Here is a 71862-nt window from a genome sequence, read left to right on the forward strand (position 1 = left end):
AAAAAAAGAAAAAAAGTTGTATATCAGCGGCTTTTCAGTTTAGAAATTAAATCTGAAAAAAATATTTCAGGGCTAAACTTTGCAGCAACATGATGTGGAGCCTCTTCATCCTTTCAATTCTATTCAGTTTATTTCTATAGCTCCAATTCACATCATGTCATCTCAGGTCACTTTCCAGTTCACCAGATCATCCAGTCAGATTGATTCAAAGTTTTCTATATAAGGAAAACCAGCTGATTGCATCGACTCATTGACTCTTCAGCAATCCCTCACACTAAGCATGCTTGTAGCGACAGTGGAGAGGAAAAACTCCCTTTGAACAGGAAGAAACCTCCAGCAGAACCAGCCTCAGTGTGAGCGGCCATCTGCTGAGGCCCACTGGGGTTCAAGGAGACAGAAGCAGACATAGAAAAAGAAGCATAGATACAAAAGGCAACTGTAAAAGGCAACTCCGTCCAGGAAACTGGATTTAATACTGTTGAATTTTAAAAAGTATTAAATTTGCTGTAAGTTGGATGCATTTCTTTACATATTCATAGAGGAAAGTCGTGAAACTAAGTTACATTGTATTATATTAAAAACCAGTTTGAGAAGCATGAGAAGATACCTCTTCACTCACCGGCCACTTTATTAGGTACCCCATGCTAGTAACGGGTTGGACCCCCTTTTGCCTTCAGAACTGCCTCAATTAATGGTGGCATAGATTCAACAAGGTGCTGGAAGCATTCCTCAGGGAGTTTGGTCCATATTGACATGATGGCATCACACAGTTGCCGCAGATTTGTCGGCTGCACATCCATGATGCTAATCTCCCGTTCCACCACATCCCAAAGATGCTCTATTGGATTGAGATCTGGTGACTGTGGAGGCCATTTGAGTACAGTGAACTCATTGTCATGTTCAAGAAACCAGTCTGAGAAGATGATTCCAGCTTTATGACATGGCGCATTATCCTGCTGAAAGTAGCCATCAGAAGTTGGGTACATTGTGGTCATAAAGGGATGGACATGGTCAGCAACAATACTCAGGTAGGCTGTGGCGTTGCAACGATGCCTAATTGGTACCAAGGGGCCCAAAGAGTGCCAAGAAAATATTCCCCACACCATGACACCACCACCACCAGCCTGAACCGTTGATACAAGGCAGGATGGATCCATGCTTTCATGTTGTAGACGCCAAATTCTGACCCTACCATCCGAATGTCGCAGCAGAAATCGAGACTCATCAGACCAGCAACGTTTTTCCAATCTTCTATTGTCCAATTTCGATGAGCTTGTGCAAATTGTAGCCTCAGTTTCCTGTTCTTAGCAGAAAGGAGTGGCACCCGGTGTGGTCTTCTGCTGCTGTAGCCCATCTGCCTCAAAGTTCGACGTACTGTGCGTTCAGAGATGCTCTTCTGCTCACCTTGGTTGTAACGGGTGGTTATTTGAGTCACTGTTGCCCTTCTATCAGCTCCAACCAGTCTGGCCATTCTCCTCTGACCTCTGGCATCAACAAGGCATTTCCGCCCACAGAACTGCCGCTCACTGGATGTTTTTTCTTTTTCGGACCATTCTCTGTAAACCCTAGAGATGGTTGTGCGTGAAAATCCCAGTAGATCAGCAGTTTCTGAAATCCTCAGACCAGCCCTTCTGGCACCAACAATCATGCCACGTTCAAAGTCACTCAAATCACCTTTCTTTCCCATACTGATGCTCGCTTTGAACTGCAGGAGATTGTCTTGACCATGTCTACATGCCTAAATGCACTGAGTTGCCGCCATGTGATTGGCTGCTTAGAAATTAAGTGTTAACGAGCAGTTGGACAGGTGTACCTAATGAAGTGGTCGGTGCGTGTATATTTCACTGATTCTTTTGCATTTCAACCACTTATAGTATGAAGAATATATTCAATTAAATAACTGAATAAATCAGTGCTGGGAAGGTAACTTTGGAGATGCTGCAGAGATCTCCACTACATGTGGTGGAATCTAAAGACCCATACATGTAGACAAAAATGTTGGGTTAATTAAATCATTCTGTCAAAAAAAAGAAAAAAGAAAAAAAATGTTCAAAGGAATATCTGAATTTGATTTGTATATTTTCATACAATCTTCAACTTTTGTCTGATTCAAATTATTTCTGTGATAGTTACTCTACCATCAAACGATGGGTTCTAACAATTTGACACAAAGGCGCGTATCAACTATTATACTCCATACATGTGAAATCTGGCAAGAAAAAAGCAATTGTTGAAATAAGGCCATTGATGTCCCATTATTAGAATGCTACAAGTCATATATGTGGATGAAGATGCTAAGATTAGCTAAGAACAAAAGAAGCACGTACAATAATCTAAAATCATAACGTTGTAACATGACGTTAACAGCATCCTGCTGTGGGGATGCCAGTCTTTAAGACCATGCTGGAAGACCCTTTAGTTAAACTTCAGGCCTAAATCAAACTCTGAACATGTACCGAGACTTGAAAGTGGATGCATGCAAATGTTTTCCATCCAGTCAGAGTGAACCTGAAGGATTTTACAAAGTATCATGGTTAAAGCCTTTAACTGTATAAACCTGGTAGAGGAAAAATCCCACAAGACTTTAGGCTGTTGTCTCATTGTGTGGATGTTTTTAGAGGATTCAAGCGCAGATACAGTATCTTGGTGGAGGAAACAGAAGCATAAATCCAAAAATAACTGAACAAGAAACGCAGGACCCAGAATGAAGGGGAACACAAGGATAAAGGAAGGACTGAAGAGAATCCAGCACTGAACAAAGAATGGAGTAATCAACTGATTGGGAGCAGATGTAGACAGAATGATCTAGAAGGGAGCTGAGACGGACACAAGGGGGCAGCAGAGAGTAAACAAGAAATACATCAGAACTCTTTTACAACCAGAAAACAACTAGAATGACACAAAATGGAAATGAAACCAATAAACTAGAAAACACAGAAAGACATGAATTAAACTGTAACTGAAAACCCACCAAGAAAACTTAAACAGATCCAAAAAGTGCAGAATTATGTCAGCTGTAATTGAAGGAACCGATACCATTTTGAGAGACAAAGGTTTCTTCAACTATTGTCACCCATTCCAGGTAGGCAATAAAAAGTTCTACTGGATTCACTTTGTTTTAGTTATTTTCATGCAGTTCTTCATTTATACACACACATCAATTTCAAACAGATGGTATCGGCCGATACTTCGCAGCCAGGTATCGGGCATCGGTGCAACAATAGTTCTAATGGGACAAAAGGATAAAGGAAAGGCACCGTTCTTACTTATAGTCAGAAACCAAACTATTTATAATGTTATTAATTAAACATAGCTCAAAAATGCAACAAGCTCGTGTAAATTTTAAAAACTCTCTTTAAGCCTTGAAGTCATACCACATAATGTATTTTATTTAATTTAAAGATAACATATATTTATCAAATGGATCCACATAAGTTATTTATGCTGAGATGGTTATTTATTCAACCACTGGTTTGTTTGCTTCAATATTTAATGAGTTGTGGAACATGATGAAGACAGAGAGAGGCTTTTTATTAGGCTTAATGGTTCAATTCATCAGTGATTTATGGAGCAAAGGTTTGTGCTTATTTTACTAATCATGTCAGGTTTTTGGCAATAGATCAGGAAGTGGAGGAGCAGATGAGGCACATTTCAGGTTTTCAAACCTTTTTCTACATTTTGTGTTAAATGGAAGCTCTGCTGGAGTTCCATACAAACGGAGTTCGGCGTTGTGTATTATCAGAGGTTAATCTTTAAAAAGATGCATGATTGCTAAAGACAAAGAGTTTTACAGATTGAAATGTCAACAATATTCAAAGTGTCAAAGGAGAGAGGTTGTTAGTTCAATATTCAGTCCTCCTTATTTTATGCTCCCATGCATATTGGCAGTCTGTGTGCCAGCTGCTGTGTCTGATTGAGTCATTTCTAATCCTAGCTGAAAGCTTCCATATGTCAATACTCATGGAAATAAATGCATACTCCCACCAACAAAGTGCATTTCACCTGAATGGTCCTCTGTATTGTTTCCCATATGTGGCAATAGTTGCCGCCACTCATTCATTTTGGTTAAGAGTAGTTTACAGGTTTTACAGAATCAAAGTCTGACCAAACTTTGCTGAAATTTATCACATTTATTTTCTGACGATCCAATCTGACTCAGATATATCTGTAAACAGGTCATTTCACTACTTTTATAAGAAAAGCAGGTTCTGCAGCAGCTTCTTCCCCACCTTCCACACTGATGAACTGACGTTTAAAATGGGGTAAAATAAAATCTTTGAATGTTGCAAAAACTGTAAATCATATCTCAATCTTATGTTTACGTTTGATCACTGCTGTACTTTAGAAATGGAAATGTCTAGAGGGCTGTACTGTAAATTTAATTTTGTATTTACTCGGTGCGTACAAAATGACAACAAAACCTTGTTTTTGTTTAGAAAACATGCAAATAGAAACGGATAAACGGGTCTACCCCCTTGGAATGGGGGTCGTTTGACTTCTTTTGTTAGCCTGTAACCTTAAACATAGGGGGGGCTTTCAAAAACCTTCAATGCAGCAATAGAGTTGATTCCTTCCCGCAATCATCGCAGCTCCAACCCCTCTACAGGAGAACAGAAGACCTTTCCTATTCAGCCAGACCACCTATTCCCTCTAACACCCCCCTTTCAGAGTCATAGACAGGTATGGGGCATTGCAGGCTAACAAAGAAGCCAAACGACCCCCATTCCACAGGGGGGGGACCCGTTCATCCGTTTGTATTTGCATGTTTTCTAAACCAAAACCAGGCTTTGTTGGGGCGCTGGATAAAACCTGGAACTAAACGCTATTTCTGACATTTTGAACTGAAAAATCTTCCTGGATGGAAGAGAAACGTCTTCAAACTGGAAACAAAGTCCAGTGGATTTTCTTTTTTGTTTTTTGTTTTTTTCTAATTAATTGAAATGGATTCAACTGGATCATAGTTTAACTGACCAGAAAAGTACCTGTTTAACTAATCAGTGATTAACTTAAATTTATTCACAGCTGTAAAATCATTTTATTGGTTTCCCAGGCTTAAAACCTTTAGACTTACCAAAATTATGTTCTTTAATATATATATAAGTTTCACATTTTATCATGGTTTTCAGTTTTCTGTTATCAGTTGTTCTGTTAAGTTCTTTAATTTATTTTCCATTATATTCAAGCATTCTTTAGTGACTCTCTGCTGCCCCCTGGTGGTGCTTGTTTTATTTCCCCTTGGATTCCTTCTTGCCAGTTCCACCCACATCTGCTCCATATTCAGCTCATCAGTCCATCCTTTGTTCTGTTCCCCTTATATACTCCACCTCTGCAGTCACTGCTTCCTTGTCGTCGCTGTCGTTGTCTTCTCACCTCGTCTCTCTCTGGCTCCTCAGGCTCGTTTTCCCCTGATGTCTCCATGGTTTTTGGTTTGTTTAACATTTTAATTTGAATTTCTGGATTGCTGCCTCTGTTTCCTGTGTTCTTCAATTAAATCTGTCAGAACTCATCTGTGCTTCACTCGTCTCTGCATCCGGGTCCTCAAGCAACCTCACCACCCATTGTTGACACATTTTGACTTGAGCTAATAAAATAAACTTTTCAGATATATTCTTGTTTACTGAAATGCACATGTTCATTTGCTTTAAGCATGTTTGACTCTAAGTTAAAGCTCCAAATATTCCTGGTGTTGTATGATTAAGAAGAAGTTAGAATTAGCCACTTTTCACAAACAACAGCTGCGATGTTGACTTTAGTCCAATAAGCTGCACACAGACTTCTGTCTAAGAGTATTAAACGGTTTCTGCCACCTCGTAAACGGCGGGCGCTCGATGACGCCTAAACTTTGGTAACTCGAGGAAAGTCAAAGTTACCGACAGAGCTTAGTTTTTTGCTGATTTTCTGTCTCTATGCCACGACTACGTGTTGACATTCAGCCCCGCTTTTAAGGTCGTATATTTAGTGCTGTTGGTTTTAGATTGGTTACTGCTTGTAAAACTAAAGATAGTTTATTAGAATGTTTTCTAGTACAAAGATAGACCTTTAAAAGTCAGCAGTATGGAGTTTAATGAGTGGCGACGTTAATCTATGACTCATCATGAAACATTCAGATCGGATTACAGGGTCTGTTCCTTTTGGCTGTGAAAGTTGGGGACGGGAAGAAGGAGATGAGTGAGAACTTTTATTTTTTAGGAGCATTTAGCAGCAGCTGATCATCACAATAGATAAATGGAAAGTCAAAAAAAAAAAAAACGATCTGTCTCAGTTTACTCCAAAACAATATGATAATGATCTGAATAGCTTCTGGGAAAACATTTTAACTAAAAAAAAACAAAAACAAATATAGTCCTTGTAGAAGTTAAGAAACATGTCTTATTATACTAACACTACAACTCTACAGAAACGAGTTCCAAAAAAATTAAAAATCAATCCTCTGGACTTTGTTTCCAAGTCTGAAGACGTTTCTCTTCCATCCAGGAAGCTTTTTCATTCTAAATGTCAGAAATAGCGTTTAGTTCCAGGTTTTATCCAGCGGCCCAACAAAGCCTGGTTTTAGTTTAGAAAACATGCAGATAGAAACGGATGAACGGGTCCCCCCCTTTGGAATGGGGGTCGTTTGGCTTCTTTGTTAGCCTGCAATGCCCCATACCTGTCTATGTCTCTGAAAGGGGGGTGTCCTTTAACGATCCCCATTCCAAAGGGGTGGACCCGTTCATCCGTTTCTATTTGCATGTTTTTTAGCTTTTTTGGAATGACTATGACCTGGATGACTGAGAATCCTCACCATCATACAGAAATGAGGAGACAATCTGAACGATGTCTGCAAAAGAAGGAGTGACAGATTCAACCTGAATGACATGAAGCAGTGAAGATCTCACTGTTTGCTGAAAAGCTTGGAGGCGAGTTTGTCAGGTGATTCAGGTCCTGGCAGCACAGAAAAGTCAGAAGTCGTCTGAGCATTGGAGAGCAGATCTTTGCCTAAAAGAAGAGTTCTTCAAAGACAACTTAAAGAAATATTATGAGCTAATACTGAATCAAGCTGAGACAGAAAGTCAGAGCTTAGGCTCAGCGGGTCTTAAAAATGACAGTTACTCTAATCTGAGTCCCTTTTCATAATTTTTTTTTTGACAAAGCTGGAAAGGAGAATGTGAGTAAAAGGACTTCCATTAGTTGCATCGTTTATTTCTAGAAGAAAGGAAAATTCCAGAGAAGCTTCTAGAAGGTAAAACCAAAGCTTTGGCCAAAGTCATGGACTCTCTGCTTTCAAGTCACATTCAATAACTTGCATTTAAAAAATATAGGTTTTCTTTTTTTCACTATGTGGCTGTTTATTTTACAGCAGGAGTTCTGGATAAGCGTCAGTACACCGTGTTTCCTCCTGCTGCCTGAAAGAGGAGCCCATGTAGACCCAGGCCGGAGGTCAAGGCAGGAGCATCTCTCTTTTCACTGCACTTGGCGGAAGGTTTTACTGCTTCCAAGGACACAGGAATGTTCATGGCTTGGTTTTCTGTAGGCGGCCTGATCTTTATTGCATCAACCCCTGCGCCGTATCCGTGTCTCCTTGTTTGGCAGCTAGCAGAGTGTGGCAACAAGCGACTGCGCGGCTCCTGGGTGGTGAAGGAGGACGAGGAGGAGGAAGCTACACAACATGAGGAAGAATATTTCAATCAGACAAACAGGAGAGAAGAAGCTGACCGGAACAGATCTCTAAGAGAGGAAAGTGAGTAAGAAAATGTATTTTCTGAATAAGGAATCCTTTTTTAAGGCTGTCACTAAAATGTCATGTAAAATATCAGATTTTATTTTGGCTTTAAACTAAATTCAGAGTGAAAAATGAAATCAATAATACTGTAAAGCTTTTCCAGTTGATAAATATCCATCTTAAGGACCTGGATTCACCAACCAAACCTGCTAAAGGAATCCCTTCATTTACAATCTAAAGTCTGTTAAAACTATCAGGAAGCTAAGCTAATTCTTAACAAATAAATTACTGGCTGAATAACTTTATTGACCTCAATGAATAAGTATTACATGGTTTTCAAACTTGTTGCATCATACTCCAATGGTTTGTGGTCAAGTTATTATCATCAATTTCTAACTTTGTTAAAGAAGCAAAACGTTTCAAAAGTTATCATCAAGTTGCATCAAAACCTTAAAGGGGAACGCCGTTTTTTTTTTTCCATTGGTCCTTGATTTTCCGTTATTCCATCATGTTCTACTCTCCCATCTGAGTTTAGTGTCATTTGGAGCCGTTCTGAAGATATTCCGTTAGGTTATATCCAGGTAACGTCTTCCTATGGGCAACGACTTGAAGGCACAAACTAAACTGTTCATCATTTATTCTTTTATTTATTCTTTCTTGACAATTTCTTTTATTTATTTATTTATTCGTTTATTTATTTGTTTGTTTGCTTTGTCTTTCTAGCATAGCAACAAGTCCACAGCATTACAGCTCCTCCACCATGCATAACAGCAGGCATGAGGTGTTTTTCTAAACATTCAAAATTTGTTTCCTGAAAAGTGTGACGGTAAAAAACAAAAACTATTTTAGGCTGATCTGACTTAAGGACATGTTTTCATTTCTCTTTTAATGATGTTTTTAATGATGACTTTTAGTTTATATTGTTCTGTAATTTAATGGTTTCTATCTTGTTTTTTGATTTTTTGGGGATTTCATGTTTTGCTTTTTACTGCTCAGTGATTTCCATCTATTTTAGCTCCTTCTGCTTGTGATCCTCCACAGTTTTTCCACATTAAGTCATTCAGACTCACCTGTTCTCACCTGTTCTCACCTGTTCTCAGCTCTTCCTCCTTGCATTCGTATTCCTCCTGGTTGACTCAGACCGTTCTGTAGCTCTCCATGTTGTTGTGGTGGTTGTTTCCTGGGCTGTAAGCTCACATCTACTCTGATATTTTTGTAAAAAGCTTTCAGAATCATCCTGGCAGGCTCCAATAGAAACATCAGTCCTCCACTTTAATTTAACACTTTGAATTGAAAAATCTTCCTGGATGGAAGAGGAACGTCTTCAAACTTGGAAACAAAGTCCGGTAGATTGATTTTAAGTTTTTTGGAACGACTATGACCTGGAGGACTGAGAATCTTAACCAGCACGCCAACATAATGAACACAGAGTAGAATCCAGAAATGCCAAAAAGAGAAAATTATAACCCATCCACTGGACTTTGTTTCCAGGTTTGAAGACGTTTCTCTTCCATCCAGGAAGATTTTTCAATTCCAAATGTCAGAAATAGCGTTTAGTTCCAGGTTTTATCCAGCAGCCCAACAAAGCCTGGTTTTAGTTTAGAAAACATGCAAATAGAAACGGATGAACGGGTCCCCCCCTTTGGAATGGGGGTGGTTTGGCTTCTTTGTTAGCCTGCAATGCCCCATACCTGTCAGTGTCTCTGAAAGGGAATAGTTGGCCTGGATGAACAGGTGAGGTCTTCTGTTCTCCTGTAAAGGGGTTGGAGCTGCGATGATAGCGGGAAGGAATCAACTTTATCGCTGCATTGGAGGTTTTTGAAAGCTGAAACCTGAGTCTCCCCCTCCCCAGGCTAACATAAGAAGTCAAACGACCCCCATTCCAAGGGGGTGGACCCGTTTATCCGTTTCTATTTGCATGTTTTCTAAACAAAAACAAGGTTTTGTTGTCATTTTGTACGCACCAAGTAATACAAAATTAAATTTACAATACAGCCCTCTAGACATTTCCATTTCTAAAGTACAGCAGTGATCAAACGTAAATATAAGACTGAGAAATGATTTACAGTTTTTCCAACATTCAGCGCAACATTTTTTTAACCCCATTTTAAACAACAGTTCATCAGTGTGATGGCGGTGGGGTAGAAGCTGCTGCAGAACCTGCTGGTCCTGCATTGAATGCTGGGAAGCCTCTTCTCAGAGGGCAGCAGGGAGAACAGTCCATGGTGGGGGGGTGAGGGGTCATTGATGATGTCACGGGCTCGGGACACCAGGTAATGCCGTCAGCTTGGCTCCCAGGCAATACATCAACAAAGCATCATAGGGTCTACTTAATGAGATTTTCTTATAAAAGTAGTGAAATGACCTGTTTACAGATATATCTGAGTCAGATTGGATCTTCAGAAAATAAATTTGATACATGTCAGCAAAATTTGGTCAGACTTTGATTCTGTAAAACCTGTAAACTACTCTTAACCAAAATGAATGAGTGGCGGCAACTATTGCCACATATGGAGGTTTTTGAAAGCTGAAATCTGAGCCCCCCCCTTAAAAATGCTTCCTTCCTCTTAAACCACCTGTCTTCTTTATCCAGAATGTGAACATTCTGGTCCTCCAAAGAATGTCCTTTGTCCATCAGGTGTAGATGTAGCGCAGAGTCTTGTCCAGAGGAGGGCGCTCGTCTGTGTTGGGCCATGCGTCTGTGGAGAGGTTGCTTGGTTTATCCGATATAAAGATCAGAGCATTCCTCCCTGCATTGAGCTGCAGACACTCTGCTTATATTAGGTCTGGAGGTTTGGTGTTTAGGAGAAGAATCCAGAAATGATTCGTTTTTTTTTTATTTTTTGGTGGTACAGCAGATCAGAAAGTGCTTGTTTCTGGCAGGACCTTAAATATTTCTTGAAAGGTTGTTATGGAGACTTAATGATCCTAAGAGGCCATATTCTGTGCTTCTGGTCTAGAACTGTTACCTTTTGAAATGTTCTTTTCTAAGATTTTGTTTTCCTACTCCAATAACATCTGAACTTGTTTTTTCAATTTTAAAGAGTGCATAAAAGAAATTATTTTTTTTTCTTTGATTATATTTATATCCCAGGAAAATAGAGATCAAAGAATTTAGTGTTCACTCCTGTTCACTCAGAGGAATGTAGAAAAATTAAAGTAAATATTACAAAAATTCTTTCAGTTACAAATAAAAAAGCACATTTCAAAAAAAGCAGTAACCTTTTTTTTTTAAAGGGATTTTTTTTTTTGCCCTCCTATTGCGGAAATGAAAGGTTTTATTTTTAGTAAGAGATTAAGATTCATTAATAAAAGATTCCTTTGATTTTGTGATATTTCATTCCTCTTTTCGCAGAGTTCAATGACTGGGAAATAACCAGTAATGTAACCGTGGAGGGCAACCAGGATCAGAGATCATAGGAGCATTAAGAAAGCAAAACAAGGTCTGATCCCCAGTAATTTACACTAAGCAATAAGAAACTGCGCTAAAATCCTTCTCAATCTTTCAGAGGCCGCTAACTACAGGGAAATGTAGCACTGAGAGCATCTGTGTGCTTAGCAGGCGCGGTGCTGATTGTTGGAGCTGTGAAGCCCGATCAGCTTTCAGAGCTCAGACTCTAGTTAGCCTCGGCTTAAGCGTACAGCTGTTGGGTAAAACTGTTCTTTGATGCGTCACAGCCGCGTTGATCTGATTACTGGAAAGTCAAACACCTTAATTTTAGCCATATCAGATGGCCTGTTGGCTAAAACAGGGATTAATAGACTGATACAGGATGAAGTCAAGGAGTTTCCAGACCATCTTCAGGCTTCAAACTATTTTTTTTAATAACAGCAGGTTTAATTTACCTTCCATTATTAAATCTGATTTTCTTATAAAAGAACATTGCTTAGATCAATTTTATTACAGAACAAGACTATACAATGAACTTTCACCCCTTCATACTCTGCCTCACATTGATATAACTTCAGTATTTTATGAATTCAAAAAAATAATATTTGCAAATACAAACAAGTCTTTTATTTAAACTGCAAATAAATAAATAAAAAAACATCACCAACTTTCTCTTCAAAACCCCCAAAATCAAGAAGTGAAGTCTGAGGAAGAAAAGGAAAAATAAACAGATTCTGTAATGAAATATCTGCTGTATTTTCAGTCCGATAAAATAAATCCTTTATGTCTCATTAATAAACTATAAACTTTATAAACTGAACAAACCAATTAAGAAGTATGTCAGTTATTACTATATGTACAAGCAGATACGTCATTTTCATGGAAAACTGTTAAATACAATGAAATAAATACTTTTACCAATAGATGCAGGTAGTTTAAAAATATGATAAAACAGAAAACAGCATGTTGTTAAATGCAGCAAACAGGGTTAGGGTTAGGCAGCAGAAGCAGCTGGTTTCCATGCAAAGTCAATGGTTGATGCATCAAGGTGCAGCTAAAGGTCCTGCAGCATCTAGGGCAGCAGGAGCAGCGGCGCCTCATGAGCTTCTGAGGCGCTTCATTGATCAACCAATGAGAGCAGCTGATCTGGGAGCTGGCAGGGAGTCAGACGCAGCACTGCTGATGCAGAGCGCTATGATCACTCCTCTGAAACAGTTTATTAACGCCTAAATTAACTTCAAATGTAGAAACCTGCCGGCAGAATATGTTGGCTTTTATTATCCTGCTGCCTGCAGTTTGTAGCACAGACCTGAAAAACGCTAACATCTACTTCCTTTCATTGCCAATGTTCCAGGCAATGAAAGGATAGTGTCGCTCCGCCCACCGCGCATCAGACCCATTTAACCTGCGCGCAGCTAGAGCAGCAAAGACGCTTCAGAACTAAACTGGTGCAATAATCAGAAATGAAGCAGAACGCGCGTTTTTGCTGTTTCTGCTGCGTGCGCTCTGAGCGTAGCATCAGACTTTCCAACTTCAGCTTATTGTTTTGAGATTTTATGTCAGAGATCAACACAGGAAGTGGGGCTGCATTTCAATGTGAAAGGAAAATGTTTTAGAAAGATACATATTTGAAAAGTGCTGAAAGTTCAGTTCTTTATTGAAACCCTTTTGTTCCAATAAGAGCATTAAGACTTCTGCAGGTAATTTTAGACCAACTTTAATCATGTGGAGTTAAATTTTGTCCACTCTTCTTTGCAGACCAGCAAAAGCTTGATTAAAATGGAGAGAAAGTGTGAGAACACATTTCCAGTAGTGCCAAATATTCTTAATCAAGCAGACTTTGACTGGACCATCTTAGCACAAGGAAATTATTTGATCTAGACTTTATTTCCCTGCCTGTACATTTAAGCAGGTTTTAATTCTCAGATATTTTCTCCATTTTTCAGGATATGGGACCCAGAACTATATTATTATTATCAGTCTGATACGCTTAATCAGTTTGAAGCCAAAATGTTCCACTTTCTGATCTGATAAGAACCTTTTTCAATTTGTGTTTTAAAGCAAACTTCAAACTGCCCTTAAAAAAACAAAACATTTTAATAAAAGCTTTCTGAATGCATCTGTTCTTCTTGTGGAGGATCAGCATAGTTCATTCTAAGCTGTGGATCTCTGCAGCTCCTCTAGACCAGCGTTTACAACCGGGGTACGTGAACCCCTAGTGGTTCTCCACTGCATTGCAAGAGGTACATGTAAATATTTTATTTCTTTGGTAGTAAAATGAAATAGGGATCTGATCTGTTCTGCTTTCCGAGGACCCAATTTGAAAAATTAAAAGCTTTTATCAACCAAAATGTAAGTTATAATTATAAGTTTGAGTTCCTTCAGCTTTGACATCCAAACCAAGCAGCCTTGATGTAGAGAACAGACTGGGATCAGCTGGTTTTCACTCTGAGCTTTAGGAGCTCATCTATAGGATGAAAACAAAAGAAAACTAATTAAGACAGTCTGACTAGAATTTATGTTCCTAATTCACCAAGTTTAAATGTAATTACACTCAGGGGAATTAAAAAAAAGAAAATAAAAAACAATCCACTGGACTTTGTTTCCAAGTTTGAAGATGTTTCTCTTCCATCCAGGAAGATTTTTCAATTCAAAATGTCAGAAATAACATTGAATTCCAACACTATTTGTTTGTTTGTTTTTTTATTTGAGATGGAAAGAATAAAATACCTAAAATTTACATTTTCAAATTAAAAGATTAAGTAAAATGCTTTTTATTTTTATCGTTCCACTTTTGTACAATCATCAGTACTTTTGACTGAGAGCTCATGGTGAGACAAAACGAACGGAGGTCATCAGAAGGTTGGGAACCACTGACCTACAGTAACCAGACTTAACTGCCTGCAGAACGCCACCTGTTGGGAAAAACAACAACTCTGAGTGTTGCTGTCTTGTAAATGTGCAGGTTTCAGTGTTGACAGACGTCTAAGTGCAGCCTGGCCTGCTCATCACGCTGTGAACAGAGTGACACTGAGTTCCAGGCACTGCATGGTGTCTCGTAAGCGTCGGAGGATCTAAAGTGAGGAAAAAACTGCTTTGTGTTGTCGGGAGTCTGATTTACGTTCCCTCTGAGGGAGCTGGGCAGGAGCTGGGCGGCCCGCGCCTGGAGATCCATTTCTAGAAGTCAGAAAGAGGAGAAACCTTTCCAGGGAATGTCCAACACGCCTTTACATTATCATCTATAAAAAGCCAAGCCTCTCTGCGTTTCACAGGCTGCTCAGCTACATCTTAAAGTTTCCTTATTAAACATTAAAGCACTGTAAAACTGTTTAGAAGGATTCCACTACTGCATGTAAACTAACACAGAGAGGTAAAGGAGGTGATGAAAAGCTAAAGAGAAACAACATGTTGAAAGAAACCTCGGCTCTGACAGACATGTGAGCTATTTGTGGAGGAGGAATGTAGGAAGGTTTTCATTTGCATGGAGATACATTAGAGGCACTGACAGGTGGATGGCTGATAGAGCAGCGACTGCTGTGACCTCCAGCTGGTCTCACTGACTGATCTAATCAAAGAAAATACTCTAAACTAAATAAAAATGGAAGGCATCTAATTAAACAGAATTTAAGAAAATTATTCAAATAGCATTTTGTGGTCAGAAAAAACATTTCCTTCCTCATCCCTTCCAATATTAATTATGAGTGCTGGTTTGTATTTACTGGCTTGGACGTTTTCACAAGAAGTTAGACTTTTTTAAGGTTATTTCAACAATCCTGTGTGTTTAAAACTCTACTTTGTCGTCTATATGAATAAGTTTCTCTGCAGTTTGAATGCAGAACATTTGGAGAAATCGATGGTTAATTTCTACAGCTTGACCTGCAGACCTCATCAATCCAAATATTCAACTTTGCTTTTTGCTAGAACTCACTGGTCCTAATGTTTTGAAAGAGGAAAATGCATTTTAACTCATAAGCTTGGTATATATGAACATTTTTCTTTTGTCTGTTTTTTCCACAGTTGTTTTTGCACATCTAAGTACTGGAGAAAACAAGGCGGCACAAAGAGCGAGGTGTGGGGAAAAACGATGAAGCTGTTTCACAGAAAGGTAAAGATTTCCTTTATCAGAACTGAACTTCTCATTCAGTTGGTTATAGTGAGTCTGTTCCTGGCAGCGCTGGAGGAAGTAATCAACAGCAGTACCTGAGTAAAAGTATTTATACTCCTAGTCAATATTACTCAAGTTACTCTGACAAACGTCTGCTCAAGTTAAAGTACTGAAGTACTAGATTTTGAAAGTAATAAAGTGTTCAAAAGTGCATGAATTTAAAAGTAGTTGAGTATTCAAAAATACCAGTAAAAACTTTTTATTTCATTAAATTTCAGTGTAATTTTAAACTAACCTTCAGAAACCTCTGATTGATGCCTGGAGCAAATCTGCTATAAATTCTACACCACCTGGAAAAAACTTCAGCATCAAAATGCCACAAAAAACTGAAGGATTTCTATTTTAATTATTAATTCCTGTTTATAAACGAAGCAAAAAAAAAAACAGGATTGTTTTTAGTTAAAGGTTTAATCTATTACCAAAACCAAACCTAAAACTCATCCCACTGAACAACTTGGCAACAACTAACGCCCTAATTAAAAGTATAAACTATAAATAATATCTGCTCTGAGTTTCTGCTATTTGTGGAAAACTGCGGCGTCCACATTCAGTCCTAACGGCTTCTGTCTGCTATGTGGAAACGGCATTTAAAAGTAACAAGAAAATAGCAGCTTCCTTCAAATTTAGTGGAGTTACTAAAGCATAAGTAATGAAGTAAATGTACTTGGTTACTTTAACGTCCCCCCAACAGCCTGTCTTAAACAACATTTAAAGTCGTATGGAAATCATATTTAAATATCAAATAATTCTGGCTTAAACATGTATATAAATGTTCTCTTTATCATACCCTACTGTCCCAAAATTTAGAAAATGTTTATTAAAAGAAAAAAATCCTGTCTTAAAATCTGTGTTTTTTTTCGTTATCTTCTGCAGGCCAGTTAGTTCTACGTCAGCCTGAACACCTAAATTCAGCCAATCATAGATCAAAGGTCATCTGTCAATCAAATGTTTTCGGTCATAGCATCTTGATTCATATGTAGCAGCTAATATACGCAACGGTTGAAACCAGAATCTTCTCAGAGTTGTGGTGACCGTTAGCTCAATTCACAACATCACGAGTACGGACTCCCCGACTTTCCTGAACACAGGAAACGGGATTACGCAGAATAAATCTGGATCAACTGGAACGGAACTGATGACATCACCACCTTCAAAGCTAGACTGGAGCTGCTTTTCACCTCCTGTTATTAATAGTCTTTAGATAATATTTAAATTATGACTTTGACTTTTTCTGTGGAATAATGAGACTACGTGCCATGTTGATATTCTTTCAATCGCAGACCTAGTTTTACTGAGATTTAAAGACCAACACACATTAGTTCATTATGTTTAGAGAGGAAGTAACATATATACAATCTACAAATACTATGTAATAATATAATGAATCACATATAATTAACATGAATATATATCAGAAAAGCAAATGAGGGATATTTGGTAATTCTGGATGATCTGCAGAGATCTACAGTTGCTGTCAAAGTATCTGTGCAGGACGTTGGTAGCTCACTCAGAGAAACACAGAAGGCATTGTTGAAGAAAATGAAGCTTCATGCAGGACTCTAATCCCAAACACGTGGAATTAGATGCTTCGATTCTTTGGGACCTGTATGTCAAATACTATGTGCAACAAACGCTGCACCTCAGGCTGAACACAATGTCCTCATGCTTTGCAGCATCTGCTGCAGGTTCTGTAACAGCTTTTCCCCCACTGCCATCAGACTGCTGAACTGTTAAAAAAAAAAAAAAAACTCTAAATCAAGTCACAAATGGAGACTCTGCATCACATCAAACCAAACAGAACTAAACTCAAAAATGTTTTTCTATTGCATTTTGCACCATATATATATTTGTCTTTGTGCTGCTCTGAACTTCCATATCAATGCGTTTCTGCACCACGTTTTTCTCCCACACTGTTTAAATTTGATCACTGCTGCACTTTATGAATGGAAATTATTTAATTGCTGCTCATTTACTGTCTGAAAGCTGCACAAAACTTAATTTTGTTTTATATACACTCTGTGTGTACAAAATGACAATAAAGGTTGTATAATTCAAAGTCTAAAACACAGAGGTGGCAGAATCATGCTTTGAGGAAGATTTTCTTAAGCAGAGAATGGGAAGCAGGTCAACATGGAAGAAAATCTCATAGAGTCTGCCGCAGAGCTTTTATTCTCCAGGAGGATAATGACATTAAACATGCTGTCAGACCTGCACTGTAACAGTTTCAATCAATTCAAATTATTTTACCAGAAACTTCTTGGTCTGAATCTTTATAAGAACTCCTGGCGAGCTCTGAAAGTTAATGTTTCAGTACTTTTTATATCCAGTTCCATGGAGCATTTCCAATTTTGAAAAGACCAGAAGGAAGAAAGCTTTGTAAAGAAACACGGAAAGACTTTGACTCCTAATGGTGGACATTGACTCAATGGCTTCCTCTAAACACAAAGTTTTTTACATTTTTAAACTTTTTCCTTCTCAATTATTTCTACTTTGCATTGATCTAGAAATTCTAAATAAAGACATTAACATTCAGATTTCAGAAGGAGAGGACAAAGGATTTGAAAGAGAGATAAAGGAAACCATGTTTGTGAAAAGACAAAAGCCAATGCTGAAGGGGGGAGGGGATTGCTGTAAAAAAATTATTCAGAAAAACAACAACAACAAAAATAATAACAAACAATAGAAGGAAAATAAGTCAACAGATTGATGGGTGGGTCCTTAATTTGCTTTGAATTAATGGGTTTAAATAAAAACGTAACGGAAGTCGGGTTTCCTCTGATTAAGGCTTGTTTTTCTGGGTGTCATGACCTGAACCACTGAGATCTGCATAAAGAGGTGTGAATACTTCTGCAAGGCTCTATGTTAAAAGTCAACTGATTCAAAATGATGCTGCAACACAGTAAATGTATTTATTTTACAGTGTAGAATCCAAAGTATTCAGATCACGTGCTGACGTCTTCTTCTCCTCTATAAAAAGCTTCCAAAACGTGACTCTTCTGTCTTTCTGCAGACATAAAAAAGTCCAGAAGCTTCAAGCAAAGATTACAATATCCTACCCTGGATATCAGGAAATAGGTAAAAAAAAGAAAAAAATAACATTTTTACACTGCATTTATTTATTTATTTTATTTATTTATTCTCTCTTTCAGTTTTTCAAACTATAGCAACTTTATTTGCCTCTAACGAATCTAATCAGCTTCATTCCAGTTCCAGTCTAAATAAACCCAACATGATTGATCTATAATAAAATGTTAGTTTCTGCGTTTGCTCTGGTTCTGAGGAGACCATAAAATGTACTTTTATATGATTTAGTTATTGGAAGTTTCAATTAAACTGGATTAGAGCAGAGATGCACTGTGAGAACACATAGAATTTGGATGATAAACTCTGAATGTCTAAATCTAAAAATAATAATAATAAAGATAAATTATTGATGTTTTTTTACAGCTAATATATAAGATTGGACATTAGACCAAAACTTTATCTGAATTAAATCTGATTTTTAGTTTTAATGCTTTTTAGCTTTTTTATTTTTATTATGCTAAATTAAATCTGATAACTTTTAATTCTAAAAAAACAAACAAAAATAACCATGATTGACTAATTAATAGTCCAATTTCGTACAATAATAACTTAAGTTATTGAACTAACTAAGGACTATATAATAGAGTGAATTTTAAATATTCAACTGAATGCAGGTTTAGTTTATATTTCTAACATTTCTGTGTTATTATTTAAAATTTTTTTAGCAGTTAATAGGTGCAGTAAAGAAACTATACAGCATGTTGCTGAAGTTGAAACACGTTAATAATGGAAACCAAATGTTCGCTGAAAATAACACATTTTGTAGATTTTTTTTAAATGTTTTTTTTTTATTATCATTCTTACAAAGAAGTGCTAACAGCTCCTTGGACTGTTTAGCAAGTCGACTTTTAACAATTTAGGTCAGTGGTAGGCAACCAGAAATGTTCAAAGAGCCATATAGATATACTCAAAATAGATCTGTCTGGAGCCACAAAAATCTAAAAGGCTTATCCTATATAAGCTTCCTAAGGCTCAACGTGTAAATTAGCACATTAACAAAAAATTTAAGTAGGCTTACAGTTTTTTTTTCTGAATGCTTAAACACTAACTGTAATTTTTACAGCACAATATCTAAAACTATTAATACTTATAGCAAAACCCATCACTGAGTTTACAAAACTGAAAGCACAAATATTGCTTTGCACTCAGTTTGCCAAACTGACACACATTTTAAAAACTGTAGATTCAATCTAATGCACAGAACTATTTTTGCAGAACTGTTAACAACTTATTGCTTTATGCTGAATTTGCAAATGATCAACTCTCTCCTAGCAAAATGATAACATTTGAGGTTATTATTTACATTATTTTTCCAACTGTCTGGCACACTGTCACATGTTAAAACTATTCTAGATAATCAGTTCACTCTGCAATCAGCCTCAGCACCTTAAATGCATCACAGGTGGGCTGTCTGTGGGGAGTACAATGGAGGGAGCAAGAAGAGTAAAAATAAGAGAAGGTGGAGGTGAAGAAGACAGAGGAGATCAGATACGTCATCAAATGGTGCAATCTTAGTTCCCGTAGTGCTGCTTTGAGCTGTAACTGGTTGACAGATCAACCCCCTCAACCCCCCGCCTCGTTCTCCATTCTTTATCCGCCTGAAGGCTTCTTCCCTGCAGGCGGTGGAAGGTCTATGACCTTCATCCTCATCATCGCTCAGCCCGTTTACAGGCAATGGAGGAAGCATGTGGGGATGTTGACCAGGCATCATGTCAGGCTGACATTGTCAGGCCTGGATACAGCAGGAGATATTTTCCCCGCTGTGTTGGACAAGAGGACATTGAATGTGATGCGGATGAAGACCAAGATGGACGACACCATATCAGCTCAGTGATTTTAACTTGGAAAAAAAACACGCGTTTGTTTTTATGTGTGTAAATAAAGACTTAGACTTATAAATAAACACCAATACTTTGGATCCCTGCATGTTTACAGGATTATGACAAGATTATGACCTCAAACTGACATGGCCGACCTTTTACACAAAGCAAACTGCTGGTGAAGATTCTCAGTCTTTCAGGTCATTCTGAAAAAAGAATGTTCACATTTTGGACAAAGAAGACAGGTGGTTATAGAGTGCAATGCAGCAATAGAGTTGATTCCTTCCCGCTATCATCGCAGCTCCAACCCCTTTACAGGAGAACAGAAGACCTCACCTGTTCATCCAGGCCAACTATTCCCTCTAACGACCCCCCCTTTCAGAGACATAGACAGGTATGGGGCATTGCAGGCTAACAAAGAAGCTTAACGACCCCCATTCCAAAGGGGGGGACCCGTTAGTCCGTTTCTATTTGCATGTTTTCTAAACTAAAACCAGGCTTTGTTGGGCCGCTGGATAAAACCTGGAACTAAACGCTATTTCTGACATTTGGAATGAAAAATCTTCCTGGATGGAAGAGAAACGTCTTCAGACTTGGAAACAAAGTCCAGAGGATTGATTTTAACTTTCTTTTTTTGGAATGCACAAAGCAAAAGCCAAATGTGTTTTTAATTTATACCATCAGTGTGTAGTTGGCACATTGTGTGCTGATCAATATTCTATTCAGTGTATTTCTATAGCTCCAATTCACATCATGTCATCTCAGGTCACTTTCCAGTTCACCAGATCATCCAGTCAGATTGATTCAAAGTTTTCTATCTAAGGAAAACCAGCTGATTGCATCGACTCATTGACTCTTCAGCAATCCCTCACACTAAGCATGCTTGTAGCGACAGTGGAGAGGAAAAACTCCCTTTTGAATATGATGGCTGATGTTAACTGTTTGATACAAAAATACCATTATTACGAAGGTTTAAAGAGTTAAGCAAGGGTATAGATTTTGCAAGAGAAAAACAAAGTTCTGTTGGTTTGGAGAAAGGTTTTCTTATTTGTGTGTAGAGTTTTACAAAAATAGCCAATAGATACAAAAATGTAATTGATTGATTGACGCTAACGATCTCACTGTGGAGAAATTAACTTCTTACATCAGCTCAAATAGTTAAAAAGAGAAGAAGAAGGTGCCAAATGAAGAAAAAGGTGCATGGGATATATGCAGTATATACAGTGCATCCCAATAGGACAGCTGAAGTCTTTATTATCTGTGCTTAAGCCATCAGAAAAAAATTTATATTAGAACGCTCACATTAAATGAGTTGTGTTGACCCCAAGATGTCGCTAATTAGCTTTATAACTACATTTATCCAAATATAGATGAAATATAGAAATAATTAACCTCCTTTAAATCTAACATCTGATTTATAAGAAAAACAGAAATCATAGATTTTTATATACAGCAGGGATAAAATATTAAGGAGTTATTGAATTATCAGAAAGTGTCTGACAAACTTTACTCTTATCTTAGAAAGATTATCCTTCTGCATTTACTAAGAAGAAAAAATCTATTGCATATTCTAAGAAAACAAAAGTAAAAAAGGTCTTTATGGGTTTTTTATTTCATTGCACTGCAGCATTAGATAAACTGTAGACTGTAGATATTATAAATCACCTCATTATAAATGAAAGAATCTTTTCTGATGAGAAGACATTTTTACACTTCCTCCTCTTCCTGCTTCAGGATAAAGACGCCTCATTCTGTGTGGAATCGGCCTCTTCTGACGACAACGATCTCACTGCTGCTGACAAACGACCAAGAGAGAATGACGACGACGGGAACCTGGATTATCACATCGGTCTAGTGATGGAAGACAGATGTAGAGTTTCTGTTTACAGAATGGCAACACTTGCAGTCAGATGTTTTCATCCACTAATCCTGGCCAAGATGGTTTCACGTTGATCATTAATTTGGAATGATTACAGCATAAAAATACATAATATTGGGTAACAAAGTTAGATTTATTATAGATTTCCCTAAAACTAACAATTTAAAAATGATTCCTGCAGCCTTGATTCCTCTTCCTGCATCTACCCTTTTTTAATGAATGCTGCTGAACATCAAGTCCCAGGTGGGAGGAGAACGGTTTACTGAGGCCATGCGTGCCGCAGAACGCGTTCTTTTGGCCGCCAGGGGCCCCAACCCGTAGGCGGGTCCCCACAGCGCTGCCTTTATTCTGTGGGAAGATAGGAGCCACATTAGGGAGGGAGAGGGGGAAAAAAAGCCTATTTCACACTTTATCCTTGACAGGAAACAGTATGAGAAATAAAAAAACTCTCAGCACAAGAAAATCCCAGATAAACATGAGACAAACATTTCAGCAGAAGGAAAACATCAGAAGCTGGAGCCGCATGACAGTTAATCTGACATTTCAGCACTATTAGTGTGTGATCAGTGCTTTAGATTTATCCATGAACGCTGACCACAGGCCACTGTCCTCGATAAGATGGACGTTTATTAACCGTTATACGCGTATCAAGATATTAAGATATTAAGTTACAGTTTCTGAACGCATCCCCAGATGTTTGCGGGTAGGGGAGGGGGGAGCAGTTCCTTTTACAAACAGCAACCATAGATTTAATAGTTAGAAAACTGTTTAAAACTCAATTTAATTTGATAATCTCACAATGCAGAATTCAGCCCTCCCCTTGGGGAGCAGTGGGCTGCCATTGTGTGGCGCCCGGGGAGCAGTGTGGGGTTAAGGGTCTTGCTCAGGGACCCAGAATGGAGGCGATGGGGATCGAACCGAGTACTTGCAACCTTCTCAGAGCGCAGAGCGCTGCTCTAACCACTAGGCATCACTTTTTTTAGATGTCTTATGACATCAGTCAGGTTTGAAAGAAGCCTGGAAACTAGCAAAGCACCAACAGTGGGTGTTGGAGCCTATTAAGAATTAGATTAATTTATTTTTTGCAAAGTTATTAATGTTAAAGATCTGAGGTGGTGTGAATGGTAGAGCTATTGTTTATTTGTTTCTGTGTTGGTTTGGCTTTGACCCCCCTCCTGGTCAGTGCGCCTCCTGCTGAGATTAACAGGTAGAAGCAGCTGATGAGGCGGATCTGATTGTTTGTTTGAAGGAATGAGGAGTGCAACCGTTTTTTCACACACATCTCTTTTATATTTGAATTTTTTGTAAATCAACTCTGAGAATATTTCTGTTATTTTTTATAAGTAAAGAAAACACCCCTATTTAAACAAGAAAATTCTCCATGAGGGCTTTTTGTTTTGGTAGTCGAAAAACCTCCTCCTAAGACTACTCTGGCAATTTCTGATTTTTTCTGGAAACTATTTTGATGCAAGAGTAGCCGTAACAGTGGGGCCAAAAAGTGTTTAGTTACTGATTGTGCAGCTTCTCCTACTTAGAATAATGAGTTTTTGTAAATTTTATCATCTCTCTTTAACTATGAGAGATGAAAATACATTGTAAGATTTTTAAAGAATTTATTTGTAAATTATGGTGGAAAATAAGAATTTGGTTCACTAAACTAAAGTTCAACTCAATGCTTTGTAACATAACCTTTGTTGGCAATGACAGGTCAATCGTTTCCCGTCGGTCTTCTCCAGGTTTGCTCACACTGTAGCTGGTATTTTGGCCCATTCCTCCATGCAGAACTTGCACATCTAGTGACCGACTAAATAATTTTTGGCCCCAGTTTACCTGCCAGAAAGCAGAAACTATCAAGGCTATGATGTCACTGTTCACAATTTTAGATTGTTGTTGCTTGAGAGGCTAATTTTTCTTTCAGTGGGGCTGGCTTCATGCTTTAGGCTGTTTCACTGCCATCGTGTCTATTAGACGTCTCCTAAACAGATTACATTCTAATTCTTAAACTTCATCTCACTGACTGGAACCTGGAGGAAATTCAGAAATCCTTTTTTTTTTAAGTCACTTCTAACGATTTTTAACATCAGGGAAGTTAAATATACTACATCGGACGATTAGACCACCCTTTTATTTTGGGATTTTTTTTTATCTAAAGGGATATCACCTGAAAAAAAAACTGCGAATTCTACAAAACAGCAAAATGTATTTTTTATTAACAGATCATCCTTAAAATTAATAATTAAATGATGACATGAATTACTGTCAGCATGCCCATGATTGGTGGCCTCAAACATCTGACCACAGCTGTAAAATTATTGCTGTTTCCTGCAGAGCTTAGAATATGAAAGGATCTGAGGCGTCGCTTTCTTACCTATCAAATCATTTGTCTAGAATTGATCATTTTTACAGTAAGCTTAACACAAAGCCAGAATATCACTGATTGCATTTTAACTGTTAATATTAGGTAAAACACTTTCAGACAGAACCAAATTATAAAACCAGATAATAGAAGGAAAATGAATGTCAAAGGTATTAAATACATTTTCAGTGCTTATGCACGCATGGAAAACGACTCAAATCAAGTTTATGAGGAGAAACAAAGTGAGCTGGAGAAAAACATCTACTTTGCCTGCAGCAGAGATAATTAATGGATTATTTAAGAGCTTTAAGGATAAAAAAAAAACCCTAATCCTCTGTTCATTTGCACCAGATGAGATTGTTTCCACCCTGGGAGAAGGAGCCTTTGGCAGAGTGGTGGAGTGCATCGATAGACACAGGTAGGCCGGCATGCTGATCAGGGATCAATATCAACAATACTGTGTTCACATTAAAAAGGTAATATTTATTGTCTTCAGCCAAGATTAACAACATTGAATCCTCCTTTAAATAATCTCGGGCTGCAATTTATGATTATTTTGCAAATCGTTAAATCTGTAGATTATTTATTCTATGAATCGATTAATAATCGGATAGACAAAGATTCTTTACAGAGGAATTTTACAAAACTAAACCAGGTGAAACTAACTTCCACCTGAGGAGTTCTAGATAGAGCATATTGAAGTGTTTTTATGTTAAATGTTTACATATTTTTTCATAATTTCTGCTCTAAGCGGGTTGTTCTGTCAGCTAAAGGCATGTTTTAGTCTCTATACTCCAGCTAACATTTAGTCGATTACTAAAATATTTGAAGATTATTTCAGTAATCTGATTCATCTGATTAGTATTGATAATCTGTGGGTTTTCTTTAACAGAGATCTGCGCGTCGCTGTAAAGATCGTGAAGAAGTTTGAGAGTTACTGTAAAGTTGCCAGATCGGAGATTGCCGTTCTTGAAGAGATCAACAGCCTGGATGATGACAACAGATTGTGAGGAACTTATTTGGAACCATGAGATATATCTCCTTATTTCACATCATTGACTTCATTTGAGTCTTTAAAGTTTGTAGTTAAAATTCCCAAACTTCCTGAACAACTTAGGATTTCTAATTATAAAAAGTAAATCAAGGATTACATGTTCTCCTTACTGTCAGTTTCCTAGTTAATACAATGTTTAACCCCTGAAGCCCTGAGGGTCGCCTGAAATTAAATATGTGAAGTTCAGCTACCAAACTATAACCTGGAAATACAATTGTTTGTATTTGTGTGACAGAAAGGCATTAGGGCATATCTTTCAGGTGGAATCACTATTTTAAATGTCACCATGTCTGATTTATAGGTGATTAAACTAAGAAAAAATGAAAACAAATTAGCCTTGCCAATTTTTTTCCCAAAATAAACACTACAAAACACCATGAAAGCCCATTTGAAACTCTGGATGAAAATTTGGACTGAATAAGTTGAAGCGTGTTTGTAAGTGGGCAGGCTGTTAGGAGGAAATGGGATTTTGGCACAATGTGGCCAAAACTGCTAAATTGTGCCAAATGCATTTTTCATAAAAGTTAATCTGATTAGACCAATATGCTGGTTTCCATTATCGGAGACCTTCTGCATGAGGCAAAGTCTTTGCTCCTCAGATTTAGCCGTTGGTTCATTGAAATTTACCAATAAAATCACCAAACCGAATAGAAAATAAGAATAACAGAGCAAACTTATGTAACGTATGCCGGTTACATCACCTGAAATGGTCACACAATGACCTCTGACCCCTCCTTGGAAAGGTCTGAGCCTCTAGTTTCCAATAATGGCGGCCATAAGGGGGCGGGGCTAAATATGAATAGCTGCTGTTGCATTACTCCCACAGAGACACACGTCAAGTGGAATTTTAAATCTCACTTTATTTGTTTGCACTGTTATAAAACAAAAAGTACTTGAGAAAAAATAATTTTGAAAGATGATTTAGAGATTTTAAAGTCCAATTTGAAAGGCGTGTGGATGAAACACCATGTGACTGTGTTTGGACCATTTCTATAAATAGATGAACATCAGCTGGTGTCAGCTGGGACCGGTACCAGCCCCGCCGGGTTTAAGGGGTTAATATACGTCGCTTAGACACTGTGATACTGTAGACTCACAGAAACAAAACAAATAAGCCTGATGTTTGAAGGAATGAACATTATAGATCTGAATCATATAGAAAAGATAAAGAAAGATAAAACAGGCTGTGGTCAGATGTTCCTAAAGAGAGAATTATGCCAGATGATGTAACGCTCTGTCTGTTTCCCTGCAGCGCCTGTGTGAGGATGCTGGGCTGGTTCAAGCACAGAGCCCACACCTGCATCGTGTTGGAGCTTCTTGGTAGCAGCACCTTCGAGTTCCTGCGACAGAACAACTTTGTCCCTTTCAGTGTGGAGCAGATCCGACACATCGCCTTCCAGATCCTTAAAGCTGTCAGCTGTGAGTCCTGATAGTGAAGCCTGAAACCTCCAGCCTGGGGGTCTGCAGTGGTGTTTGAACACAAGTGATAATTGATAATGCAGATCAAGTCCAGGGTTCTCACCAGCTATGGAGGGGGGGGGGGGGGTGGGGGGGGGTGGGGGGGGGGGGTGGGGGGGGCAGTGCAGAACGTTGCTGAAGACTAATTGTTTCTTCTTCTCTACTCCACCCATCTTTTTCTAATGTCCTTTTAGTATCTTTGCTAACTTTGGGTGCCTTTCTGTTGTTCTTTTCTCATTCTTTCATATTGGATGGGACAGCTCATATTGACATACCAAATGCTGCATTAAAAATACAAAACTACCTTTACCACTGGGAGGTTCCCATTGACAGACTTAGAAATCCTTCTGAAGCTCCCCATAGTCACTCCACTTCTGCCCTCAAAGGTTGCTCTGTCTGTCTGCTGGTGGGGGCGTGTTCTCCTGCATGCGTGTTCATGCTATTCAGTGAGGATCTCAGTTTAAACACAGTGGGGCAGGTTGGTGGTCTTATGGGGCGATGCATCCCTTAGAGACTGGTAGTTTCCTGGGAGGACTGAACCTAGATACTGTACGCACAACGAGCAAACAACTGTAACTGCCAGTATAACACATTTTATCAGTGCAAACCTGAGGTCCAATCAGCAGATGTGTTTCTCATGTAAATGTGTTTTTAAAAAGCCTTTAAGGAAACACCTTTTTAGCCGGGCGTACATTGAAGGATTTTTTGCACTTTTCGGGCCGATTCTCTAGTTGTGCGAAGAAGTAAATGACACTGGCAAAACTTTAAGATAGGTTATAAGAACTGTTAAAATGAGGAAGTTATGTCCCCTAAAAAAGGCCGTTGCGCCTCGGGGGGCTTCCTCACGGTTCTTTTCCTGGGAGCAAGTTATTTACTACTCTTAACTCAAACTGGGTAAAACCATATAAAAAAGGACTATAAAACAGGAGTAAAAACTAACAGAGTTTATTCCAGATCAGGTTGTTACAGGACAGAGAAAATGCTTGGAGCTGCACAGCTGTGGGCTCAAAAATCACGTCTGCGAGCGTCCGGCAAAGATTGAGCCCCGAACAAGGTCATCTCCTGCTTCTTATAGCTCATGAGTCTATGTGTTGCATCACGTTGATGTTGAGCTGTCCGTATCAGAAACTGACATGCCATCCATGCCCAAGGATTACAGATAGCTCTCCTCTATCAGACCGGCTCCAAGATGTGCCCATATCCTGTGTATTTTTAAAGACACGAAGGCTGTCCTGATTAGATGACCTCCGTACACACAGTGACATCCACAATGTGAAGGAAGGCCTTCTACTCTGTCTAATCTGACTAACAGAATAACAACACACATGATGTATAAATAATAAACCTAACAGAACATTTTCTAACTTTATTTTTCTTTAACAGTTCTACACCGTAACAAGCTGACCCACACAGACCTAAAGCCTGAGAACATTCTGTTTGTGAGCGGCGACAGCGAGTCCAACCAACAGATGGTAAAGACTTCCTTAAACACACCACAACAGTAATGCCATAATGAGAAGGTTGGCCAAGCTGTGACGTTTCGCTCTGTACTGTATGTATGTGTGTGGGTGTATATCTGAACTGTCAGCATAAAGCGCTGAGATGTTTAGACGTAAAGATTGTGGATTTTGGAAACGCCACTTTTGACCACCAACATCATGAGACGCTGGTGTCGACGCGGCACTACAGAGCACCAGAGGTGATCCTGGGTATGCTTCCAACTGACGCCCTGAAATTCAATCATTTCAACTGTTAGCTTTACTATGTGTTTGTGTTGAGATCTGGGCTGGAACCAGTCATGTGATGTATGGAGTCTGGGTTGTGTCCTTATGGAGTATTACCTTGGACGGACGCTGTTCCCTGTAAGTTTGCACAAACATGCAAACTCAGATTCACTGCTAAACAGCTCAATTACTCTAAATTATTAGAGTTATTTTTCAGAGTCCTGACTGTGGAGAACATCTGGCCATGATGCAGAAAGTTTTGGGACCGATTCCGCCCCATCTTTTAAAACAGACCGGGTACGGTAAGATCCTATCCAGTGTAATAAAGTCCTTTCAAAAAATAAGTTGTTTTCTGCTGTATTTGAAAATCTGTCCCACCATGTCGATTTATCCAGCGTCTGCCTGACGTCCCAGAATCTCCTAAAACGCTGGCGTACGAGGAACTTTCTATGCATTTTTTTTATTCTGGGCGAATGCATAGAGGATTCATAACGAGTCCAGAACTTCTGTCCAATGACAGCCTAATTTCTGCATAACGCACGGCAGCGTAATGCCCAGAAATGATTCACAGTGTCTTGAGGGGGGCAGCGATAACCTGACTCCGCCAGATGGATTTGCTCCGCATATCCATCTGGAAACCTTCCGTTGAAGTAATTTTGGAAAGGGGCAAAAATTCTGGTTAGCTGATTGGCCTATGTTGGTGATAGACGGGCCAAATAAACCAATCAGATCAACGAAGCATATGACGTACTAACAGAGCGACGACGAAAACACAACCACAAGCCAGGCTACTCTTGCCGAAACCAGTCGGGAGAAGAGCAAAAACATCTTTTCCTCTGAGAAAAGCCTCCAGAGCAGTGTTTTGCTCTTCTTTCAGTGAAGAAATACTCTGTAATTCCCATAAAACTTGCTCGATAGCCACGCTAACGCTAGTTTCATCGGCTGAAGCCGCAATGTTCTTTAGACTGAACTGTCGCGCTTCTCGTTGCGTCACACCTCAACCCGCCTCAAAGCCAACGCTGATTGGACGTTCGTTTGGTGAACGGCTCCAAATTTTCTTTAACGGAGAGTCTCCAGACTGATTAGCGAGTGAAACCTTGAAAGCTCGCGAGATCAGGATGGTCTCACCAGGCTAGGGCAGCGATGCGCCTGGAGGCGCCCGGCCTGCAGAAATCGCATTATTAACCTAGCTGCTGTTTATCGCCCGCCAAAAAAATAAGGATCAATAAATAACAAGAAAAATAAAGCAGGTTTTTGATGGCAGCAGATTGAGCGTCATGTCTGCTAGGAAGTGTGTTGGTGGTGGGCGTGAACGCAGGGAGGATCCATCACTCACCTTCTGGCTCACCCTATGATGGGGATGAAGTCTGGAGGAGAACTGACGGTTTCCTCCTGTGAACCCCCTTTATACCAAAACGCTGCCAACACGCCATTATACAGTAGCTGGAAGTTAGAAACACGTTCAGCGCTCGTCTGGAACACGGCAGATACGCTGATATGCTGGAGAGAAGTTCTGGATAAGTTACGCAGAAGTTCCTCAGAGGTTTAGGATCAGCTAGACGCCACGACTGATGAGGAACTGATGCTGAACGGATGTCGACCATCAGATAACTGACCTGGAACTGATGGACCACGGATGGCAGACGCTGGAATAGGGCGGGTACTCGTCGTATGTCGACGCGTTTCAGCATACTTCACCATATTCATAACTTATCCAACATATGCCAGCGTTTCTAAAAGATTTTTCGTACGTCAGGCATGCAGCTGGTCTAAATTGTCACGGTGTAATAGTGGATTTATCCATAAGCAAAACTGCTTAAAAAGGATTTTTTTTTTCTATATCCGTGCAGCTATTTTTGGATCAGATTTTCTGCTGTGTTACTTTAAATAGACAATAAATGCTATTTAATCAGCAGTTTTCAAAAAGATAGCAATAGTTGACATTAATGCCTGCTTGTCTGTTAGAGTTGCAAAGACCAACTAACATGTTTGAATCATTTTCATGGTTCTTTCATTCTTGCTTATTGAAAATGCCGGCAGGATGTACATACACTTCGTTTTCTGTCATTGAATAACGCAAATTTGTCTTTTTGATGTGCAGGAAGAAGCACTTTGTAAAAAACGAACATCTGAACGTGGATAAAGCTAATTCCTCCGATGAGGCTATTCAGAAGTTCTGCCAACCTCTCAGGGTAAAACAAATATTCGTTTCCTCGCTCCGTCTAAAGCAGTTTCACTGAAGGTTGAAAAGTAGCAGCGTACACTAATAATACCTGATATCTTAAACCTTTCATTCATTTTATGCTGATCTCATTGTGTTCATGATTTAACTGCAAAATATATATACAGGTGCTGGTCATAAAATTAGAATATCATGAAAAAGTAGATTGATTTCAGTAATTCCATTTAAAAAGTGAAACTTGTATATTATATTCATACATTACATACAAACTCATATATTTCAGATGTTTATTTTGTTTAATTTTGATGATTACAAATGACAACAAATGAAAATCTCAAATACATCATATCAGAAAATTAGAATATTACTGAAGACCAATAAAAACAAAGGATTTATAGAAATGTTGGCCAACTGAAAAGTATGAACATGAAAAGTATGAGCATGTACAGCACTCAGTATTTAGTTGGGCCTCCTTTGGCCTGTATTACTGCAGCAATGCGGCGTGGCATGGAGTCGATCAGTCTGTGGCACTGCTCAGGTGTTATGATAGCCCAGGTTGCTCTAATAGTGGCTTTTAGCTCTTCTGAATTGTTGGGTCTGGTGTATTGCATCTTCTTCTTCACAATACCCCATAGATTTTCTATGGGGTTAAGGTCAGGAGAGTTTGCTGGCCAATTAAGAACAGGGATACCATGGTCCTTCAACCAGGTACTGGTAGCTTTGGCACTGTGTGCAGGTGCCAAGTCCTGTTGGAAAATGAAATCTGCATCTCCAAAAAGTTGGTCAGCTGCAGGAAGCATGAAGTGCTCTAAAACTTCCTGGTATGTGGCTGCGTTGACCCTGGACCTCAGAAAACACAATGGACCAACACCAGCAGATGACATGGCACCCCAAACCATCACTGACTGTGGAAACTTTACACTGGACTTCAAGCAACGTGGATGAAGTGCCTCTCTTCTTTTCCTCCAGACTCTGGGACCTTGATTTCCAAAGGAAATGCAAAATTTACTTTCATCAGAGAACATGACTTTGGACCACTCACCAGCAGTCCAGTCCTGTTTCTCTTTAGCCCAGGCAAGACGCTTCTGATGCTGTCTGTGGTTCAAGAGTGGCTTGACACAAGGAATGCGACAGCAGAAACCCATGTCTTTCATACGTCTGTGTGTGGTGGTTCTTGAAGCACTCACTCCAGCTGCAGTCCACTCTTTGTGAATCTCCCCCACATTTTTGAAGGGGTTTTGTTTCACAATCCTCTCCAGGGTGCGGTTATCTCTCTTGCTTGTACACTTTTTTCGACCACATCTTTTCCTTCCCTTCGCCTCTCTATTAATGTGCTTGGACACTGAGCTCTGTGAACAGCCAGCCTCTTTAGCGATGACCTTTTGTGTCTTGCCCTCCTTGTGCAAGGTGTCGATGGTCGTCTTTTGGACAACTGTCAAGTCAGCAGTCTTCCCCATGATTGTGTAGCCTATAGAACTAGACTGAAAGACCATTTAAAGGCTTTTGCAGGTGGTTTGAGTTAATTAGCTGATTAGAGTGTGGCACCAGGGGCCATCAATTTTGAACCTTTTCACAATATTCTAATTTTCTGATATGATGAATTTGAGATTTTCATTTGTTGTCATTTGTAATCATCAAAATTAAACAAAATAAACATCTGAAATATATGAGTTTGTATGTAATGTATGAATATAATATACAAGTTTCACTTTTTAAATGGAATTACTGAAATCAATCTACTTTTTCATGATATTCTAATTTTATGACCAGCACCTGTAAATAAGTCATTTTTCCTTAAAATAATGGAATTTTTTCTTGAATTAAGGATGTAATTGAGACACTTTGCCAATGGAACAAAACAATTTACAATTAAAATAAGAAAGAAACTATAGCATTGTCTTATTTTAAGTGCATATTATGTAATTATCTTATTTTAGGAGAAAAAAATACTCATTCCATTGGTAATTCATCTTATTTACCTGATCAAATTAAGGATTAATACATTTAATTAACTAATTTTTAGGGTGTTTTTGCAGTGTACTATGGATGGCTTACATTGGGGCAGTGGCTTTACCCTCACCTGTCCTCCTGCTCTGTGGAAAATGTTCCTACATTGAATTCATGGATCATTTTCAGGCTTCTGCAGATCTCAATGTGTCAGGATGTGGTGTTTGATTGAGGACCCAGATGCAGAGACAAGTAGGCAGAGGTGAATTTAAGTGGGTTTAATAAGGTTCACAGGAACTGAGGCAGGAATCAAAAAATCCAACAAAATAACAAACGAACCAGAACCAGGGAGACATCAGGGGAAAACCAAACTCTAAGAACCAGGGAGAGACGAGGAAAGCCAAAAGACGATTGACGAGGATCCAGCAAACAGGAACTGAAGAGGGAAGGCTTTTAAAAGGGGACAGAGACAAAGAGAGGGCTAACGAGGGGATTGAAAAACAGGTGAGGGCAGAACAGAAAACAGAGCTAGGGAAAGAGGACACAAGAGGGCAGCAGAGGACAACAAATGGAAAACCAAGAAAAACAGGAACTAACAAACCAAGATTCTGACACAATGACTTGCTGATGAGAAATTCAGTCATTTTATTTTGGCGTTTAGAAATCTTGACCCTTTAAAGCGCTGGCAGTGGGTACTGCGGTTCCACCTGTTCTGTTTCCGCTGTTTAAATAACTATTTTTGTTCTGATGCACATGAACTATTTAGATTGTTTAGATATATCAGAAAGACTCTACTAAACCTGGACTGCAGCTTTCACATGCATCTATAGCACAGTTATGCACCATGGAGCCTATTATTACCTAGCTTCAGTTTACACACCGTGTAATTTATTTGTAATTGTTTTAGGATGAAATGTAATTTTTTTTTAAAGTGTATCTTATTAAATAAAACTGTCAGGATCAGCACAATTATTTCACGTTTATGCATTTTAATCGTATACTAAAAAATCTGGTCACAAATACCTACTTTTAACTCAAAAACAGGAATAATGCAGTAAACAGCCATTTATTTACCTTTGATAAATAAGAAAAGGAGTTTTCAATAATAATTTGTTTGCTATCTACTTTATTAAGGTAAATATTGAATGCTTAATCTTGCCTAGATTTTTTTTTTCATGGTGCTTTAGAAGTTTTAATGCTGAAAACTTTGTTGATTTTGGCTCATAGTGAGAACTTAGGGACACCACTGGACGATGCTGTCCATGCTGGGGTGATTTATGAAACATTAAGTCAGTTTAAATATGATCCTCTCTCAGCATTTAGCATTAACCTTCATTGGTGCAGACAGAGCTTCAACATTAATTTTTTAACGACATTTGGATAGCATTAAGTGCATATACTGTATGTGATATATGTAATTTTTTCTACTTTACTTTTTTATCAGTAAAACTTTCAGTGTAAAAACGCTAAACACGATTATTTACAGAAAGTTAACTGTCTTTAAAAAGAAGCTTAAGGCAACTTTACAGTGTGGGAGGAGAAGAAAGCAAAGCTTATTGTTTTACTAATTAACCTGTTTGCCGACAGCAAGTCAAAGTCCATCACAGCTCCTGCTTTAACAATCTGGTCACTTTTTCTTCAGGCGCTTTAGAAAATGGAGAAAAGGAGATGTGTTACACATAAATAAACTATTTAAAAAACTGTTTTCTGGCCTGAAATAAAAAATATAAGAAGCGATAATTAACCAGATACTATCTACTGACATGCCTCTGTTGCTTTAATCTAGAAAGAGCGGTGCTTGTTAAAGTGTTCCTTTGTTTTTGTTTTTAGCAGTACATGAGAACAAACAGTGATGAGGAGAAGCAGCTGTTCGACCTGCTGGGCTGCATGCTGGAGTACGACGTCAGCAGGAGGATTACTCTGGAAGAAGCTCTGTGGCATCCGTTCTTCTGCACGCTTAGAGCGCAGCAGTAACATTAAGTCCTGATCTGTTTTAACCTGTCAATCAACAAAGAAAAGTTTCTGTTTGCTATTTATTTTGTTGTGTTTGTGCCATTTTTCCTCCTCACATCTTTCCGATCAGATTTTGCTTTACATCCATCTATTTAACGGTTTTGTAGGTTTTATAAGTTTTTCTCCTTTTTAATTCTCATTAAAAAATATTTCTACAGCAACCCTGGCTGCTTCCTGCTTGCTTTCAGGACCCACTTAAGAACAAAAGATCAAAGTTTTATATTTAATGTTAAAGAAAAACCAGCCTGGTCATCTAATTTCCCATCCATCCACTCAGATTGTGGCAGCAGAGGGAAATCCCAGACATTCCTCTCCAACCCTGAGGGATCCCAACACGTTCTCAGGTCAGATTGAATAAGTGGTCCCTCCAGTGAGTTCTAGGTGTTTGCAGCAATCTCCTCTGTCACAGATTGGTGGAAAATCTAAGCGAGGTGCTCAGGAGGTTCAGATTCCTGTAGTAGCTAAACCGACTTTCGGCTTTCGGTGTGAAAAAGCAGGAGCTCTACTCTGATGACGGAGCTCTTCTCTGTATTTCTAATTTTAAGTGTAGCACGAGCTCATTTCAGCCACTTTGATCCATAATTGTATCATCTTGACCAAGAATATTATCTAATTTCACTATTAAAACAACAGAATCAAATGTTTGACATACATGACTTTCTGTAAAATGGATTTTTTTAATGCCTTTTTTTTTTAACTAAGAAAACTTCATAATTCTTCTCTGATTTATGACATATATTTAGTATCTTCAATCAGATGGATGTGATTCATGGAAAGAGAAACATTAGAGGTGATGTTCTAAGGGGAGAGAAACGGATGGCGCCATCTAGTGGAAGAATGGCGCTATCTAAACAAAATCTGCTTTTACTTAAACTTTCCATTATTTTATTTCCAATCATTTATCGTTTTTGATGTCATCATCTTATTCTAATTATATATTTGTTTTCTCTAGAAGTACTTGTGTTGCCTTCATGCTTCTGAAGTGTTCTCCTTTTCTCATGTGCAGAACTTCCTGCTACTGAAATGTTCTATAGAAAAACATTTGGCTTGCCTTTCATTTCCAATATACTTTCCTGAATAGAATCAGATTTTTATTCACATATTAACTGAAAGAAAAAACACTATAAAACAAAAGTTGTAAAAGGCTGGTCAGTAAGTCGTTCATTTATTTATTTTAACAAATCAACAGAATCTTTTAGTTGTTTTGTTCTGGTTCACAGAGATGTCAGTGACAATAAGTGCATTTCAGAAAAATAATCTTATCATAGGACAGAGAACAAGATGCAACGTTTTACTGGAAGTACTATTGGGGAGTTCATAAATGTTTTTATCTGTTTTAAATCATTTGTTATTTTAGCTGTAAGATCCATTTTATTGTGAATAAAAAGTGTTTTGCTACTAAAGATATCCATGGGAAGAATATCCTTATTCGTAGAAAATGTTAAATCTTGAATACATATCGTCATATTTGAATTGACTGAAAACCAGACAACCTTTTATAATGCATAGAAAAGTGCCAATAAATAAAAAAATACCATTAAAAATCCTGCAGAGCAGAAGGTTTGATCAGCGTATCAGATCAGGGCGAATATCTGCCGAGTCTTTGCAGAAATCCATGACATCAACTAGTTTGAGCGCTTTGTTGATCCAGACTGCTGGCAGGTGAAGTGGGGGATAATTACCACGGTTCAAACAGCTGAGGATGTTTCCATGAGCGAATGCTCATCCAGGTGGAAAATATTAAAAGCTTAACTGCAGCCTGCCAGATGAACAGATGGCTTGTTTTCTCTGTGACAGCTATCAGTTTAGATTACCTGGACATAATAAAGCAGGGGGGGGGGTTTATAATCTGGTGTTTATAATCTATTCTGCTTCAGCTCACTGAGGCCATCCAGACATAAAAACTCTGCTTTTTGGGGGAAAATTAGACAGTTCTGCAGCTTTTCTTGTCTTTTAATGCGATGCTTACTGTTTACATAGATACTTCTTTCATACCTCATACATTGCATTGCATGGAGTCATTTAATCTAAAGAAGATTGTTTAGTGAATAGCAGAAACCTTCACTTTGTTTTTCAAAGATAAGCTTGTAAAAATGGATGAAAACAGGAAAAAGTTAATTTATGTAAAGAATTGAAAGGTTCTAATATTTATTAAAAATGTATAAAAGGAAAAGTCGCTCATATTCAGGATTCAAATTCTGAAAGTTCTTTAAATCTGAAATGATTCCATCCTGTTCAATAAATGATCAGTGTTTTTAATTCAGAGTCATTTTCATGTGAATGTGCTTTACTGGAGGCATCCATGTTTGTCAAAGAACACTACTGCCACCTACTGGTTAGTGACATTGTCACGGTGCGGTATCGGCTGTTGATCAAGTCCCAGTGCTGTATCTGGTGTTTGTCACAACGCGCTATTATCCAAGTCATCTTGAAAACATTCTTCTTCCAAATGTTGGCTACATATTACGGGTTTTTTCTCTGGCCAGAAGTTCGATGGCAAATCCTCCCTCTTCAAGTTGGCGATCCAACGACCAACCCGTCCGTGGAGGATCAGGAATCAGAAAGGTGGAATAACTCTTTTTTTCACTTTTCCCCGATGTATTCCAGCATCCAGCTGCCATGCACGTGGGCATTGTCAGTTTCACTATAGCTCTGGTGAATTTCAATGGTGAAGTCCTCTGGAAATCTTCAATAATTGTTGTTGATTGCAGATGTGTCTAGTAGTTCCCATTGACTTAGCTTGGAAAGCGGGGAGAATGGCGCTAGGCTTACCGCACCGTGACGTCACTGCTGGAAGATGGCGCTAGGCTGAAACAAAGTGGCAAAATATGGAATTTTTATAGCAAAGTAAATGTTTCTGAGTAACAATAAGTGATCCGTAGTTATGTGGAAAATTTCTCATAATATTCATTATTTTCTACATTCTGTTGATTTCCAGAGAATTTAAGTAAAGCAGAATGGGCCCTACTAAAATACTTCAATTCAATTCAGTTTATTTATATAGCGCCAAATTCACAACACATGTCATCTCAAGGCACTTTACAGTTCAACCAGATCATACAGTCAAATTGATACAAAGTTTTCTATCTAAGGAAAACCAGTTGATTGTATCGACTCATTGACTCAAATACAATCCCTCACACTAAGGATGCTTGTAGCGACAGTGGAGAGGAAAAACTCCCTTTGAACAGGAAGAAACCTCCAGCAGAACCAGGCTCAGTGTGAGCAGCCATCTGCTGAGGCCCACTGGGGTTCAAGGAGACAGAAGCAGAGATACAAAAAGCAGCTGTGAAAGGCGGCCCCGTCCAGGAAACACACTTGCATCTTAAATATACTTTAAACTTAGAATTTTACAACTTAGTTCATTAATTATTCTTTGCAGTTCAAGTGAATTAAACAATGAGGAACTAATAAGTTATTACTGGATTACTGGCACTGATACAGGAACCAGAGCAATGGAAACCTGTGCTAACCATAGCTACTGTGTGTGAATATTTCCTAATAGGCTAAAGATTAAAAAGCTTCATTCATTATGTTTTTAGTTACAATCAATCTTATAATTAACAAAACAGCTAAACAATTCACACCTTCTAGGAGGCTGTAGATTCTATAAAAACTCCCCCTGACAGGAGACGGCTCTTCTCTGGATGTTTCACTTTGGAAGGTGTGATGGAAATTACGTTTTTAAACATATGCAATGGACCAAAATAAAGATAGATGAATAAGATAATCAATAATAACAGAAGAACATCCCTGTGGTTTCTCCTCTATGGATCCAGGATAGCTGAGCTGTTCTGCATTTCCTCTCTGGATGCGGTTGGTCTTTTTCTGGAGCTCCTATGGGTTTGAGAGGCAAACCTGAAAGCTTTGAGAATTTAAATATTTGTGTTGGTTTAATTAGTCCTAAATTCCAATGGGAGATTATTAAACTAGACTGAGCAATAATTATTTAACTTGTGAGCAAAACCTGGACTAAAACTGGGAGTAAAAACTGCAGCAGGTAAAGAGAAATCAAACCATTGGATGTGATCCTTCACTCAGTCTCCACAGCAATCATTTAAACTAGCTGCTGTACATTTTATTCATATTTACTAAAGTATTAGATTGCTTAAATTTTTCAATAATTTACAAAGAGGATTATCCTATTGCAGATGAGATAAGATAAAAATTCAAATGAAAACCTCATAACTGTCTTTGTTCAATATCTGGCCCAGTGAATCGGTGGGAATACGGACTGGATCTGAACGTGGCATCGAGTGTCACCACTAAGGTTGGATTAAAAACACAGACTGGATTTTCATCAGTGGTACTTTTATACATAAATAAGTGGAACGGAGTTGAGTTTTAATGTCTGTCATTTTTTAGTGTGAGAAATCTGAATATGGAGTGAGAGTGTGTGAAGACACTGAGATGGGTGAGTCTCACTCCCAATGGGTGAGAGGTGAGAGCCCTGCTACTGTAAGACTAGACTAAAATAAAAAATAAAAAAAGTCCACCATCCTCCTTTTTTTTTTTACAACTCGACTACTGGCTGTTCTACTGTATTAAAACTCATTAAACATCTTTACAAAAAAGTAAATAAAGTACTCAATAGGAGGCCAGAGTCATATCATCACTGTCTAATTTGAGACAAATATAACTTTTTAAATTTTAAATCTCTTATGGGTAAGACCTGACCAATAAAGCATTTTATCTAAAAGTATAAAGGTTTATGTTTCACTCTGTGGACCCACACCGTGGTTAGACTGAGGTTAAATCTAGAAAGTCTTTGCTTTTGCAGAATGTTTAGTCTGTTGTGGGATTCTAGCGCTGGAGAGCGCTACTTCTCTCTTCTTCACGGAGCAGCTGATTGGTCAGTAATCTGAACCATAATCATTAAATGTTAGGTACATCAGAAAAATGTTGTGTTTTTAGACATTTATGTGACAAACTTTTTTTATACATAAAAAATGTCCATTAAATTGTTTTTTTCTAATTTTATTTATAGTTTACTTTTTTTCTTATTTATTAAGTGAACATTTGCATCTTGTCTGTATTATAGTGTTATTGACAGAAGTAACCATTTTACTATCTTATCTAAATGGATCCCATTTAAATTATTCCTTAAATCAGTAAATTTCCTTTAACTTATTTTGTTTCTCTTTGGTTGCTTTTGGACCATATTTTCCAACAGTTTTAGCAGTCGTCATAATATAAACCTGTTTTAGTTCTTTGCACGATATAAGCCTAACTAATATAAAAAAATAGACATTTCATTTTGTTAAAAAAAAGAGAAATATGAATAAATAAAATAAGACTAAATTGAAAAAAATGTAATCTAAATATGTCATTTTTTCCTAAAATTAGTGCATTTTGTCTTGATTTGAGGAGAGAGACACTGCCAATGGAACAACGATTTACATTTAGAATAAGAAAAAAAAATCACATTTTCCTATTTTAAGTTCATATTATCTAATTATCTTATTTTAAGAATTAAAATACTCATTCCATTTGCAGATCATCTTATTTACCTACTTAGATTCAGGGTAAATACACTTGATTTAAGGAATTATGATTTATTGTAAGGTTTTTGAAGTGTACAATCAGTTTTTCTCATTTTTGGGGTCCGTCTCACTTATAAATCTGAATTTATCCAAGAACAGTTGAAGTTTGGTTTTCAAAGAGTGTGGAGATATTTTCCATTCTCATGGCTGTGCATGCTGGGGTTTTATTCCTAAGTATTTGTAAAATCAGGCAAAGCTCCTGGGAGAATGTCGCTTTCATGACTAAATCCGTTTATTCCCCAACACACCACAGCTCAGGAATCTTTAGGTCCACATTGCAGACATGCTTCCTGTTTCATCTCACTGAATGTTTCCATCGGCAGGTTTTAAGATTAAAAAAAAGGTGAATTTCCATTAAAGACGTTTCAGGTTCTTCAGAAGAAAAGAAAAAATCACCAGTTCATATATTTCATGCCAAACTGGCCTATTTCTTCTTAAGTGGAACTTGTATCAGCTGAACATAGGGAGAGTTTAGGGTCAGGAGTTAGTGTGCACAGAGGCTCTATGAGGACAGGAGTTAGCGTGCACAGAGGCTTTGTGAGGACAGGAGTTAGCGTGCACAGAGGCTCTACGAGGACAGGAGTTAGCGTGCACAGAGGCTTTGTGAGGACAGGAGTTAGCGTGCACAGAGGCTCTACGAGGACAGGAGTTAGCGTGCACAGAGGCTCTATGAGGACAGGAGTTAGCGTGCACAGAGGCTTTGTGAGGACAGGAGTTAGCTTGCACAGAGGCTCTATGAGGACAGGAGTTAGCGTGCACAGAGGCTGTATGAGGACAGGAGTTAGCGTGCACAGAGGCTCTATGAGGACAGGAGTTAGCGTGCACAGAGGCTTTGTGAGGACAGGAGTTAGCTTGCACAGAGGCTCTATGAGGACAGGAGTTAGCTTGCACAGAGGCTCTATGAGGACAGGAGTTAGCGTGCACAGAGGCTTTGTGAGGACAGGAGTTAGCTTGCACAGAGGCTTTGTGAGGACAGGAGTTAGCGTGCACAGAGGCTCTACGAGGACAGGAGTTAGCGTGCACAGAGGCTCTATGAGGACAGGAGTTAGCGTGCACAGAGGCTCTATGAGGACAGGAGTTAGCGTGCACAGAGGCTTTGTGAGGACAGGAGTTAGCTTGCACAGAGGCTTTGTGAGGACAGGAGTTAGCGTGCACAGAGGCTCTACGAGGACAGGAGTTAGCGTGCACAGAGGCTCTATGAGGACAGGAGTTAGCGTGCACAGAGGCTCTATGAGGACAGGAGTTAGCGTGCACAGAGGCTCTGTGAGGACAGGAGTTAGTGTGCACAGAGGCTCTATGAGGACAGGAGTTAGCGTGCACAGAGGCTTTGTGAGGACAGGAGTTAGCTTGCACAGAGGCTCTGTGAGGACAGGAGTTAGCGTGCACAGAGGCTCTATGAGGACAGGAGTTAGCGTGCACAGAGGCTTTGTGAGGACAGGAGTTAGCTTGCACAGAGGCTTTGTGAGGACAGGAGTTAGCGTGCACAGAGGCTCTACGAGGACAGGAGTTAGCGTGCACAGAGGCTCTATGAGGACAGGAGTTAGCGTGCACAGAGGCTCTGTGAGGACAGGAGTTAGCTTGCACAGAGGCTTTGTGAGGACAGGAGTTAGCGTGCACAGAGGCTCTATGAGGACAGGAGTTAGCGTGCACAGAGGCTCTATGAGGACAGGAGTTAGCGTGCACAGAGGCTCTGTGAGGACAGGAGTTAGCTTGCACAGAGGCTCTATGAGGACAGGAGTTAGCGTGCACAGAGGCTCTATGAGGACAGGAGTTAGCGTGCACAGAGGCTCTATGAGGACAGGAGTTAGCGTGCACAGAGGCTTTGTGAGGACAGGAGTTAGCTTGCACAGAGGCTCTATGAGGACAGGAGTTAGCGTGCACAGAGGCTCTATGAGGACAGGAGTTAGCGTGCACAGAGGCTTTGTGAGGACAGGAGTTAGCTTGCACAGAGGCTTTGTGAGGACAGGAGTTAGCGTGCACAGAGGCTCTATGAGGACAGGAGTTAGCGTGCACAGAGGCTCTGTGAGGACAGGAGTTAGCGTGCACAGAGGCTCTATGAGGACATGAGTTGGCTTGCACAGAGGCTTTGTGAGGACAGGAGTTAGCTTGCACAGAGGCTTTGTGAGGACAGGAGTTAGCGTGCACAGAGGCTCTACGAGGACAGGAGTTAGCGTGCACAGAGGCTCTATGAGGACAGGAGTTAGCGTGCACAGAGGCTCTATGAGGACAGGAGTTAGCGTGCACAGAGGCTCTGTGAGGACAGGAGTTAGCGTGCACAGAGGCTGTATGAGGACAGGAGTTAGCGTGCACAGAGGCTCTGTGAGGACAGGAGTTAGCGTGCACAGAGGCTCTGTGAGGACAGGAGTTAGCGTGCACAGAGGCTCTGTGAGGACAGGAGTTAGCGTGCACAGAGGCTCTATGAGGACAGGAGTTAGCGTGCACAGAGGCTCTATGAGGACAGGAGTTAGCGTGCACAGAGGCTCTATGAGGACAGGAGTTAGCGTGCACAGAGGCTTTGTGAGGACAGGAGTTAGCGTGCACAGAGGCTCTACGAGGACAGGAGTTAGCGTGCACAGAGGCTCTATGAGGACAGGAGTTAGCGTGCACAGAGGCTCTATGAGGACAGGAGTTAGCGTGCACAGAGGCTCTGTGAGGACAGGAGTTAGCGTGCACAGAGGCTGTATGAGGACAGGAGTTAGCGTGCACAGAGGCTCTGTGAGGACAGGAGTTAGCGTGCACAGAGGCTCTGTGAGGACAGGAGTTAGCGTGCACAGAGGCTCTGTGAGGACAGGAGTTAGCGTGCACAGAGGCTCTATGAGGACAGGAGTTAGCGTGCACAGAGGCTCTATGAGGACAGGAGTTAGCGTGCACAGAGGCTCTGTGAGGACAGGAGTTAGCGTGCACAGAGGCTGTATGAGGACAGGAGTTAGCGTGCACAGAGGCTCTGTGAGGACAGGAGTTAGCGTGCACAGAGGCTCTACGAGGACAGGAGTTAGCGTGCACAGAGGCTCTATGAGGACAGGAGTTAGCGTGCACAGAGGCTCTATGAGGACAGGAGTTAGCGTGCACAGAGGCTTTGTGAGGACAGGAGTTAGCTTGCACAGAGGCTCTGTGAGGACAGGAGTTAGCGTGCACAGAGGCTCTATGAGGACAGGAGTTAGCGTGCACAGAGGCTTTGTGAGGACAGGAGTTAGCTTGCACAGAGGCTTTGTGAGGACAGGAGTTAGCGTGCACAGAGGCTCTACGAGGACAGGAGTTAGCGTGCACAGAGGCTCTATGAGGACAGGAGTTAGCGTGCACAGAGGCTCTGTGAGGACAGGAGTTAGCTTGCACAGAGGCTTTGTGAGGACAGGAGTTAGCGTGCACAGAGGCTCTATGAGGACAGGAGTTAGCGTGCACAGAGGCTCTATGAGGACAGGAGTTAGCGTGCACAGAGGCTCTGTGAGGACAGGAGTTAGCTTGCACAGAGGCTCTATGAGGACAGGAGTTAGCGTGCACAGAGGCTCTATGAGGACAGGAGTTAGCGTGCACAGAGGCTCTATGAGGACAGGAGTTAGCGTGCACAGAGGCTTTGTGAGGACAGGAGTTAGCTTGCACAGAGGCTCTATGAGGACAGGAGTTAGCGTGCACAGAGGCTCTATGAGGACAGGAGTTAGCGTGCACAGAGGCTTTGTGAGGACAGGAGTTAGCTTGCACAGAGGCTTTGTGAGGACAGGAGTTAGCGTGCACAGAGGCTCTATGAGGACAGGAGTTAGCGTGCACAGAGGCTCTGTGAGGACAGGAGTTAGCGTGCACAGAGGCTCTATGAGGACATGAGTTGGCTTGCACAGAGGCTTTGTGAGGACAGGAGTTAGCGTGCACAGAGGCTCTATGAGGACATGAGTTGGCTTGCACAGAGGCTTTGTGAGGACAGGAGTTAGCGTGCACAGAGGCTCTACGAGGACAGGAGTTAGCGTGCACAGAGGCTCTATGAGGACAGGAGTTAGCGTGCACAGAGGCTCTATGAGGACAGGAGTTAGCGTGCACAGAGGCTCTACGAGGACAGGAGTTAGCGTGCACAGAGGCTCTATGAGGACAGGAGTTAGCGTGCACAGAGGCTGTATGAGGACAGGAGTTAGCGTGCACAGAGGCTCTATGAGGACATGAGTTGGCTTGCACAGAGGCTTTGTGAGGACAGGAGTTAGCGTGCACAGAGGCTCTACGAGGACAGGAGTTAGCGTGCACAGAGGCTCTATGAGGACAGGAGTTAGCGTGCACAGAGGCTCTATGAGGACAGGAGTTAGCGTGCACAGAGGCTCTGTGAGGACAGGAGTTAGCGTGCACAGAGGCTGTATGAGGACAGGAGTTAGCGTGCACAGAGGCTCTGTGAGGACAGGAGTTAGCGTGCACAGAGGCTCTGTGAGGACAGGAGTTAGCGTGCACAGAGGCTCTGTGAGGACAGGAGTTAGCGTGCACAGAGGCTCTATGAGGACAGGAGTTAGCGTGCACAGAGGCTCTATGAGGACAGGAGTTAGCGTGCACAGAGGCTCTATGAGGACAGGAGTTAGCGTGCACAGAGGCTTTGTGAGGACAGGAGTTAGCGTGCACAGAGGCTCTACGAGGACAGGAGTTAGCGTGCACAGAGGCTCTATGAGGACAGGAGTTAGCGTGCACAGAGGCTCTATGAGGACAGGAGTTAGCGTGCACAGAGGCTCTGTGAGGACAGGAGTTAGCGTGCACAGAGGCTGTATGAGGACAGGAGTTAGCGTGCACAGAGGCTCTGTGAGGACAGGAGTTAGCGTGCACAGAGGCTCTGTGAGGACAGGAGTTAGCGTGCACAGAGGCTCTGTGAGGACAGGAGTTAGCGTGCACAGAGGCTCTATGAGGACAGGAGTTAGCGTGCACAGAGGCTCTATGAGGACAGGAGTTAGCGTGCACAGAGGCTCTGTGAGGACAGGAGTTAGCGTGCACAGAGGCTGTATGAGGACAGGAGTTAGCGTGCACAGAGGCTCTGTGAGGACAGGAGTTAGCGTGCACAGAGGCTCTACGAGGACAGGAGTTAGCGTGCACAGAGGCTCTATGAGGACAGGAGTTAGCGTGCACAGAGGCTCTGTGAGGACAGGAGTTAGCGTGCACAGAGGCTCTGTGAGGACAGGAGTTAGCGTGCACAGAGGCTCTATGAGGACAGGAGTAAGCGTGCACAGAGGCTCTATGAGGACAGGAGTTAGCGTGCACAGAGGCTCTATGAGGACAGGAGTTAGCGTGCACAGAGGCTCTATGAGGACAGGAGTTAGCGTGCACAGAGGCTCTATGAGGACAGGAGTTAGCGTGCACAGAGGCTCTATGAGGACAGGAGTTAGCGTGCACAGAGGCTCTATGAGGACAGGAGTTAGCATGCACAGAGGCTCTGTGAGGACAGGAGTTAGCGTGCACAGAGGCTCTATGAGGACAGGAGTTAGCGTGCACAGAGGCTCTATGAGGACAGGAGTTTTACTGGGAAGCATCTGAATCCTCTGTGGGATTACACTGAGTCCCTTTAAAGTCTTCAAGGATTCATCATTGAACTTCCTGCCTTCTACTACCACTGACCTCTGATCACACATGTTCCACTGAGAGGGACTTCTTCCCAATGGAAGCAGAGTATAGATCAGCTTTTTGCACAAATATTCCCGTAGAATGTCCAGAATAGAGGTCAGGGCTTGATAGAATAACCAAGTTAGAAATTTCCTCTTCTAACATAACTATAAATATTTATAGCACATAATTAAATAATTCATTAAGTGAAGCTTAAAGTGTAAATCTTGCAACCTTACAGCTGTTTGATTTGCTAAATACACATTTTGATTGAGATGTTTTTGAATTCTCAGCTCTCTTCTGCATTAATTAGAATATTTATTTTTTGTTTATCAGTATGTAGATGGACCTAAGTTGTTCAAAAACCAGGATGTGTTCTTAGAGCTGTCATTTTTAGCGCTGTATTCAATAAAAGTTATGATTGAACCAATAATTTACGGATAATGAAATCTGTTTTATCCTGCCAGTTCACTTCTTTCACTGAAAATAACTAACAGATGAAACAAGGATACTTATATTTGGCCCAAACATTCATAGTAAACTTGTTACTGCAGGCTCTAAAATGCATCACTAAGTTATTAGTGTTTGTTTAATTCCCATTTGCTACGACAAAGTTTATTTGGTGACGAGTATGTTGGCATTTAGTGCAACATATGCCTCAACATCAGGGATACATTTTGCTGCTATATCTAATGTTTTTTATATTCTGTGGTCGTTGGTGTAGAATTACCCTTATTCCTTTGCAAAATAACTAAAATCTTACTCTTCTGCGATGTCAACCACTTTGTTTTGTAAAGTTTCTTCATTATTTTAAAGGTCCAACAAACAATCTGGAATTACATATAATTATTCTATCATTTCCCCTCAGGGCTAAACACATTTTTAGTGTAATTCTTCACAAATGAAATAATTCCTTCTGTTTTTATTGACTAAAGATATTTATGGTTTAGATACAAATTTCATAAAGTTAACACTTTAAAACTAGTCATTGTACTTTCCCTACATCATAGGAAGTTGTCACAATTACTCCAATGTTCAAATTTGGTAACAAAGCAGATGTTTTATGGGGCCCCATAAAACTCTGTTTCCATGTATGGTTAATACAACTATTCCTTATTTGTCCACATTAATTATGTTTCTGATAAAAATCCTTTGGCTAAAATGCCATCAGAACGCTGATAATATTAAGTGTGTCTCAGCCCCCCCCTTCAGTGTCCACCATATTGGATCAGTCCATTTGCTGCACATGTTCAGAAAGGTCCAAACAGACAGCAGCAAACCATTTGAAAACAAACCATGCAAAGAGCAGTGTTGCCAACTTAGCGCTTTAGTTGCTATATTTAGCCACTTTTCAGACCCCTCTAGCACTTTGATTTCTAGAAAGCTCCTAGCGCCAAATCTAGAGACTTTTTTCTGCTACTGGAGACTTTGGAGACAACATCTAAAAGCAGAGAACTCTGCTCTCCAGAGCGAGTAGATTGGTAACCCCGCCTCCTGCTCTCCTCTATCTTGTCTGCTGTCATGATTCATGCAGCTATTATTTCATCCAAATGAAAAATGGAGAACAGATAAGCAGATCATGGCTTGTCTACAGTGAAAAGAAGGACTGGGTTATTTACTTTGGCCTTTTTGGAAACACAGGAAGGAGCAATCAGCTAACTGAGCTTAGTGCTTGGAAAAAATCTTTCATTCCTTTAGAGACAGCATGAAAAGTCAGCTGAGTACAAAACATAGAGAGGAAAACAAGAAGAAAAGGGACAAGAAGAGAGGGACACAACCTAGAACAGATAATGGATGTCTGTTCTATTAACATTTCTACATCTGGAGAATGGGGCTGTTTTAACATCCATCAGCAACGTGAGGAGATCCAGATTTTATGTACATATTAATATCTTGGAGTTACCATGGACTCTAGTTTATCTTTAAAAAAAAAAAAGTTAAAAAATACAAAAATAATTTATATTTATAACTTCAGATAAATCATTTGATAGAAACTTTTGTCCTTTTCTCGTTGTTTCTTTCTCTAAAATCACAGTATTATTAGTGTTGAAAGTTTTAGACGATGTAAAATTGCCTGTTTGATATTATATAGATATTATAGATCTTAAATGGACTCCCACCCCCTCCTCTGGGGGAGTTTATAAAGCTAAAATTCAGCACTAGTGGAAATGTAACGAGCATCTAGAGGAGACTGTGTGATTCCTCAGAAACACGCAACATTTAGATAAGAGGCGCTATCAGTCAAAGAAATCTGCAACAACTCAACTACATTTAAAACCAGGTGGAAAAGACGACTCGACTAATGTCAGATTAGCCTTATTCTATGCAGGGTTGTTCTACTGTCTTTATTCTATTGTTCAGATGACCGAAAAAATGTGATTGACAGATGACCGTAGAACTAACTGGCCTGCAGAAGATGACGGGGGGAAAAAACATTTTTTTTTTTTTTTTTAAATGGACATTTTCTAACTTTTGGGACGATATGGTCTGATAAAGAGAACATTTATATACATGTTAAAGCCAGAATGATTTGACATTTAAATATGATTTCCCTGCGACTTTAACAGAAAAACTACCACAGTTTTAGTACCAGCTAACATTCTAACATATATACCACATCAACCCTGAAGACTGGTGGTAAATAAAATATATTCTTTGAAATACTAAGACCTCTTGCAGCCAAACCTCTGAGGTGATCTAGTTAGTTTTTTTCTTGTTCAGGCCAGAGCCATACCTGCTGGAGATTCCTCCAGTTGCTCTCAGCTGCTTCTGCCCAGAAATGGCTGCTTCCTGAGCTGATCTTCAATGAAACTTTAACATCTACTCTGATGTTCAAATTCTCATTAGATAAAAACACAAGCAAGGCATTTAGATCCAAAGTTCAAACACAACAGTTTATAGTTTTAATATTATGTTTGCTCGTTGAAAGCTAACCACAGCGTTACTCTCAGTGATAGTGCTTTCCAGAGTTTTCTTCACAAACTGGTAGGGATGGGAATCGAAAACCGGTTCCTGTTCAGAACCGGTTCCGTATTTTCCGATTCCATGGCATCGTTTGGCAGCTCACTGAACGATTCTTTTTTCGATTCCCGCAGCACCAGAGCCTAGAGCGCCGGCTCTGGGGAGCATGACTTACGTCACGTTTTTTACGTACGTTACGTAAGTTACGCAAGTTACGCAAGTTACGCAATTTGGAAATAACTATTCGAGGAGGAAGACAGCGAGCTGCGGTCACTTTTTGAATCAAAGCCCCGTCTTTCCTTAGCCCAGAGGGTGGATCAGGAAATCCAGCTCTGTAAAAGCTTGCCCTCCATCCCCTGCAGGGATAGCGCCACACTGTGGTGGTGGAACAAGCAAGATACGCTGCCCTTGCTATCTGACTGGCTGAAAACTACCTCTGTGTGCAGGCTTCCTGCACCCCATCTGAGAGGGTGTTCTCCACGGCTGGAGACACCATAAGCCCTGAAAGATCCTGTATCCTTCCAGAAAAAGCAGATATGCTCATCTTTCTGCAAAAGAACTGTTAATTTTCCCTACTAATTTTTTATAATTAGTATTTTTTGTTATTTAAAATAGGTTATTATCCCATCATTTGTTATTAGACATTGTTGGTTATTAAGTTTGTTCTTGTATTCATTTTTCATTTAAACACAGATGTTACTCCAGTTTCACATTTCCTGTGGACATCTTGATCTTGTTGAGTTTGTAAGATTGTGCAATAGTTAAGTAAACAAAGTTGATTCTGATAATCAAACTGTTTGTTCTCCTTTTTCCCCCAAATTGGAATCGAAAAAAGAATCGATAAAGAATCGAATCGTTTAATAGAATCGAAAAGGGAATCGGAATCGTGAAAATCTTTTCAATTCCCAACCCTACAAACTGGTGGTGTCAGTGAAGTGAACAGCTTGAGCATCCAGACTGCTGATTGGGATCCTTATTGAAGGGCTGGGGGTGTCTCCCTCAGAAACACACGCATGATTGTGCGCAGGCGGAGACGAGTGGCCTCTCTCCATCACACTTGGGGCTGCTTCAGACAGCAGCCTGCTGGTGATGCAGGAAAACATGGCTGACAGCTGCAGGCGCACCTCTCTCTGCCAGCAGGCGTACACCAGAGGGTTTATCAGAGAGTTGAGGAGTCCCAGGAGCCACAGGTAGTTCTCCAGCACCTCCTTAAGAGCACACCTCCTACACAGAAGGTGAACAATGCACACCACAAAGAAAGGGCTCCAAAGCACCAGGAAACAGCCAACAAGCACCAGCACCGTCTTCAAGGCCTTAACGTGACTCCAGCTCCTCAGCAGGTGATGCTGCGGATGATGGTGGTACTGGGATGGTCCATGATGGCTGTCCTCAGCTCTGGAGCTCATTTGCCTTATTTGGGAGATCTGCTTGTGGTGGATGCAGGCAATCTTCAGGATGTCCAGGTACATGAAGATGAAGAGGGAGAGCAGGGGGAAGAACAGCGCGCAGTACAGAATGATGATGGTGATGTCATGGGTGACGTTAAAGAAAGCGCAGAAGCCATCGTAGGGTCCCACCGCTTGCAGCTGGTGCACCATCACTGCAGAGCAGAAGACATCAGATCATTTATACATTTATGTTCTGAGTATTTATGTTCTATGATGCACAAAATCAAAACAGAATCAAGCTTTATTTTATCTGTGCTTTGTCACTATCTTGGTTCTGGTCTCCTTGAACCCCACACTGTTAAAAAAGTAAATGGCAATTGTTGTTCTAACACACAATTGTATTGTAATCCGACTCAGAAATATAAATTTGACATCTAACAAATAAATACACGTTTGCCCAACTCAAATTCTCAGAAGTTGGTTTAACAAGGAGTTTTAAATCGCCTATACAAGATTTTTTGAGTTCCCTCAACTGTAAACTCATGGGCATGCGCACTGCTTATGTTCATGGACACGCCCACTACGGTACGGGGTTTCCTATCCCTTTCTTCAAGGGCACAGCCTTTTTCCCTCGTGTTTGAGAAGATTGGCGGACATTGTGATTTTATGCATCTGGAGAACCACGGAGGAACGACCCTGGGACCTTACCAGTTTTCCCGGTGAGTGCTGCAAAGTACAGCCAGTTAGCGGTTAGCTCCGTGAGTTAGCATTCCCTTGTGGTGTATTGCCACCGAGTTGAAGCATGAGTTCACATGTTTTTCACGTTCTGATGAAAGGAAAAGCAGCGCACGTGCGCGTTTATAATGCGCGTGTGCGCGTGCGTGTTTATGCCGCGCATGTGCGGGTGAGTGTTTATGCATAGAGAAAAGAGTGTGCCTGTTATTTTCATTGTACAAATGAAAAGAGACATTAAGTTGAGTGTAATAACTTATGAAATTTCTAAATTGTTTTATGTAGTGCAGTGTTGTTGCACTCAGGCACAGAATATTACAAGACTACATTATTTTACTTTCTTAATCCGATGTGGGTATTTACTGTTATTTACATTATTTACATGTGGATTTTTTGCTTTCATGATTTTATTTGCTTTACAAGAAAAACAGTGACATTAACATTTTATATGTTAACCCTGTAATGCAGCAGTTAATTCGTAATGAGTTAGAAAAGTTACATTACACACTGAAATTTATCATACTTGGAGAGATATAAACTGTACAGTTAAGAACAAGAAGTGAATGGATTTAACTAAGCCCTGTTGTGCTATGCAGGCTGGGTTTTTTGGATACCCTGGATTCTGGATTCTCTCCTTAAATGGAGATGGCGAGCCAACCGTGTGAACATCTGGATTTGGATTGAAGAGAAGGATTTGGACTGAAGAGGACTTTCTTTTTTTGCATTCATCGTCCTGTCGGAGTGGTAGGACTAAAAAGAAAAACTCAGAGATAAAAAGGGAAAACCTTTTTCTTTTTCCGTTGGGAAACAAGACATTTTATTTCATTTTATTTTTTTTAAAAGGGTGCACCCAATTTAAAGAGACTACAATTGAAAAAAACAAACTGAAGGCCGTCCAAATTTGTAAAACTGTTATTTTTTCATATATGTTAATACACTTACTTCACAAAAAATTACCTGTGTGTTTTCCTCTTACTAAAATGGTGTCTTACTGTTTTTTCCCTCATCATCACTCTTACGAATCTAGAACATTCTGGTCCAGTGTCATGTTACTTTGATCTGTGCAGTTAAGATTATGTTGTTGAACATGGTTTTATACTGTATCTATTGATGCAATGTTTGGCTTGAAGCAATAAAAATGTTGTATTAACATAATTTTTTGTGTGTTGAATGATTGGTAGTGAAGACGATTGGTAGGACTAAAAAAACTGAGTTGATAGAACTCAACTTGCAGATAACACTACAAAATCTGAGTTTGTAGAACTCAAAATCTATATGTCAAACTCATAAAACAAAGTTGATAGAACTCAGAACTTAAAGGTGAAACTCAAAAACCTAAGTTGGTAGAACTCAAAATTTCTATGTAACACTCCAAAAACCTAAGTTGGCAGAACTCAAAAATCTTTGTAAACTCAACCACAGTGAATTTAAGTAAGGAAAACTCAAAAAACCAAATGCATCACGTTGCCTAGAAAATGTAAGTTCTGTCAACCTCTATTTTTTTTTCAGTGCAGTGGGCCTCAGCAGATGGCCGCTCACACTGAGCCTGGTTCTGCTGGAGGTTTCTTCCTGTTCAAAGGGAGTTTTTCCTCTCCACTGTCGCTACAAGCATGCTTAGTGTGAGGGATTGCTGAAGAGTCAATGAGTCGATGCAATCAGCTGGTTTTCCTTAGATAGAAAACTTTGAATCAATCTGACTGGATGATCTGGTGAACTGGAAAGTGACCTGAGATGACATGATGTGAATTGGAGCTATAGAAATAAACTGAATAGAATTAAATTGTTAAGTTTGCTTTTGAGTATTTAGTTTTACTTTGATCCATGTTTTCTGATTTTATTGGTTTAATTCCTATTTTGCTGTGTTTCTGTATATATTTGAGTTCTTAGAGTTTTTTTCTTGGTTGCCCTCTGCTGCCCTCTTGTGTTGGTCTCCTTTTTCCCAGCTCCCTTCTAGAATCCTCTCTTCACACCTGCTCCCAATCAGCTCATCAGTCCAGTCTTTGTTCAGTCTCCCATATATACTCCCCCTGTGCAGCTCCTCAGTGCTGGTTCCTCGTGTTTTCCTGGCTCCCCACGGGACTTTTCCCATCAAGTTGTCTGGTTTTTGGTTCCATGTATTTTTTTATCTTGGTTTTTGGATTTTCTGCCTCGGTTTTTTAATTAAATCTTCAAGAACTCACCTCTGCCTCCTCGCCTCTGCATTTGGGTCCTCAAAACCTCAAGCAAACCCTGACATGGCTGGCTTTGCATTATCTCTAATCCCAAAGGGCACAGCTACAAATAGAAACTCATACATCATTTTTTTTCTTTTTTTTTTATATTAATAAAAACAAGAGGAGGAAACCATACATTTGTGCTAAGTCCCTTTTTTGATGTGATGTTATCACCTTTTCTTCATGGACAACATTATTACACCCAACATTAGTTTTTTTTTTTTTTTTTTTTTGCAGCTTTCAGTTCTTTAAGGTGTAAATATTATGTTACTACATTTTTTATGAACTCTATGTTTTTCTCTATTAGTCATATTATGCAGCTGGATTAATTGAAACAGTGGCCTATCCCATCCAGACTGAGACAGTTGTTCTTAATTTAAACATAATGTTTCCCTTTAGGGATTTTTTCCCCAGTTTTTGTGTTTTGTAATCTGTTCAGTTTTCCTTTTACATTTTGCAGGGTTCCACTTTGTGTTTTAAAGCATAAATTGGAGTCTGCATAATACAGCAAAGTTTCAAGGTCCTGCTTCCATATATAGTGAGTTCACCATCCAGCAGGACAGGGACCCTTAACATAAAGCTAATGCATTAATGTTGTTTGCTCATCAGAACATGATCTGCATGGTCAAAAAATGTCCAATTAGGCAGCATTTCTCAATGTAAAATCAGCAAGCACTTTGTAAAAGTAAATTGCTTTGCTGCTTTTATCAAGACCATGTGCCAACAAGTGTGCGCTTGTTTTAATAAATACAAGATATATACACTCAAAATAGCTTGTTGTATCAAAATCGATTGTTGTATTTGCAGTGAAGGGGGTTCCTAAAAACATCGTATTTAGGGGGTTGAATGCAAATTCATTTCAAGATATTCCGCTTTTAATTATAAGCCAAAAATAATGTCGTCATTTTGAAACCATGAAACCCTTTTCTGATAAAATTTCATTGAATAAAATGCAAACAAAAAAACATTTTAACAGAATAAATGTATTTGTATTTTTTTCTATCTTGAAATAAGGAAAGCAGTTTACCATTTAGTTGATGAATTTTTCCTTAAACCCGATATCTCTTTGAAGTTGGCTAAACTACACATGAACTACTCTGGTCCCCTGTAGATCACAGCAGAAGGAAGTTCATTCTTCATGCTCAGTGAAGACGGTACGTTTGCCTTAAAACATGAACGGTATTACATCCATGTTGGGTCTGTTTGCTGCAGACTGAAAAATTATTCTTCCTTAAACTCGTTCTAAAGGGGTGTTAGAATATTCTAGGACTAACCTGAATGTCTAAAGAAACTTTATGACGGTTTAATTTGGACAATAAGGATTCTCAAACTTTAGTCATTTTTGGGACAACACACCAGAAAAAAAGCAGTTTCTGTCCCAGAAAACTGTGTTAGGTTTTCAAAATTCTTCTAGAGACACACTGACTAGAAATGTACTTCAGTATATTCTAGCAACAATCCAAGTGACTCTGGAAAAGGAAACCAAAGGGGGCAGTTCTTGTTGGTTATTGGCTTGATAACAGTATCAGTAGACCCTAGACCAGGGGTAAGCAACGTCGGTCCTCGAGTGCCACTGTCCTGCAGCTTTTGCATGCATCCGTTCTTCAACTCACATAAAACAAATGTATAGTTAATAATAGTTAATGACCAAGCCTCAGCTAATCTTAAGGCCTGGTTATCCTCCCGCAGCAGTGTGTCGCAGTGAGCTTTTCGTAGATATTTTTGACGCGTAGTCTGTGCTATGTTATTCCATGCCACAACGCCAGAGGGACAATCAGGAACTACAAAGGGGCAAGTTTGTCCGACAACGGAGGGACATGAGGGCCAAAAAGAGCGGGGATCCAGGTGGTAAAAGGGTCCCAGCGTTCTAACGCACCTCGCTCTGCTTGCTGCTCCATCTTCACCAGTCGTTTTCCACAATGGCGGTCAGACAAACGAAACAAGCCGGTAAGGAACCAAACAGGAAATATGTAGAGCAGATGTAGATCTGACCAATCAGAGGCCTCCTGTCTGCGGCACTGTCTGCGGTCACCTACAATCTTGGAGAGGTGCAGCAGAGTGTTTGCGGAAGGGGCGGGGCATATTTGCGTTCACTGCGACACACGCAGACCACCTGGTTTCTGAGCATAAACCAGCCTTTACTGACATGCTAAGAAGGTAACGTGGCCTTTTGTTTCAGGTATGTTGGTGCAGGGATGCATGCCAAAGCTGCAGGACAGTGCATTGGAGGACCGACATTGCTTACCCCTGCCCTAAACATTAGATAACTGATTGGGCAAAAGGAAAACATCAAATAACCCTCTTCTTGCATCTTTCAGTTATTAAATAACTGATTCCCGAGGCTCACCTGGTAAAAATCCGGTCGTGAAGGAGCCAATCCACAGAGCCAATAAAAATCCAACCGTCTTCCCTCTTCCAGACATCAGAGAGTAATGCAGAGGCAGCTTGATGGCTATGTAACGGTCCAGTGAGATTAGGAACATAGACGAGATGGATGCCACGCATGGAGATGTCAGAAAGGCCATTCTCAGCAAACATCGAGTCTTACCCGGTGGAGCAGGTTGGCTTGTGTTCGTGGAATTATAAATCACTAAGGGAGCATAGTGGTGGTGAGTGAAACTGTTGCTGAAGTCCTCTGTAGCAAGTCCGGTGATGGCTACACCTACCAGAGTGTCAGCCAGAGCCAAGTTAAGGACGAAACACCAGCTCTGACATCCCCGCTTAAGGAGCAGCTTCAGCAGAGCAGCAGCAACTAGCAGATTGGTGGGAATAATAAGGGCAGCAGAGACGCTAAGGACCAAACCCATGACCCGAGGCTTCACGTCTATTAGCACTCTTAGCTGGCTGGAGTCCGCTGAGCCAGAAGCCATGCTGGCAGACGGCTCTACGCTGGATGGCCCAGTTAAAAACAACATTTTAGTTCAAAAAGAAGGAAAAAACACAAAGCCAATCAACATTGTTTCAAATGAAGAATTTTCCGTGACATCAAGATTTAGATGATTGTTTCATGTTTACAAGTCAAAAATATAGACCAATCCAGTGTTGTGACCCCAAAAAATCCAAGTTAACATTTTCTTAAATCTGATCTTATTGGTGAGCGCCACATCAGGGTTCTCTGGGTCCCTTCGGTAGTTTCCAGCATGCGGACAGAGACGGTCCTAATATTATCATCCGGTCTGTGTTCTGCCCTCCTCTCTTAGACACACAGAGCCCCACAGACGAATCAAACACACCCTTCTGCTGATGTTGCCTCCCTAAGTCTTGACCGCCTCCCTGCTGGCTATCTGCCACGTGGGGAAGTCTGTGTGTATTATGAGCTTTTAGTGTGCTCATAACTGTTAATCTGGATCTTTCTTTTTTCTGTTTTTTACCTGGGCTGGTTAACCTTTATACCCTGCGTAAACAAGTGAAATGAGTGCAAACTGATGTTATGATCTGGAGGAAAAGAACAAAGCTGTGTTTCATCTTCTGTCCTCTTTAGAGTCCTGAAACTGTGTTTATTACCCAACAAGTATGTTTTTTTCACTGTGTATTAAAGGCACCTGATTGCTACCTGGTGTTTTATTGGCAGAGCATGCAAGAAAACAATAATGTTCTAAAACAAAATCTGCAGAATTCCTTTGCGGTTAGTATTTGTAAAGCTTAATGCTATTGTCTTCTAATGCAATGCTTTTTTCTCTTTTTTAAGTGAAGGTGATTTACACTTAGTTTTGGTTTCCTTGTTTTACCTCTAATTTTTTTCTTGAAAAGTGTTCCTCCTTTGATTCCTTTTTCTCAAATATCCTATTAAATCCTAGATTATTACCTTTAAGTATGTTTGGATCTTTAGCTTTTTTCTTTCTATAAATATTTGTGTGATATTCTTTCCATCTTTAGACAAGATTTATAACCTAACCATGCTTCTAACATGGCTGCAGCTTTTTATGAGCCGTACGCTTTGGTTTCCATGAGTTTCTTTGTTCATTTATAAAACTTTGAAGCTAAAAGTTTGGTGGCAACATGTTATGGTGAAGCTGGATCCTCTTGCCATGGTAATAAAAAATAAAAACCATTTGTTTGATTTATTCATTTATTTGGCTTATTGCTAATTCTAAAAAACATATCACTATACATTATTACTGGCTGGTATAAATCAGAAAAAAACAGTCATTTTAAGGTTTTCTACATCAATGTGTTTTTAGAACAAAACTTTTGGATTTCTCTATTTTTTTTTCTTACACTGCAAAAACGATCTAGAAATAAGTCAGTATTTCTAAAATGAAATTTATTTACCCTTAATTTGTTCTGCTTCTCCCCTTTTGGGACTCTGAGTTTTTAGTTTTTTAGTTATTCTGTTTTGTTCTTTGGTTTATTTTCCATTTATATTCCAGCAGTCTTTAGTTACTCTCTGTCGCCCCCTTGTGCTTGTTTCCTTTCCCCTTGGCTTCCTTCTAGTTAGTTCTGTTCACACCTGCTCCATATTCAGCTAATTAGTCCATCCTTTGTTCTGTTCCCCTTATATACTCCCCCTCTGCAGTCACTCACTGCTGGTTCCTTCTTGTTTAGTTGCTTCCTCATCTCTGGCTCCCTACCTAAGCTTTTCCTGACATTTTCTGGTCTTTTGGTTCCTGTATTTTTTTTTTATTTTGCCTCAGTTCTGTCTTTAAATCTACAAGATTCACCTCAGCCTCCTGATCTCTGCATGTGGTTCCTCAAAAACCTTCAATCTTGACATAATTTGAGTAGGTGATGATGATAAGATGATTTTCAAATGGAATGAGTATTTTTAATCCTAAAATAAGATAATTAGATAATATGCACTTAAAATAAGACAATATATTCAAATAAAATATAAGTAATGTAAATTCTTCATGTTCCATTGGCAAAGTGTCTCTCTCACCTCTGCAATTCAAAAACAAATGCACTTATTTTAAGAAAAAATGGCTTTAGATCCCTCTCTTTTTTTCTTTTTTTCCTGTGTAGATATAATTACAGAGAATATAAATCATAGGTATAGCTAAAAATCCCAAATCTCTGAAGTCTTTTGGTTGGAATTATAAAAGACGCAGCATAAAGGAAGGAAGACTTGCAGTGGGAACAAAAAAAAAAACTGGAATGTTCCACTACTCCCACACACTTTTTTTTTCCGGATTTGACTGGATGATCTGGTTGAACTGTAAAGTGCCTTGAGATGACATGTGTTGTGAATTGGCGCTATAGGAATAAACTGAAATTAATTGGATTGCAGCGTCTCCTTAAGTGCAATTGCATCAATAACTGTAGGAAAAAAGTTCACATGCAAAGCTGTTGTAGTTAGTGAAATTTCATCTGATTAAATTAATTATTTTCCCTTTTATAAATAAAGCTAATGGGTCCATTTGAACATTGCATGCCTTCACTGTACCCCATCCACCTCTGGTGTAGTGGAGGTGCAGAGCACTTCATAAATGGGAAGCCATGCATCACCATCGACCAAAATCTCTTTTGGGTATTTTGGGTGTTTCATTGACACAACATGAAGGTCTAAGGAGCAATTAGTTTTACTTATTTTAAGCTTCTGTCTGCACAGTTACTGCACTGCAAACATTTGTTCCTTAAAACAAGTGCCCTTTTTCTTGAATTGAGCAGGTAAGTGAGGCACTTGCCAATGGAACAAGACAGTTTGCATTTAAAATAAGAAAAATGTAATTCCTTTATCTTATTTCAAGTGCAGATTATCTAATTATCTTATTTTATGGGGAAAAACAGTCATTCCATTGGCAGATCATCTTATTTATCTATTCAAATTAAGGTTAAATACACTTAATGTAAGATTTTTACTCATTTTTAGATCGTTTTTGCATAGAGCTGGGTAGCAAGAATCTTAATTTTTTTTTTTTTTCATTTTAGTTTATTACCATCAATATATGCTTTTTTGGCTCTTACTTGTCAGCCAGAAGAGATAAAAGTTTAAACTGTCCTATCTGAAGAAAAACATCAGGTTTTCTGGTATGAAAACTTCTTACGGATTCCATCAGGATCCATTTAGGGCTCCTAAATTCTTCCCTGATTAATTCTCTCCCTAACGGACTGAAAAGTGCGGGCTTCTAAAGACTATGAATTTATTTAAATTATGTAAGTTATTTACCGTTGTGTTTGTATTTTTATTTCTTTGTATATTGTGAGTTGGTAGGATCTATCATGCCATGTTTGACCAGCCTTAAAGCTACAGTGTGTAATAATTTCAGGGATATACAGTCAGAAATGTAATATATTATACATAACTATGTTATTTATCATCATCTACGAGCTCAGCCTCTTAACCTTAATACACTATATTGCCAAAAGTATTTGCTCACCTGCCTTGACTCACATACAGGTGCTGGTCATAAAATTAGAATATCATGAAAAAGTAGATTGATTTCAGTAATTCCATTTAAAAAGTGAAACTTGTATATTATATTCATACATTACATACAAACTCATATATTTCAGATGTTTATTTTGTTTAATTTTGATGATTACAAATGACAACAAATGAAAATCTCAAATTCATCATATCAGAAAATTAGAATATTGTGAAAAGGTTCAAAATTGATGGCCCCTGGTGCCACACTCTAATCAGCTAATTAACTCAAACCACCTGCAAAAGCCTTTAAATGGTCTTTCAGTCTAGTTCTATAGGCTACACAATCATGGGGAAGACTGCTGACTTGACAGTTGTCCAAAAGACGACCATCGACACCTTGCACAAGGAGGGCAAGACACAAAAGGTCATCGCTAAAGAGGCTGGCTGTTCACAGAGCTCAGTGTCCAAGCACATTAATAGAGAGGCGAAGGGAAGGAAAAGATGTGGTCGAAAAAAGTGTACAAGCAAGAGAGATAACCGCACCCTGGAGAGGATTGTGAAACAAAACCCATTCAAAAATGTGGGGGAGATTCACAAAGAGTGGACTGCAGCTGGAGTGAGTGCTTCAAGAACCACCACACACAGACGTATGAAAGACATGGGTTTCTGCTGTCGCATTCCTTGTGTCAAGCCACTCTTGAACCACAGACAGCATCAGAAGCGTCTTGCCTGGGCTAAAGAGAAACAGGACTGGACTGCTGGTGAGTGGTCCAAAGTCATGTTCTCTGATGAAAGTAAATTTTGCATTTCCTTTGGAAATCAAGGTCCCAGAGTCTGGAGGAAAAGAAGAGAGGCACTTCATCCACGTTGCTTGAAGTCCAGTGTAAAGTTTCCACAGTCAGTGATGGTTTGGGGTGCCATGTCATCTGCTGGTGTTGGTCCATTGTGTTTTCTGAGGTCCAGGGTCAACGCAGCCACATACCAGGAAGTTTTAGAGCACTTCATGCTTCCTGCAGCTGACCAACTTTTTGGAGATGCAGATTTCATTTTCCAACAGGACTTGGCACCTGCACACAGTGCCAAAGCTACCAGTACCTGGTTGAAGGACCATGGTATCCCTGTTCTTAATTGGCCAGCAAACTCTCCTGACCTTAACCCCATAGAAAATCTATGGGGTATTGTGAAGAAGAAGATGCAATACACCAGACCCAACAATTCAGAAGAGCTAAAAGCCACTATTAGAGCAACCTGGGCTATCATAACACCTGAGCAGTGCCACAGACTGATCGACTCCATGCCACGCCGCATTGCTGCAGTAATACAGGCCAAAGGAGGCCCAACTAAATACTGAGTGCTGTACATGCTCATACTTTTCATTTTCATACTTTTCAGTTGGCCAACATTTCTATAAATCCTTTGTTTTTATTGGTCTTCAGTAATATTCTAATTTTCTGATATGATGAATTTGAGATTTTCATTTGTTGTCATTTGTAATCATCAAAATTAAACAAAATAAACATCTGAAATATATGAGTTTGTATGTAATGTATGAATATAATATACAAGTTTCACTTTTTAAATGGAATTACTGAAATTAATCTACTTTTTCATGATATTCTAATTTTATGACCAGCACCTGTATGAGCTTAAGTGACATCCCGTTCCTAATCCATAGGGTTCAATATGACGTCGGTCCACCCTTTGCAGCTAGAACAGCTTCAACTCTTCTGGGAAGGCTGTCCACAAGGTTTAGGAGTGTGTTTATGGGAATTTTTGACCATTCTTCCAGAAGCGCATTTGTGAGGTCGCACACTGATGTTGGACGAGAAGGCCTGGCTCTCAGTCTCCGCTCTAATTCATCCCAAAGGTGTTCTATCGGGTTGAGGTCAGGACTCTGTGCAGGCCAGTCAAGTTCATCCACACCAGACTCTGTCATCCATGTCTTTATGGACCTTGCTTTGTGCACTGGTGCACAGTCATGTTGGAAGAGGAAGGGGCCAGCTCCAAACTGTTCCCACAAAGTTGGGAGCATGGAATTGTCCAAAATGTCTTGGTATGCTGAAGCATTCAGAGTTCCTTTCACTGGAACTAAGGGGCCAAGCCCAGCTCCTGAAAAACAACCCCACACCATAATCCCCCCTCCACCAAACTTTACACTTGGCACAATGCAGTCAGACAAGTACCGTTCTCCTGGCAACCGCCAAACCCAGACCCGTCCATCAGATTGCCAGATGGAGAAGCGCGATTCGTCACTCCAGAGAACGCGTCTCCACTGCTCTAGAGTCCAGTGGCGGCGTGCTTTACACCACCGCATCCGACGCTTTGCATTGCACTTGGTGATGTATGGCTTGGATGCAGCTGCTCGACCATGGAAACCCATTCCATGAAGCTCTCTGCGCACTGTTCTTGAGCTAATCTGAAGGCCACATGAAGTTTGGAGGTCTGTAGTGATTGACTCTGCAGAAAGTTGGCGACCTCTTCGCACTATGCGCGTCAGCATCCGCTGACCCCGCTCCGTCAGTTTACGTGGCCTACCACTTCGTGGCTGAGTTGCTGTCGTTCCCAAACACTTCCATTTTCTTATAATACAGCTGACAGTTGACTGTGGAATATTTAGGAGCGAGGAAATTTCACGACTGGATTTGTTGCACAGGTGGCATCCTATCACAGTTCCACGCTGGAATTCACTGAGCTCCTGAGAGCGACCCATTCTTTCACAAATGTTTGTAAAAACAGTCTGCATGCCTAGGTGCTTGAATTTATACACCTGTGGCCATGGAAGTGATTGGAACACCTGATTCCAATAATTTGGATGGGTGAGCAAATACTTTTGGCAATATAGTGTATTTGCGATGCCTTAGAATTCGTTATTTATAATTACATGGGAGCGGGTCTCGCAGCCATGGAGGCAGACATCTTTGCGCTACGGCGGCGCAGAGCCAACAAACTAGCAATAGCGAGATCGCCCATTACGCTCGAAAGTAACTACGGCAAGTTGAGAGAGATGAACTGAGACGGTACTGAACAATAGATGGCAGTATTAAAATGATCTATGTAAACAAACCTCATCACTTGAGAAGGTAGGTGATGCGGACGTCGTGGAAGACATTTTGTCCCGTAACGCTCGCCGTACTGTTGGGGGGGAGATGTTCATGTTGCTGCGGTCTGCAGTCTGGACGCTAGATGTCGCTGAAAATTACACACTGTAGCTTTAAGGTGTAAGAAGTCTAAGGATCACGCCCTCTAGTGGAGGCATCGAGGTAGGTGTTATCGTGCATATTGTCCGTTTTCTATGCAAGTATGTGACTGTTGGTTTGTTCGTATATTTAGTTTCCACAAAGGTTTTATAATGGTCTCCAAGTACTTTCATGACGTTTTCATAATTTGGGGATCTGATGATCATTTGGATTCGCCTTATAAATAAAGAAACTGAAATCATCCATTTTGGCTGGGATTAATTTGGCTCCAGAGCTGAGGGGCTTTCCAACCCTCTGTCATGATGGGTTTCAGGTGCCTAGCCCACATGCAGAACACACTCTGAGAAGGGAGGAAAGTTTAACAAGTTTATTGAAGGCTCAAGCACGAAGAAAGTACAGATGACTGGATGTGATCTGGGGACTGGTTCACTGGAGTCTTGGAGTGCACAGATAAAGCTTTGGGAGAGTCTCTGTTGGATCTGGAGAAGAGTTCATCAGCAGAGTCCGTTTACTGCTTCAGCGTCTCACGTCCACTAAGAACAGACCTTGGCTTTGGGATTTCCCAGCTCTTGCCCAGAGCTGCTTGGAGGTTCTCTGAGAATCTTCAGGTTTGGCTCTGAGGGTCGGCTCGGCAGGTTAGCTCGTCCTGAGCTTTCTCTGAGGAGACACAGGTTTCCTAGAAGACAGAGATAATGGTTAGAATCCAAGCTGGATTCAAAAGTCATGGAGTTACACTGTGGATCTAGGCTTAAGCGCTGACCAACTGGAGCAACACTCTGGCAAGGAAGGGAAGCTCAGCAGCTGCTTATAAAGCTGATCTCCTGATGACTGATGGATCACAGGTGTGGTCCTCAGCTCAGCGCCAGGAGACCAAGGGGCGCCCTCTGCTGGAGGAAGGGGGACAGACCTCCAGATCCCAACACCCTCCATGCTAAGCTTGTCAGTTTAGTTGGAGGACCGAGCCATACTTAAAGCTCTCGATTTACCGGTTGATCTACGTTCCTACATCTATGGTCATGAGCTTTGGGTCATGACCAAAAGAACGAGATCGCGGATACAAGCGGCTGAAATGGGTTTCCTCCGTAGGGTGGCTGGGCTCTCCCTTAGAGATAGGGGGAGGAGCTCAGTCATTCGGGGGGAATCAGAGTAGAGCCGCTGCTCCTCCACATCGAGAGGAGCCAGTTGAGGGGGCTCAGGCATCTGGTTAGGATGCCTCCTGGACGCCTCCCTGGTGAGGTGTTCCAGGCACGTCCCACCGGGAGGAGGCCCAGGGGGAGACCCAGGACACGCTGGAGGGACTATGTTTCTCTGCTGGCCTGGGAACGCCTTGGGATTCCCCCACAGGAGCTGGACCAAGTGGCTGGAGAGAGGGACGTCTGGGCCTCCCTACTGAAGCTGCTACCCCCGCGACCCGACCCCGAGAGGAAGAGGATGGATGGATGGATGGATGGATGGATGGATGGATGGATGGATGGATGGATGGATGGATGGATGGATGGATGGATGGATGGATGGATGATGGATGGATGGATGGATGGATGGATGGATGGATGGATGGATGGATGGATGGATGGATGGACCAAGCCATGGTAGGTCTACAGTAGAATATATATCTATATCATATAGCATTGCCTTGAATGCAGTAAGTGTTAGCCAGATATTTGAGTTCTGAGCATTCATGCTTTTTATTACAGCAGTATATTTTGTGATGTTATTTACCAACATTATGAGATGCTGTCTAATTGTAAAGCTCTGCATGCATTGTTTCCTTTACACATAGGAAAATAAAGGGGCTAAAAATATGACTTAACAGTTTCTACATCATCCACAAAACAGTTTTAGGGGTTTAAATACTTTTTAAGGCAACCTAACATCCACTAAAGCACGATGATATCACTCATTCCTGCTCATGCATTGCATTAAATTAAACCGAAGCAAATTTGTTTGACGTCAAGCTGTGAGGTGGGGTTTCGACAGTTGCCATAGCGACCTGAGGGGCTGCAGGCGCCAAGTGACGATGAGACTCTCAGCAAAGTTCAGCACCGAAAAGCAAATTTCATCCGTTGCTTTTATACCAAAATGTTATTGATGATGAAGGAATTAGAAAATGACTGAAAAAGCAGAAACTAACAGTGCTGAATTTATATTCCATATTTTTAAGGTTAACACAGGTGTGGTGTTGAACTACAACCAAACCTGGGTAATCATTAAAATAGGCTGACAGAAACATCACATTGGTTTTATATGACACTATGAATGCTAAAAATAAATCAACCAATTAAAACTCTTTCTGTTAGGATTGAGAGTCAATCAGCCCAATTTTCCAACAAAGCACAAATGATTCAACAAGGCATTCTCTGGCTTTAACATGTTCAGCTTCCAGACAGTTCAGCATAAATAACCAGACTGTAGTTAAAGAATAAGTTCTTTAATGTAAAACAGGTGTAAAACTCGGCCAGGAAGAGCGCGGCATGCAGGGACTGGATAAGTTAAAGTGTAACCCGCTGGATGCCGTCTTATTTGGGCCCTGAGGAGAGACATCTGGGATAATGGGACCATTTTCCACAAGGATTCACACACAAATAGAGCCAGCTAATGACGCTTTCTGCCTGCACACATTCATTACATTATCTGACATCAGTCCTGCCCTTAAAGCTGCAGCAGAGGTTGGTGAAAAACAGAACGCCCCAATCAGCAATATCCTTATCTAGACAGGGTCTCTTTATTGGCTGTTTGTAGACTCTAAAAATAAACTGTTACGTTTCTGTTTATGCAGTTAATCAACATCGTTTTTTTAAACAAGATGATTAGAGCTAAATGGAGATTGCTTTGGTTGATTTCATGACTACACCTTTAGAGAAAGCGCTCAGACCTCGGCAGGAATAATAGCACTTAATGTTGATAGATATGCATGAACAGGAGCAAAGAACACACTGCAAAAACGATCTGAAATTAGGTAAAAAATTCTTAAATCAAGTGTATTTAGCCTTAATTTGAGCAGGTAAATAAGATAGTTTGCCAATGGAATGAGTATTTTCACACTTAAAATAAGTTAAATAGATAATATGCACTTGAAATAAGACAATGCAATTGATTTTTCTTAATTCAAATGTAAATCGTCTTGTTCCATTGGCAAAGTGTTTCATTTACCTCCTCAACTTAGGATAAAATGCACTTATGTTAAGAAAAAATGACTTATTTAGATTTAGATTTTTTGCAGTGCAGGGCTGTTTCCCCCCCAGGTCTGAAACTGGTGGTGGAGTGGAGATAGATGGAGTTGGTCAGTCTGTAGACTGCTGGTTGGAGAGACGGTCTGCTGAGCTTTATGGGGAGATCCAGTGGACTGCGTGAGCTGATACTAGAGCTTCACTCAGGGACCTGGAAGATGGAAGTCCAGCTGGATAACACAGGTGGAGAGAACCTGTCCATGATGAGCAAGCATGAAGTGACAGTGGAGAGGAAAAACTCCCCTTTGGGAAGAAGCCTGGCAGAACCAGGCTCAACATGGCGGTCTGCTGATGACCGGTTGAGATGAGACGCGGAAGGCAGTGAGAGTCCAGGAGGAATGACGCTCTGATGAAGCTTTAGCTGCGATGGTGGAGGAGGGGCTGGAGGGGGGTGGAAACGGGGTCATCTGAATGACCTCACAGCGCATCCACCGCCTGCGCACAGGAGCAGACGGAGTTGTGGTTGGAAGGCCTTTTAAGATGAACTTTGGATGCTGATTGGCATTCATGGAGGCGTGGTTCAAACCTGATTGGCTGCGTTGTAGGAAGATGAAGGAGACCAATGAGTTCCTTCGGTTGAACTTCTGCCTAGGCTCCAGTTTTATACAAACTGAAGAAAATAAATACCAATGGCTCTATCAACACTGACGCCTATGCAAGATAAAATGAAGAGACAGAACAAGGGATGTAATTTAGTCAAATTTTTCTTGTTTTGAGAAACCGCTATCTGTTGCTGATTGATTGATTGATTATTAATGGAGGGAGGATCTGGTAGAAAGGAAAACTTTTAGATATTTTGCAGCCCTTTTTGCAGCCTAACAGGAGTGTCCTATGTCAGCTTCCCTTTCCCTGCCAAGGAAAACATCTGCACAGCATGATGCAGCCACCACCATGCTTCATGTTTAGGAGCACTCCTTCCGTTATGTGTGTTTTTGTTGTATTCTGATATATTCTGACCTGATCAGAGACATCAGCGTTGTCATGTCAACTTATCCACTTGATGCATGAATTTAGACACGGGTATAAATCTAAACTTTATATTGTACATCTTGGCTGTGTGCTAAATTCAAATGTATTTGCAACAAAGGGGAGTCAGGGTGTCATGACTCTGCAGTTTTTCGTTCTGTTTAAGTTTTGTTTTTTAATTTTCAGTTATACTTTGATTCATGTCTTTCTCTGTTTCTAGTTTATTGGTTTTATTTCCTTTTTGTGTTATTCTAGTTGTTTTTGGTTATATTTTTCAGTTCTTGTGTATTTCCTGTTTGTCCTCTTGTGTGAGTCTCCTTCTCCTAGATCCCTTCTAGTCTCCTCTGTCCACACCTACTCCCAATCTGCTGATTAGCCTGGTCTTTGTTCAATTCCATTCTATTCAGTTTATTTCTATAGCTCCAATTCACATCATGTCATCTCAGGTCACTTTCCAGTTCACCAGATCATCCAGTCAGATTGATTCAAAGTTTTCTATCTAAGGAAAACCAGCTGATTGCATTGACTCATTGACTCTTCAGCAATCCCTCACACTAAGCATGCTTGTAGCGACAGTGGAGAGGAAAAACTCCAGCAGAACCAGGCTCAGTGTGAGCGGCCATCTGCTGAGGCCCACTGGGGTTCAAGGAGACAGAAGCAGACATAGAAAAAGAAGCATAGATACAAAAGGCAACTGTCAACCAGCTCCGCAGGCGGCCCCGTCCAGGAAACACACAGCCAGGCAGACGAGCTCCGAGCCAGCTCCCATGTAAGAGGATGAAGAGAGCACATCCAGTTAGTCACAGTCAGAGAAACAGGACTACACTGGAAAACAGGCCAAGCTCCAACATCTAGAAACAAAGGTGTTGATGGCAGCAGCACAGCTGATATTTCTCTCCAGGATGCATTTCACCTCCTGTTATTAATAGTCTCTAGATAATAATTAAGTATTACTTTTTTCATTTAGTGGGGGAATAATGATGGCCACAGTAGGATAAACAAAAACAAAATGAAAAATTTGCCAAATAAAACAAAAAAATCATCATCAAAGCCAGTGGTCCTTCACACACAGCTATGCCGAAAGAGGGCCGCTGCAGACGGGCTGCGGTTAGCCTGGCTGCCGTTAGCTTTGGAGGTCCGCTGGTTGCCGCGGTCCTCTCAACTTTGGAAATCTTTGTTTTAATTACGCATCAAATCAGTAAATGGACCATATAGTGACGCTCTAAAGTATAATATTCTTGCCTCAAATGATCTTAAAACATACTTTTATTAAACAACAGCAACAGAAAAGAGAACTTTAACTTTCAATGGAGCGCTTCATTGAAAGCTGCTGCAGTGCAGTGCATGCTGGGACAGCTGTCAATCTCAAGAATGGACAAGTCTGCTCTGATGCATGCTGGGTAAAGAGGGCGGGGTGAGAACAACATCCAGGGATTTGGTGCGTTCTCTGCAATTGGAACAGTGCTGGGGCTGAGGCTGATGACGTATCACGAGTACACGAGAACGCTCAAGAACGCATATTGAGAAACGGCCCTGGATTCTAACTCTGACACCCTCGCCTGCAAAGCTACTAAAATACTACACTTATTACACATCCCATTATCACTAAAGGAGGCAGAGGAATAACTGAACATCTGACACAGAGAGCAGGAGAGAGGAGAGGAAGAAGGAAGAGTTGGAAAAGAGCCAAGGGAGGGAGGGAGAGAAGCCATAGCAATGCTAAGATAGCGCTAGCCTAGGCTAGCTACTCCTTGCTATCAGTATTAAAACCGTGTGAAACTGACAAGTGCTCAGAAGGCGCTATGTTTTAAAGTAGTTAAAGTCAGTTAGAGTTACTGAGATCCAGAGATATCACAGAAAAAAATAACGTAATGTAATGTTGAACAGTGTTGTTGCTGTCCAGACGGAGATCGTCTGGACAGCAACAACACTGTTCAACAGTCCAAACAGGAAGTTGTTCAGTCTCCCATTTACACACCTCATGTTCAGTCACTGTTTGCTGGTTTCTCAGTGTGTTTTCCTGGATGTCTCCACTGTTAAAAGTTAGTACATTATTAGTGTTCAGTTTTACAAGCAAGTTTCCATGTAAACATTATTCGATTCACTTCAGTGTCATTAAAGAGGAAAATTTATCTAATCAAACCAGGGTGGTTAGGTTGCCTTTGGGACTCGATTAAGATGATATTAATGATCATGAAAGGCGGGGCTGGTGGTCTCTGTGAAGCTTTAAATTAATGTCTGGGTCAGAATGAAACTGTAAACGTTCTGCATTCTTAGAAAGCTTCTCAGGAAAGCCATGAAATAAAACAACAATAGCAAAGTTCTACTTCCCTTTTAAACCCCCCCCCCACCGACCGTCACATCAACAAACCAAAATAGCTCCAACCAACAGAAACATTGTAGGAATGTCATTCATCCATGCTAGACCTTTCAGGAGCTTTCAAAGCAAAACGCACATGTCAGCATTGTCCTTGGTTTCCGACGGCAACCCAGGGAGCCCAGGCTCTGTTTACACCTCTGTCCGTAGCAACACTCTGTTACTGGGAAGGATTCTACTGGTTTCTCCTGGAGTTAGGTCTCTTCTGTTGGGCCAGAGTGAAGATCCCCACAATTCCTGGAAATCTGTGAAGAATTTGTTTCTGGACAGGATTGTTAAGGTGATGATGATCTTCTGTGATACAGTCCAACTGTTACACATTAATAGACTCACTTTGTTGCTCTATTTGTCTGTTTAATCAAAAATAATATATAATTTTTAGTTTTTTCTGCTTCTCTTTTTTCATAGAAGTATAACAAAGATAAAGTGTAATTACTAATAATATCTGATTCATTATAAAGGTTTAAAAAAAAAGCAATAAGTGACATTGTTCCTTTGGATGCTATTTGTATCTTGATTATTTTTTGCATTCTGTCACATTAAAGCCACAGTTTCTCTTTTTGAAAGGGCTTCATTAGACAGACCTATAAAAAATTGCACAAAACTTTAAGCTGGAATGGAAGATTCAGTTATTGTTGATCTAATATCACTGAATAAAATCAAGTGCAAGAAAATGACATGAATTAATCTAAGCTGGTTTGCTGATGCCAAACTTTTCACTTAAAAACTCTAACCGTCATGGTGGAGTGGTGAGAATAAATAGATAAAAAGTTTGATTTTAAGTCAAAAGAAAACATCTTAATAAAGGTTCTTTAAACTGGAACCGAACTACATGCCCAACCTGCAACAAACATGGTTGTGGCGGTATCATGATGTGGGAATAGATGGAGCCCAAAGACGGGACCATAGTGGTAGAAAACAGGTTAGAGGTTCCAAAAGATTTGATGCTGGTGTTGAGGTTCAGCCTCCAGCATGAGGCCGTAAACATGGAGCCAAATCTGGAGCTGCTCACTCCGCTTGAATTGTAATTGTTATTTTTTAAATATGTGTGCGATGAAATGCACATATGTTTAGAAACGAGGAGTTTTTAAGGAATGCATGAAAACCCTAACCTCTCCTGTCTCATACAGATGCCTTCACTGTCATTTTTACTAAAAAAGTATATAGCTCTTGGTGACCTCAATCAGAAACATCATATTTTTCTAGGGATGCACGATATTGGGATTTTGGCCGATATCCGATATGCCGATATTTTAAAACTCATGTAGCCGATAACCGATATCGATACCGATGTTAAAGCTGGACAAAAATAAGTAGTCATTGAAAATAGCAGTTTTGTTATCCATTTCTGACACTTTGAAAAATAATATACTCAAATATATTTTCATATGCTGATATCAAATAGATTTTTAAAAACGCGGTATCGATCTATTTTACTTTCAAAATCTGGTGAAATTTCATCGTTCTGTTACAAACTCTCGTGATATTTTGCAAATTCTTGTGAGATTTTGTTAGTAAAATAGATCGATACCGCGTCAATATATCAACATATAAAAATATGGCAACATTTGGTGAATTTTGGGGGGATTTCGTAGCATAACGATGACATATAGCAATATTTCATTAGTAAAAGAGATTGATATGGTGTTTTTAAATGGCAATATATCAGCATATGAAGATATTGGGATATTTTAATGTAGCAATATTTTTCCCTCGTCTTTAGAAGTTTTTAAGTCTGTAAAAAAGAAGTTTTTGAGTAAGAATAGTATTTTTTATTTTATTTTTTTTAGACTTTAGAAACTCAGAAGCTGATCAAATATCGGGTTAAATATCGGTGGGGTGGCCGATGTCCGATATTCAGTTTTAAGGCCGATACCGATAGGGGGCCGATTATATCGTGCATCACTATATTTTTCCATATTATTAGGAAAGCATTTAATTTAACCAAAAAAGAAAAAGAAATTGCCTTCATGATAATGCAGTATTTTAAACTTTTTCCGTTTCAATGAATCTGAAGAAAGCATATTAAAATGTCTGTCATTTGAGAAAATATCAACAACAATTTATGAGTTATGGATACGTTTAAAATCCATATTAGCTGATAGAGGCGGACTGTAGGAAAAGGATTGATAATCTATGTCACGATTTGGTGTTGGATTGAGGACCCAAAAGCAGAGGCAAGTAGGCAGAGGTGAATTTAGGCGGGTTTAATGAGGTCCACTGGTACAGAGGCAGGAATTAAAAAAATAAAATAAAAAATAACAAACAAACCAGAACCAAGGAGACATCAGGGGTAAACCAAAACTCTAGGAGCCAGGGAGAGACGAGGTAAGCAGACAGACGTTAGACGAGGATCCAGCAAACAGGAACTGAAGAGGGAGGGCTTTTAAAAGGGACAGAGACAAAGAGAGGGCTAACGAGGGGATTGGAAACAGTTGAGAACAGAGCAGGAAACAGAGCTAGGGAAAGAGGACACAAGAGGGCAGCAGAGGACAACAAATGGAAAACCTGGAAGACAGGAACTAATAAGAAAACAACACAATAATACACACTAAAACAAGGAGCAAAGTAAAACTGAATACTCTAAATAAACATAACAAAACCAGGACTGTGACAATCTGTGGAT

The 71862-nt window shown here is 40.1% G+C and overlaps 2 protein-coding genes and 1 long non-coding RNA gene across 7 annotated transcripts; 2 read left to right on the top strand and 1 right to left on the bottom strand.

Moving 5' to 3' along the window:
- The first annotated feature begins 7374 nt into the window (after positions 1–7374).
- LOC119792826 lies at positions 7375–15148 on the top strand. The gene is made up of 2 exons (XR_005282031.1): positions 7375–7717; positions 15108–15148. It is a non-coding gene; the product is annotated as an uncharacterized LOC119792826 (long non-coding RNA).
- An 8-nt stretch (positions 15149–15156) lies between these two features.
- On the top strand, positions 15157–35386 carry LOC119792824 (dual specificity protein kinase CLK1-like). 4 transcript variants are annotated; one of them, XM_038299641.1, is made up of 12 exons: positions 15157–15195; positions 18266–18330; positions 21894–22029; positions 24746–24812; positions 25287–25400; positions 26701–26867; positions 28290–28378; positions 28495–28615; positions 28686–28768; positions 28848–28927; positions 30732–30822; positions 34590–35384. In XM_038299641.1, exons 3-12 carry the CDS (start codon positions 22017–22019, stop codon positions 34731–34733), a joined length of 969 nt encoding a protein of 322 aa, XP_038155569.1. In that variant the 5' UTR covers positions 15157–15195; positions 18266–18330; positions 21894–22016; the 3' UTR covers positions 34734–35384. The 4 variants fall into 4 exon arrangements, with proteins under 4 accessions (XP_038155569.1, XP_038155568.1, XP_038155566.1 ...); XM_038299640.1 differs by lacking the exon at positions 18266–18330 and having other exon boundaries at positions 15167–15195; positions 21894–22008; positions 34590–35386; XM_038299638.1 differs by lacking the exon at positions 18266–18330 and having other exon boundaries at positions 15167–15195; positions 34590–35385.
- Positions 35387–48359: 12973 nt separating this feature from the next.
- LOC119792823 (glucose-dependent insulinotropic receptor) lies at positions 48360–56022 on the bottom strand. Of its 2 annotated transcripts, XM_038299636.1 has the most exons (3): positions 55510–56022; positions 49748–50429; positions 48360–48850 (listed from the first exon to the last, which is right to left on the bottom strand). In XM_038299636.1, the coding sequence occupies exons 1-3, from the start codon at positions 55967–55969 to the stop codon at positions 48844–48846; spliced, it is 1149 nt and encodes a 382-aa protein (XP_038155564.1). In that variant the 5' UTR covers positions 55970–56022; the 3' UTR covers positions 48360–48843. The 2 variants fall into 2 exon arrangements, with proteins under 2 accessions (XP_038155564.1, XP_038155565.1); XM_038299637.1 differs by lacking the exon at positions 48360–48850 and having other exon boundaries at positions 49741–50429.
- Between the last annotated feature and the right edge of the window lie 15840 nt (positions 56023–71862).

Source organism: Cyprinodon tularosa, unplaced genomic scaffold (assembly GCF_016077235.1).
Source record: "Cyprinodon tularosa strain WSP-4 unplaced genomic scaffold, ASM1607723v1 ctg432, whole genome shotgun sequence".
NCBI lineage: Eukaryota > Metazoa > Chordata > Actinopteri > Cyprinodontiformes > Cyprinodontidae > Cyprinodon > Cyprinodon tularosa.

Bases quoted from the DNA above. Each gene is read 5' to 3' on its own strand.
- LOC119792824 (XM_038299638.1), top strand. From the start codon at position 15,175: ATGAAGCTGTTTCACAGAAAG. The intron at 28,616-28,685 runs GTATGCTTCCAA...GTTTGTGTTGAG, and splicing joins AGCACCAGAGGTGATCCTGG to ATCTGGGCTGGAACCAGTCA. The intron at 30,823-34,589 runs GTAAAACAAATA...TTTTGTTTTTAG, and splicing joins AGTTCTGCCAACCTCTCAGG to CAGTACATGAGAACAAACAG.
- LOC119792823 (XM_038299636.1), bottom strand. From the start codon at position 55,969: ATGGGTTTGGTCCTTAGCGTCTCTGCTGCCCTTATTATTCCCACCAAT. The intron at 50,430-55,509 runs GTGAGCCTCGGG...TCTGCTCTGCAG, and splicing joins CACGACCGGATTTTTACCAG to TGATGGTGCACCAGCTGCAA.